This window comes from Phoenix dactylifera, unplaced genomic scaffold (genome assembly GCF_009389715.1).
Source record: "Phoenix dactylifera cultivar Barhee BC4 unplaced genomic scaffold, palm_55x_up_171113_PBpolish2nd_filt_p 000311F, whole genome shotgun sequence".
NCBI classification, from domain to species: domain Eukaryota; kingdom Viridiplantae; phylum Streptophyta; class Magnoliopsida; order Arecales; family Arecaceae; genus Phoenix; species Phoenix dactylifera.
Window position 1 is genome coordinate 283,009 of NW_024067782.1, and position 71,939 is coordinate 354,947.

The 71,939-nt window shown below is 42.6% G+C and overlaps 4 protein-coding genes and 1 pseudogene across 6 annotated transcripts; 3 read left to right on the plus strand and 2 right to left on the minus strand.

Annotated features, from left to right (window-relative positions):
- Positions 1-14,210: 14,210 nt before the first annotated feature.
- Positions 14,211-17,478, minus strand: LOC103719727 (annotated as a pseudogene).
- A 3,601-nt stretch (positions 17,479-21,079) lies between these two features.
- LOC103719714 (AP-1 complex subunit sigma-1-like) lies at positions 21,080-26,220 on the plus strand. Of its 3 annotated transcripts, XM_008809081.4 has the most exons (7): positions 21,088-21,382; positions 23,611-23,697; positions 24,530-24,621; positions 24,753-24,861; positions 24,951-24,986; positions 25,068-25,154; positions 25,953-26,220. In XM_008809081.4, the coding sequence occupies exons 1-7, from the start codon at positions 21,380-21,382 to the stop codon at positions 26,022-26,024; spliced, it is 486 nt and encodes a 161-aa protein (XP_008807303.2). In that variant the 5' UTR covers positions 21,088-21,379; the 3' UTR covers positions 26,025-26,220. The 3 variants fall into 3 exon arrangements, with proteins under 3 accessions (XP_038974072.1, XP_017701353.2, XP_008807303.2); XM_017845864.3 differs by lacking the exon at positions 24,951-24,986 and having other exon boundaries at positions 21,084-21,382; XM_039118144.1 differs by lacking the exons at positions 24,951-24,986; positions 25,953-26,220 and having other exon boundaries at positions 21,080-21,382; positions 25,068-25,365.
- Positions 26,221-27,304: 1,084 nt separating this feature from the next.
- LOC103719713 (exocyst complex component SEC15B-like) lies at positions 27,305-30,142 on the plus strand. Its single transcript, XM_008809080.4, has one exon. The coding sequence runs from the start codon at positions 27,393-27,395 to the stop codon at positions 29,832-29,834; it is 2,442 nt and encodes an 813-aa protein (XP_008807302.1). The 5' UTR covers positions 27,305-27,392; the 3' UTR covers positions 29,835-30,142.
- A 7,588-nt stretch (positions 30,143-37,730) lies between these two features.
- Positions 37,731-38,512, minus strand: LOC103719711 (late embryogenesis abundant protein Lea5-D-like). The gene is made up of 2 exons (XM_008809079.4): positions 38,234-38,512; positions 37,731-38,138 (listed from the first exon to the last, which is right to left on the minus strand). Exons 1-2 carry the CDS (start codon positions 38,305-38,307, stop codon positions 37,916-37,918), a joined length of 297 nt encoding a protein of 98 aa, XP_008807301.1. The 5' UTR covers positions 38,308-38,512; the 3' UTR covers positions 37,731-37,915.
- An 11,907-nt stretch (positions 38,513-50,419) lies between these two features.
- Positions 50,420-51,184, plus strand: LOC120105558. Its single transcript, XM_039118126.1, has one exon. It carries the CDS (start codon positions 50,420-50,422, stop codon positions 51,182-51,184), a length of 765 nt encoding a protein of 254 aa, XP_038974054.1.
- Positions 51,185-71,939: the final 20,755 nt, after the last annotated feature.

A 71,939-nucleotide genomic window follows, 5' to 3' on the forward strand; every position in this document is an offset into this window, starting at 1 on the left:
GCGCGCGTGCCGGTCACGTGGGGCATGGCGGCTTATTCCCCCGTAACAGTAGCCCCCCCACTTCCGAGACTGGAACCAGAAGGGGAACAGGTGAAGGGAGTGATGTTTCGGGATTGCCGCCGTTCCTCGGAGAGGCGCGCGCGCTTCGAGCTCCCCGCCTTTTAATGGCGTATGGCGGTTATTGCTGACCCTGGCAGTCTGAGGATTTCGGCCGGACACTCCTTCCTTAATGGTGTCGATTCGCCTTTGGGGCGCGAGCGACCCTTCGGCAGCCAGGCGTCCTCTAGCGTCATCGAGGCGTCCACTTGCCTTTCCGCCTATTTAATTCGCGGGGCCTTTCCCCGTCCGTCTCTTCTTTACAGATATTTTCCAAGTTTCCCCTTTGCCTGCTGTTGCTGCCTGTCGGACTGTTCACTTGTTTCTCCTTTGGCGCTCTCCGGAGCCGTTTTACCTCTTTTCCGGTGAGTTTTTCCCATTCTTCTACTTAGGGCTCTCCATAACTTTCTCCTCTTATACTAGTGTACTCCAGTCGCTCGCGGTCTTTCCCCTTCCTGTCCCGTCCTGACCGTAGGTTTATTGGCCATTAGGAATGGGCGAAGTGAGAGCAGACCAAATTAAGTCGGAGCTGGTCGCCACACGACTTAGACAGACTTGTGGCTCGGTACCACTTCCCGAGGCCTGCAACGCCACGCTCCCGGGGGCCTGAGGAGAGGATGTCCCATCCTCCTCCGGGGAAGATCGCCATCAATGAGGGCATTCTCCAGGCCGGGTTCCGCTTTCCCCATTCGAACTTGGTCATGCAGGTGCTACGGGGTTTTAAGAGTGGCCACGACGCAACTGGTGCCGAACTCGTGGCGGGCCCTGACGGTCTTCCAGGTTCTCTGCCGTATGCACGAGATTCCCCGCCACCCCTGAATGTTTTTTGGGAGTTCTACAGCCTGAGCGGCCCACCCCCAGGAACAAAGGGTGGTGGTGCTTCGCAGCCGCGGCGAGGATGCGGCCTTGTCAAGGAGGCTCCCTACCTCCATTCACAAATGGAAGGAGCGCTTCTTTTTTGTTGATGCAGATCCCTCTTGGGAAATCAGGGCGACCTGGGAGACCCGATGAAGTCTCCGATCGGCCTATCGAGACTGTCAAGGGAGGAGTCCGATGGCTTGGCCGCCTTGAAGGGGTTGGTTGCCGAGGGCCAGCTCCCCCGGTGGCCCGCTTAATTTCCGAGGATACTTTGGTGAATGTCGGTCTGAGCTCGGTCCCCACCGACCGTGAGTCCGCCACCGATTCTTTCTTGACTTTTTCCCTTCTTTCGTCCCGTTCTTTCCCTTTGGTTCTCTCGTCTCCCGACCTATCCCGTCCTTTTTGCAGAAGATCGACGACGTCATGGCGGTCGGCTGAAGACAAAGCTGTTGGTTAGGGCGTCCCTGCTGGAGCAGCCCCAGAGGAGGAACGAGCTCTTCCCGAGCGGGGCCCCACCCCGGCGAAGAAGTCGTAAGGAGGTGCCCTCGGACGCCGACCGACGAGTCCGGGCCCCACCGATCAGGGAGTCGTGGGCACGGACCGGCAGCTGACGCTGTATCAACCCTCCGGTGGTAGATTGCGCTACTTCCGGAGTATCATCCGAGCCTGCCCGAGACGGACGGGTCGGGCGTGATCGGTCCCCGACCCGGCCCTTCGACTCGGTCGGGCTCCTGATGACTCGAGGAGGGACGCGCCGAGGCCCCGACCGAGCGGGACCCTATCAATTCCTGGGGTGACCCCCGCCCCGAGCGCGATCGGCCGGACTCTTCCCCAGGCGATGGATAGGGGTAAGGCTGCAGAACACCCGTCCGGCTCTGGGGAGAAATCGGGGTCTGCCTTCACTACCGATGGCGCCCGATAATCTCATCGAAACAGTGCTGCTGGAGAAGGACCGTCGGCGGGTCCGAGAGTTGGAGGTCTCTGACGTTGGGGCTGCCAGCTGTGTCTGTCTCATGTCGGTGAGTGTTCTTCTGGCCGCTTTTCACCATTTATTGGCTCTGTTGTTCTCCGCCTGACTCCCTTATTTTTTCCTATTTCTTAGCTCGCCCAGTACATGATCGTCTGGAGGAGTGCTACAGGAACAGGCGGGGCTTTCTGGCGAAGGCCGAGGACCGGTGAAAGCAGTGGAAAAGGGAGGCCAGGCTGTGGCAGGCAGGACGACCGGGGACTTCGAGGCGAGGCTCCGGGAGGCCGAAGAGCGGGCACTCGGCTTTGCTGCCCTCGAGAAGCAACTGTTGGAGGCTCAGGAGCAGGCTCAAGGTTGCCTCGGGTCTCGAGGGCGAGGTCAAGAAGGCGGATGAGCGGGCCGAGAAGCAGTCCCGGAAGGCTGCCGACTACCGGGAGAGGTGGGAGAAGGCCCAGCGGTCAGCCGACAACGCCCGCAACCGAATCCGGTCTCTTGAAGCTAAGCTGGGCGAATTGGAGTCGGCCTTGGAGAAGTCCCGTGCGAGCGATCAGGAGCTTCATTCGCGCCTGACGGAGGCTGAGGCTGCTCGCATTGCTGCCGAAGCGAAGCACAAGGAGGCTCGGGCTGAGCTGCTGAGGGTCTCCACCGAGGCGGAAGGCCGGATTGTGGCGAAGGTCTTGGAGGCGAAAGCCCAGATTATGGAGCGGGCAGAGGCGGCGCTGGCCGAGAGGAGTGCGGAAATCGGGCGTCAGGCGGTAGAGGCTTATCGCCAGTCCGCCGAGTTCGCTCATGATATGTCGGAGGCAGTACAGACCTATCGTCAGTCCGACGAGTTTGTCCGTGACGCGTCGGACGCGGGGGCCGAAGCCTTTATCTTAGGCTTCGAGGAGGGCCTGGCAAGGGTGTCGGCTAAGTACCCCGAAGTTGACCTGAGCGAGATTTCCCTTCTCGACTCCTCTCCGGCGCCATTGCCTGCTGGTTCTCCTGCTGCTTCCCTACCTCCTGCGGACGAGCCCGACGTTCCCGACCCGGGAGTTCCTCCAAGCTGACCTCTTGTACCTTTCGTTGTCTTCTCTTTTTTTTTTGTATACCGGGGTTTTGCCAAATTGTATGGGCCTCGGCCCTGAAACAATGAAATTAATGCAAGTTGAATGTTTCTTCATCTCGCCTTCGTCCTTCTTTTTCTTTTAACTCTCGGTAGCGTCTTGCTGACTCCTGGCTCCCGAAATTCTTCCGGCGCTAGCCAGGCATCCGAGGTTAGGCTCAGAACTCTTCCGCTAAGCCAGGCATCCGAGGGTTAGGCCTCAGGAAATTCTTCCGGCGCTAAGCCAGGCATCCGAGGGTTAGGCCTCAGGAAATTCTTCCGGCGCTAAGCCAGGCATCCGAGGGTTAGGCCTCAGGAAACTCTTCCGGCGCTAAGCCAGGCATCCGAGGGTTAGGCCTCAGGAAACTCTTCCGGCGCTAAGCCAGGCATCCGAGGGTTAGGCCTCAGGAAACTCTTCCGGCGCTAAGCCAGGCATCCGAGGGTTAGGCCTCAGGAAATTCTTCCGGCGCTAAGCCAGGCATCCGAGGGTTAGGGCCTCCAGGAAATTCTTCCGGCGCTAAGCCAGGCATCCGAGGGTTAGGCCTCAGGAAATTCTTCCGGCCCGGCTCAAAGGCCAGGGCATCCGAGGGTTAGGCCTCAGGAAATTCCACTCGTTGGTCGACCAAGGCTGGCGCATGCCGAGGCAACTGGTCGGGGCTTCAGGCTAGTCTGCTCCCGGGATGGTCATCGGGTTAGCCTGGCATCCGAGGGCCGAGCCTCGGGACCTTCCACTCGTTGGTCGGCCAAGGCTGGCGCAAGCCGAGGCGACCGGTCGGGGCTTCCGGCTAGTCTGCTCCCGGGATGATCATCGGGCTAGCCAGGCATCCGAGGGCCGTCAAGCCTCAGGAAATTCCGCTCGTTGGTCGGCCAAGGCTGGCGCAAGCCGAGGCGACCGGTCGGGGCTTCAGGCTAGTCTGCTCCCGGGATGATCGTCGGGTTAGCCTGGCATCCGAGGGTTGTCAAGCCTCAGGAAATTCCGCTCGTTGGTCGGCCAAGGCTGGCGCAAGCCGAGGCGACCGGTCGGGGCTTCAGGCTAGTCTGCTCCCGGGATGATCGTCGGGTTAGCCTGGCATCCGAGGGTTGTCAAGCCTCAGGAAATTCCACTCGTTGGTCGGCCAAGGCTGGCGCAAGCCGAGGCGACCGGTCGGGGCTTCAGGCTAGTCTGCTCCCGGGATGATCGTCGGGTAGCCTGGCATCCGAGGGCCGAGCCTCGGACATTCCACTCGTTGGTCGGCCAAGGCTGGCGCAAGCCGAGGCGACCGGTCGGGGCTTCAGGCTAGTCTGCTCCCGGGATGATCGTCGGGTTAGCCTGGCATCCGAGGGCCGAGCCTCAGGACATTCCGCTCGTTGGTCGGCCAAGGCTGGCGCAAGCCGAGGCGACCGGTCGGGGCTTCAGGCTAGTCTGCTCCCGGGATGATCGTCGGGTTAGCCTGGCATCCGAGGGTTGTCAAGCCTCGGACATTCCGCTCGTTGGTCGGCCAAGGCTGGCGCAAGCCGAGGCGACCGGTCGGGGCTTCAGGCTAGTCTGCTCCCGGGATGATCATCGGGTTAGCCTGGCATCCGAGGGCCGAGCCTCGGGACATTCCGCTCGTTGGTCGGCCAAGGCTGGCGCAAGCCGAGGCGACCGGTCGGGGCTTCAGGCTAGTCTGCTCCCGGGATGATCATCGGGTTAGCCTGGCATCCGAGGGCCGAGCCTCGGGACATTCCGCTCGTTGGTCGGCCAAGGCTGGCGCAAGCCGAGGCGACCGGTCGGGGCTTCCGGCTAGTCTGCTCCCGGGATGATCATCGGGCTAGCCAGGCATCCGAGGGCCGAGCCTCGGGACATTCCACTCGTTGGTCGGCCAAGGCTGGCGCAAGCCGAGGCGACCGGTCGGGGCTTCAGGCTAGTCTGCTCCCGGGATGATCGTCGGGTTAGCCTGGCATCCGAGGGGTCAAGCCTCGGGACATTCCGCTCGTTGGTCGGCCAAGGCTGGCGCAAGCCGAGGCGACCGGTCGGGGCTTCAGGCTAGTCTGCTCCCGGGATGATCGTCGGGTTAGCCTGGCATCCGAGGGGCCGAGCCTCGGGACATTCCGCTCGTTGGTCGGCCAAGGCTGGCGCAAGCCGAGGCGACCGGTCGGGGCTTCCGGCTAGTCTGCTCCCGGGATGATCATCGGGCTAGCCAGGCATCCGAGGGCCGAGCCTCGGGACATTCCACTCGTTGGTCGGCCAAGGCTGGCGCAAGCCGAGGCGACCGGTCGGGGCTTCCGGCTAGTCTGCTCCCGGGATGATCATCGGGCTAGCCAGGCATCCGAGGGCCGAGCCTCGGACATTCACCGTTGTCGGCCAAGGCTGGCGCAAGCCGAGGGCGACCGGTCGGGGCTCCGGCTAGTCTGCTCCGGGAATGATCATCGGGCTAGCCAGGCATCCGAGGGGCGAGCCTCGGGGAAATTCGCTCGCTGGTCGTAGGCGCTTGTCGCTCGCTTGCCCGACGGGGGTTTCTCCGTGGCCAGCCGCGATCATGTTTCTCCTTTTCTCTAAGCGTTGCCTGGGGGAACACGAGAAGGGCATAAACGCTAATTAATGCGTTACCTGGGAATCGGATCGCCAGCTGCTGCTTGCGAGGAGTGTTGATTGAGCGGCCGCGATACGCGGGTTCTTCGAGAGGGATACGGCCTGGGCCGCGAGCGGAGATATGTGGACCTAGGGGTACATGACACCCGGATTGTCCTTGCGCAAAGAATGCGGTTTAAGGAGAATGACGCTTAGGAAAATCGCGGGGAGATACGCGTCGGGAGCCGGAACGGCTCCGGTTTCAATGCGCCTGCATTTATTGGAGCCACCCGCATCGGAACGACCAGGGGGCGCAGTTTGGCTATAAATACAGGTGCAGGTACGATGGAGTTTGCCAAGCCGGAGCTGTTCAGGTTGCCATGGATCGCGGACCTCCTCCTTGGGCAATAGACTGAGAGACTCCTGTTGAAGGAAAGGGGAGACGCTCCCCTTGCGACTTCAGCCAACTAGCCGTTTCATCTGGGATCAACAAGGGAGGGTCTTCCCGGCGGAACTCCGCTCTAGGCGTTTTCATCCGGGGATCACATCTCCCCTCCTTGAAGTTCAGCCTCCCGATCGAGCTCTGCACCAGACGGCTCAGTCCGGGACCAGCGCCTCCATATGCTCTTCCCCCTCGTAATTCCTTCTCTTTCCTACCACTGGGGAGGATGGGAATATCCTTTGAGCGGCGTTCCCCTGGGGGCAGCGGGAGCTTTCTTCTGCGCGGGCTCCTCGTCTTTTTGGTGAAGTGCTGGAATGGCGCCTCCGGTTTAGAAGCACCCACTTCCCGGTGGGATTGCAGCTGCTTTGGGTTGAGGGTTTGGGATCCTCGGTCCTCAGCTCCACGGATTCTCCACCTCTTCTTTGCTTTCTTTACTCCCTAATTCCCCTCTGGGAATTCCTTGTAATCACACACGAGCACGCCATTGTAACCAGAAATTATTGAAATGAAAAGTGTATGCACCTTTTTCAAATTGTCTTTCTGGCCTTGTTGTTCTACTGGTAATACATCCGCAGGTTAGCGGAATTCCAGCCCCTTGGAATTTCTCGGCCATCTAGGGCTTCCAACCTGGTAGGAGCCAGGTCGGTTTACCCAACGAACTTTATACGGGCGCTTCCCAATTCGGCGCTAGCTTCCCACCTCCGGTAGGTTGAGATCCTTAGCTCGCCTCTAGCACCAGATCTCCAATTCTGAAAAGCTTTCGGTCGGACTTTTGGAGTTTGTAATATCGGGCCACCCTCCGCTGATACATGGCCATCCGAACCTGCGCCATTTCCCTTGCTTCTTCCAAGAGATCCAGGTTCCCTCGGAGTTGCTCCGAGTTGGCCCTCGGGTCGGTGTGCGGCTACCCGAGGTGAGGAAGTCCGAGCTCTACGGGGACAACGGCTTCCGTGCCATAGGTTAGGCTGAAAGGCGTCTCCCGGTAGGAGTCCGATGCGTGGTCCGATACGCCCAAAGGCATTCTCGAGTTCCTCGACCCAAGCTTGCCCCGTCCGTCCCGATCCGCGCTTTGATACCCTTGAGAGGATTGTCCGATTTGTGACCTCGGCCTCGCCGTTGGTTTGGGGATGCGACACGGACGGTGAACCGATGTTCGATCCCGAACTCCTCGCAGAAGTTCGGAAATGCTTGTTATCAAACTGTCGACCGTTATCCGAGATGAGGACCCGAGGTACCCCAAATCGGACAATGATGTTCTTCTTTACGAACTTCCGGACTTGCGCCTCCGTGATGGTGGCCAGTGGCTCTGCCTCCACCCACTTGGTGAAGTAGTCGATGGCGACAATCAAAAATTTCCGCTGGGCCGAAGCGATGGGGAATGGTCCGAGGATATCCATTCCCCACTGTGCAAAGGGCCAGGGGCGGTGATTGGCGCCAAGGGAACAGAGGGGACTCTCTGGATGTTGGCGTGGCGCTGGCAGGCGTCGCATTTCCCGTACGTGATCCTTTGAGTCTTCCAATAAGGTCGGCCAATAGTAGCCTTGCCTCATGATCTTATGTGCCAGGGACCCTAGCCCCCAGGTGCGATCCGCAGATGCCTTCGTGGACTTCGCCGAGGGGGTAAGCCGCTTCCGAAGGGCGGAGGCACCTTAAGAGGGGGGCGGTGAACGAGGTCCGGTACAGCCTCCCTTCGTAGAGTACGTAGTGGGCGGACTTTCATAACAAGTTCGCCGAGCTTGATCTTCATCTTCGGGGAGGATCCCTTCGGCGAGGTAAGCTACAGCGGGTCCATCCAAGATGGTTCCGGATCAATTGGCCATTACCGCTTCAGCTTCGCCGATGCTCGGGGCATCTAGGGTCTCCAGGTATATCGCCCTTGACAAGTTGTGTGCCTCAGCGCCCACCAAGCGGGACAACCTGTCGGCCCTAGCATTTTCGCTCCTTGGGACCTTGCTGAATGTCAATACTGCCGAGGTCGGGAATGAGTGCTTGCACCTTCCCGGACGTAGCTCTGCATGGTCGGGGCTCCGTGCCTCGAACTCCCCTCGAACCTGCCCGACCACCAGCTGGGAGTCGGTGAAGACCTTCCAGACGCCGGATGCCGAGCTCCCTTTGGCGAGTTTGAGTCCCGTGACTAGGGCCTCGTACTCCGCCTCATTGTTGGTCACTGGAAATCCGAACCTCAAGGCATACTCGGCTATCACTCCATCGGGATTGGTAAGGACCAGCCCAGCCCCTCCACCTTCAGGGTTCGACGACCCGTCAATGTGGAGCGTCCAGATCGGGAGATCGAGGCTGGGTGTTTCCGGCGGCCTAGGTTCCGCCTCCTGCACAGTGCACTCAGCGAGAAAGTCCGCGAGCACCTGGGCCTTGATGGCGGGCCGGGGCTGGTAGCGGATGTCGAACTCACCAAGTTCTACTGCCCACTTCACCAGCCGTCCCGCATTCTCAGGATTGCTGAGGATCTGCCGCAGTGGTTGATCGGTCAAAAGGGTGACAGAATGAGCCTGGAAATAGGGGCGAAGCCTCCTGGTCGCAGTCAGCAGCGCGAAGGCGATCTTTTCAGCCTTCGTGTACCGCGTCTCGGCATCCCGGAGGACTCGGCTGGTGTAGTACACGGGCTTCTGAAGTTTGCCTCTTCCCGAACCAGTACTGCGCTGACTGCGGTTGGGGAGACCGCTAGGTAAAGGTAGAGCATCTCCCCCTCTTGCGGCTTGGACAGCAGGGGAGGAGACGCCATGTACTCCTTGAGCTGGTCGAACGCCACTTGACATTCAGCCGTCCAGAGGAAGTCTTTCGGGCGCTTCAACACCTTGAAGAACGGTTGGCAGCGTTCGGCCGATTTTGCCACAAATCGTCCGAGCGCGGCGACCCTCCCAGCGAGCTCCTGAACCTCCTTCACTTTGGTCGGAGGGACATATCTTGGATGGCCTTGATTTTGTCCGGGTTGGCCTCGATCCCCCGCTGGTTGACAATGAAGCCGAGGAACCTCCCGGCCGAAGCACCAAAGGCGCACTTCGCTGGGTTTAGCTTCATACGAAACTTCCACAAGGTGGCGAAGGTCTCCTCCAGATCCGCAATGTGCTGATCCGCATGGCGGCTCTTTACCAGCATATCGTCCACGTACACCTCCATGTTCCGGCCGATCTGCTCCTTGAAGATTTTATTGACGAGGCGCTGGTAAGTAGCGCCAGCGTTCTTCAGACCGAAGGGCATTACCTTGTAACAGTACAGCCCCCTGTCTGTTATGAAGGCCGTTTTCTCCTCGTCCTGTGGAGCCATCATTATTTGGTTGTAGCCGGAGAAGGCGTCCATGAAAGACAGCAGCTGATATCCGGAAGTCGCGTCGACCAGTTGGTCTATTCGCGGAAGCGGAAAGCTATCCTTGGGGCACGCCTTGTTCAGGTCGGTGTAGTCGACGCACATCCTCCACTTCCCGCTCGCCTTCCGGACAAGTACGACGTTTGCCAGGCCACTCGGGGTAGCTCACTTCCCTTATGAAACCTGCCTCCAAGAGTTTGTCTACCTCCTGGTCGACCACCGGATCCGATCCGGGGCACAGTGTCTCTTCTTTTGCTTTACTGGTCGGTGGGTCGGGTCGACGTTGAGGGCGTGAGAAATGACCTCCGGGTCGATCCCAGGTACATCGGCCGCCGACCAGGCAAACACATCAGCATTGGCTCGGAGGAATTCCACTAACCGGAGCCGAGCTTCCAAGTCGAGGTTGGCACCGACCCGGACCGTGCGGTCCGGGCGGCCTTCTTTGAGGGGAACTTCGATTACGCCCTCGGCAGGCTCCCCGTGCCGCAAGGCCACTTCGTCTCTGGCGTCAAGGGACTCGACGCTTAGGGCTTCCATGGGCTTCTTCCCTTTGAGAGTTGCTAGGAAACACTGCCGTGCGGTTGGTTGGTCACCTCGGACCTCTCCAATCCCGGCCGCCGTGGGGAACCGCATGAGCAAATGGTAGGTAGAAACCACCGCGCGAAGGGCGTTCAGTCCGGGTCGTCCGAGGATAGCGTTGTAGGCCGAGGGGACACGGACGACCAAGAACCCGAGTCGCACCGTGGCTTCTGCGGGTGCAACGCCCGCAGTCACAGGCAGCTCAATGACACCTTCGGCCGAGATAGCGTCTCCAGTGAATCCTATGAGGGGGGTGGATGTTTTGTGCAACAATTGTCGGGACAAGCTCATCTTTTGGAAGGCCTCGTAATACAAAATATCAGCTGAGCTTCCACTATCCACAAGAACACGCCTTACATCATAGTTCACCATAGTGAGAGAGATCACCATGGCGTCATCGTGGGGAGTCTGAACCCCCTTTACATCTTCATCACAAAAAGTGATTACATTTCCGACCCGCTGCCTCTTCGCGACGGCCACTCCTGATGCTTCCGCCGAGCCCCCTGCGTTCCTCACGGGCCGAGAGCAGCCCCCAGTGATGGTGTGGATCACTCCCGCAACGGGTCGATTCTGCTCCCGAGGCTCCTGAGGGGCCGGGTCGGCCGGACGCGGGTCTGCCGGGGGACGTCGGTCGTTTACATATCGACCGAGACGCCCTCGGCGAATGAGAGCCTCGATCTCGTCCCGAAGCTGGAAGCAGTCTTCGGTATCGTGGCCGTGGTCTCGGTGGTACTCACAGTACGCCCGAGAAGGCCTCCTCCCAGGGATCTTCTTCATCTGCCTCGGGACCGGGAGGTCCTCCCGCCCCTTGACCTCCATGAGGATCTGGGCCCGGGGGGCCAGGAGTGGGGTGTACCGGTTGAAGCGTCGGTGCGGAGAACGAGGGCGTGTGGCGCCGTGGTTCCTTGCTGGTGACGGGCTTCTGCGCCGGCGTTGAGGCGTCGGGCTCCTCCTTTGGGGTGCCTCTTTTCGCCTTTCTTCCCGGGCTTTAGAGGGGCCTCGGCGGCCTCCTTGTTCCGGTGGGAGGCTGCCTCCTCGGCGTCTGCATACTGGTTTGCCCGAGATAACAGCTCCGGGAAGCTCCGCGGCAGGCGTTTGTCCAGGGAGAAGGTGAGTCTGCCCTTCCAGAAGCCACGCTTCAGGGCTGAGAGAGCCACTTCCTGGCTCAGGTTCCGGACCTCCAGTGTAGCCTTGTTGAAGCGGGTGAGATAATCCCACAGGCTTTCTCCCTCGTTTTGCCGGACATCAAAGAGGGAGTCGGAGACCAGTCGCCGCCTGCTACTGACGGCGAAATGGCTGATGAAGAAGCGGGTGAACTGGTCGAAGGACTGGATGGAGTTAGCCTCCAGGCCGGCGAACCATGCCCTTGCCGGGCCACGGAGGGTCGCCGGGAAGGCCTTGCAGAGGAGCGGATCCGATGCTCCATGGAGGAGCATAAGAGTCCTGAAACTCTCCACGTGGTCCCGCGGGTCCGCCGCCCCGTCGTAGGGTTCGATCGCCGGCATTTTGAACCCCGGCGGGTTCGGGGTCCGCAGGATCCTCGAGGCAAGCGCCGGCTGGGAGGAGATCTCCAAGTCAGCGAAGGGATCTTTGGAGTGGCCCTTCAGGACCTGGAGTTGTCTGTGGAGATCGTCCACCCGCCGGTCCAGGGAGCGCGACCGGTGGGTGGGGGACAAGGAGCGGCGCGAGTGGGACCGACTGGAGTGCGGGCCCCTCGAGGACTGGGGTGTCTGAGAACGCGCCCGGGTCCGCCTCTCGTACCCCGCACAGCTCCGATGAGAAGGTCCTGGCAGAATGGACCGCACTCGAGAATCCTCCTCGCGCCGGCGCTCCTCTCCATGGGAGAGGAAGGAGCGCGGGTTGTGAGGAAGAGGCGAGTGCTCGGGGGGCAGCGGCTCCTGAGCTCGTTGCGGCACCCGAGAGATCACACCCTGCAGATTCTGCACTGCCTCCGCGAGGGTGCGAACCTGCTGGGCTAGCTGGTCGAACTGAGCAGCTTCGACCGTCTGAATGGGAGAAGGGGCGGTGGAGTGCTGCTGAGAGTGCGTTGGGGACGCAGCAGCCTCTCGGCCGGAGGCGCGAGAGGCTCCGCGACCGGAAGCATTGGAAGCTCCACGACCACCTCGCCGTGCCATTACGATCGTTCTAAGATTCGTTCCCTTCCTCTAGCGCCAACTGTTGCTGGTGGTCCAAACCGAGAACGATTGGCACTGCGGTGTGAACGGGGTTCCGTCTGAGTTGTCTTGGTTGGTGTTGGTTGCGCTCCACCTTCCGCCAAGAAACCTGCAAACAAGCCTTGCACCACCACCAGGGTGGTGATGGCCCTCCGACGGTCAAGTCAGAGGAGATTGGAGGAGGAGGAGAGGTGATAATCGCAAGTAAGAGAGTGCTCTGGGAGATATTGCTCACCTCCCCCCTTTCTCCCCCCAGCCGCATATATACCTGGCTGGGGGGTCTCTCAGGGGGGTTCGTTATCGTGGGGCACGATGGTGTGGCCACTGACATGGCCGTTACAGGGCGTCGTGGAGCAGCACCGGGTACGGCCACGTCAGGGCATAGTGGGGCTCCGCTTTGTACGGCTGATGCAGGAGATCGTGGAGCAGCATCGGATACAGCCGTTGCAGGGAGTAGTGGAGCAGGAGGCCGCGGCGTGCCTCTGGGGAATAGCCTGTCGTTATCAAGAGATCTCCGACTCGGGGTCGGAGCGCTGGATCAAAGGGCAGCCGACTCGGGGTCGGGCTGCGGAGCCGAGGATGTCCGACTCGGGGTCGGATTGCTGGATCAAAGGGCAGCCGACTCGGGGTCGGGCTGCGGAGCCGAGGATGTCCGACTCGGGGTCGGATTGATCCATCCGACTCGGGGTCGGATTGCTGGATCAAAGGGCAGCCGTAGTCTTCCTGGGCGCGCGTGCCGGTCACGTGGGGCATGGCGGCTTATTTCCCCCGTAACATATATATATATATATATATATATATATATATATATATATATATATATATATATATATATATATATATATATATATATATATATATATATCTGTCTCCTAGGGATTGTGTCTGAAAAGTTGTTTTAATGCACAAGTTAGGACTCCAAATGAAGTTTGATCTTTGCACATTTATACAATGAGGCCTCCTCTATCAAGATGACCAAAAATAATAAAAAGAAAAATAAGAAGAAAAAAAAGCTAGAGGACCTGCCTATTGTCAAGTATTTTCCTACATGGCACATGTGATGTCACTGGACCAATCCCATCAATTGCACTGCACCAATATCCATGTGCCACATGGCATGTTATGCTGCAGGGAAGACTTGTTGGAGAACTAGTGCTCCTCCAAATGGAAGAGGTTATTCTGGGTCTGAGACTGTGCAGTGTTTACCAAGTATACAAACGTGGTTAATTCCATCAAGCAGGTCTTCCTCCCTTTCACAGAAAAGAGCAGAAGAAACAAGGAAATGTAGTTGAGAGGAAGAAGGGAAAGAAGAAAAAGTTGTCCTCAACCTCTGTGACCTCATAATGCTTCAGGCCTTATGGCACTTTTCAGCCACACCTGAAGTCCCTTGTGACTTCATAATGCTTCAGGCCTTATGGCACTTTCTCTATCACCATCATAGGAATAAGTATCCACAATTAGCTTCCTCATGCCTCATAGCTGCATGAAAGGAGCTAAAATTAGCTTCTCAGTGCCCCCTCATTACTACACCATAGATTTCTTCAACTATGGTATGTTGTATCGGTCCAAACCAAACGGTACGCGGCGTACCATACCGGTTCGGTACTGGTATCCGGTATGGATGGAGTATCGATATTCAATACGCCAGAAAAAATTTCGTACCATATCAACCGACGTTGTGCTAGTGTGGCATTGGTACGGGATCCAGTACCGAGACGACGAATCTTGTCTTGAACCATTAGATGTCATGTGTTGATGATGGTAGAGATGTGTCTCCCCACTGCATCACACCCGGTGGCCGGTGGCCCTACACACCCACATACTGAATGAAAGCAGTTGAGAGAGGCTATGTTCTTTTGTACACGGCATTCAAAGGTTTTCATGCGACTTCTGCTAAGTTGGCCTTCGCCCTACCACTATAATTTAGGTGGAAGTGCAACACTCTTATGTTTTACCCTGCTTTCAACTTGCACTCGTCAGTTTCATCCAGCCTTTTGAACCTAACATCACAAAAGACCGAAATAACCCAATTCATTCAAATTTTTTAAAAATGAGGTTGCATTGCATTTCTTTCATTAGCAATCTTGTTTTCCTTTCTTTCATTAATAGTCTTGATGACGATAGGATGGCAGGTAACATGAGTTATAACCAGCTGCAACTATGGTGACCAGAGAGAGAGAGAGTTGACCACTTGTGCATCCACTGGAGAAACCAGAGTCTTGGGGTGTTTCTGCTCCTTGTCAAACTTAGCCTAGTGTATTACTTAAGTTTCAACTATATGTTAGTGCATCAATATCTCAAAGTGCTCATGTTATTGCCTCTTGTCTAATGGCAATCTTGAACAAGGGAAACCACCTTATACATTTGGACTGCTCAATCATCTCATTGAGTTGGTGATCATGACCATAGCCATTGCTATAGCTTGATCCATCCAAGGCTGCACCCCTCAGGGTCAGAACATCTTTATTGAGTAATATCTTCGGGGAAGCACCATATTTTCTACTAACCTGCCAAAAAGATTGATAGTCTTTTTAGAGAAAATTAAAATTATGACCTTAATTTATTCACAAATACGAAACATAATCATCTATTTATACATCTTGTTGATAGTAGACCAAACCAACCCATCTAACTTGTCCCATGAAACATACAATATGGTTTGGTATGAGTAGTTTTACTCATTTTTTGGAAAACTGTGACAAAGGAAGTTGTGTTGGTATATTTTTGTTGTTACCTCAGCGACAAGTGGTGCATTGGCCGCCGATTGATAAATCTTGGACCATTCATTTTGTCGTGACCAGCTCATTCGGTAACCTAATGGCTCCATTCCAGTCATGGACACCATTGATACGGTGCAACGAGGATTGCCCAAGTCCTTTGTAGCCTTAAATAGAGGCTTCTGTTGCCCAACCATACCTACAACATCCTTATCACCCTTGTAGACCTCCCAACTGTCCATTAGGTTTAAAATCTGTGAAAACATCAAGCTTCCCCGGAGTTAGTAAAACTTGTCCTCAATGACAAAGTTCTGCATGATTTCTTATGCTTCTATCCTGATTGGATGTGCGACACATTTACTCGAAGGTATTAATCAATCGCATGCAAAATAATAACATATATTCAATTGATGTAAGAGCAAAAAGTGTAAGTCAGGATGTCTCGTGCATCGGAATTGCCTCGAAACAGAAGTATCACAAACCCAACTTGTTATTAGTATTGATGTTGTTGTTAAGATCATACCTAACATGGTCCCTTCTTAAGATTATATATATATAAAAAAAAAATTAGGGAAAACAACCAGACAACCTCTCAATTTGCAGACAATTAGTAAATGAAGTAAGAGATACAAAAACAGACCTCAAGAAAAATCTGCAGAGATATAGCTAGCCTTTACAAATTGAAAGAGCAAATAGGGATCAGAGGCAGAAGTGGATGACTGCAGTCATTATTATGCTCTTCCAAGTTGCATAATGGAATAGATGATTGTGAAAGGGTTTTCCATTGCGTGCTTGGATTGGCCTCTTCTTGTGGACCAATTGACATGGACCAACTAATAGCTGTAGATCACTTAGCAAGTATGTTTCAAGATAAAATGTAGAACGATCTTCGACCGTAGAATTAGTATACATACAACCTTCTTTGAAATGATACATCACATGAGAGAAATCAAAAACCGCTTGTTAGACTCTAGAGTTTCCATCTACCAAAGAATTTGTCCCTTTTCTAACAGCAGTCAAGGAGAAAGGTGGTGGATGCGAATTGGAAGCCAACCTAAACAATGCTTGATGGAGAATGATGGTGGAAAAATTTGGTTGGTGCAGTGCATTTGCCACGGAGCCTGGCCTACTTGGTAGAGACACCCCCTTCAAGAAGTAGCAAATAGAAAGAGTCATATGACTTGAAAGTCCATCAAGCATTACTCACCTTAATTCTCCGAAATTTGGTTAGGTTTTATTGCTAACATCAATGGGTATATGCTGGACTTGTATTATGCACCTCACCATGCATAATAATTCATTTAGAATCTGAAAAATATTATTTCATGTGCCGGCTCTCGATTGGCAGGCCTAATGGAACAAATTTATATCCATGATAAACTGATCGATCGATCCATCGATCTCTTTATCTAGCATCCTATATATAATTCCCTAGAAATTTTATGAATTTTGCAAAACATCTTTTAAACAAATTCAAAGTGATGAGCTATTTTATTTCTTCTCCATATATGTAGCTTTAGTACTATAGACAAATATCGAGATATTACATTATATATGACTCATCATGCATGACATTAGTTAAATCAAATTGAAAATACCTTAGCGAAAGGGGAAAAAAATGGAACAAATTGACAATCTCAACATATGGATGCAGCACTTCTGTTATTTTCATTTTGATACTGGATTTTTTTCGCCTTATTTGTCTAGCTTGATTTTATATCCAAAAATTTTATAACTGGAAGAAAACCAGAACTTAGTTCAAATTTCTCGAGAATTTCTTTTGCTAATGAAAACCAGAACTTAGGTTTCAATCATCTAACTCATTCTACTTTCTACTTTGACACTAGGATTTAATTACAGAGAACATCCAAGGAACATGAAACATATGGAAAATTATAACGAATTTATGAGTAAGGAGTTTCCATAAGATGAAGATAATTTTTCTCTTCACCTTTCGACACCACCGGATGGTGAGGAGGACATTCCCAGCCTGGTCCATGAGCACCGTCTCCTGCCTCCAATTATGGGCATAGTTATCAACCCGGAAGACCATTCGACCATCGGAATCATCGAACACTGTGTAGCCATGGCCATTGAAGAGCAGTGACTTGCACCACACGGTCAGCCGGACTGGAGATGGAGAACACAGCTCAGGGAAGACTCCTCTTGGAGAGCCGGCTGGTTTTCCGGTGCCGTCGGTCCGATCCTCCATTGGAGTAGTCTCCTTGCCTTTGGGGATCTCCATGGCAGCAGGAGAGTTGGAAGCTTTGGAGAACTCTTTGCAAGCTGCCTAATGTTTTTAGAGTACAGGCTTTTGGAGTGTTACGTGGAAGATGCATGGACTTTTCCTATCTTATGGGTGACTAAGCAGCATGGCTAATTTGCAATAATGGTTTTCCTTGTTATCTCACACGTACGTACGTATAAATCCACTTATATGAACGGGCTTGGCAACTTTTATATGATACAAACGATGACTGGTTAATTATATATGGAGATTGATGAAGTCTTGAACAACATACCAACCTATGAAGGCTTCTGAAAGTAGCAAAGGTGAAGGTTGAGTGGTTGACCAGCCTCCATTGATGACTTCCTACAATCTTATATATCTAGTCTCATGCTGCTGCTGGACATTGATCGTACGGCTACAACGGTGTTGTAACGTGTACCAGACTACCACCCAACCATTTGATAAGAGTTCCAAATTCATGGTAAAGTGATCTTCTAGTCTTCTCCAATATTCCCTTCTCATTTTTAGCTCATTCAGTTTTTCTCATGCCACATTTTCCTGCCTAACAATATTGAATGGTGACAGTTTAGAAATGTTGACGAGTGTGGAATTTTTAGCACTATGAACAAATCAACAAATGGACTGGTTGATTGATTGCTTTATGATTGTGAGATATCATGATTGTAAGAAGAGTAAGGAAGCTGGCTTTCTTTTTTATTTTGGGGTAGCCACAAAAAGCTCCGGGAAAAGCACGCAAACCAGAGAAGTGGTAATCATGGTTCCAACTTCATCCATCACGTTATTTTGTCGTATCAAAAAAAATTCTTACTTAATTTATTACGAACTTTCTATCACTACAGAAAAAACTAGCATTGCCGACACGTTTTTAATGCATTTGCCGATGTGAACACGTGCTGTCTAACAGATCCTCGATGCTTTCTAAAGCATCACAGAAGCGTCGGCAGTACAACCATGAAAAAATATTTATACGACGCTCTCCTATTTTTCCTACAGTGTATGGATGGTTGCGTTATTTTTTTTAAAAAAAATCATGGATTATAGATGTCGTAATCAAGTGAATGAAGCCAAATATAATTAAATAAATATAAATATTGTTTCTGTTATAATAATCATCATTGGCCATCGCTGTTCATATAGCACTTTGAAACCATGACATAACACCTTGCTAACAACTGACAACATCTAATGAATGATAAATTACAAAGAAAGCATGCATATATATATATATATATATATATATAGAGAGAGAGAGAGAGAGAGAGAGAGAGAGAGAGAGAGAGAGAGAGAAGATAATATATAGAGACATCTCCATCTTACATTTTAGAGAATGAGACAAGTATAAAGTTTTTGGCAAAAATCTAGTCCAAGATAATGAGATAGCAACCATTCATGAAATATTCCTTTTGGAATCAAAGCTGTCATAGAATAGTACTCCTCATTAGACAATGGAATGAAAAATGCCTTTCATATGCTGTTTCTCTTAAATCAGCCAAATTTTATAGCATGTCTCCAGTATCAATATCTCCCTGATTTCCAACGAAATCATACTTGTCTGCAAATTAATCCCTCTTCTTGAAGAAATCATATGCATTATGCTGGTAATATACTAATATTCCCTTGGCTTTGAGAGAATGGAATTATTCTACCAATTGGCGCTTGTCGAACTAATATCTTGTATCACACATGCTAATTATATGGATAGGATTATTGTTGTCCATCCAACACTTGCTCCTCTTAAAACAAGCACACCGGCGATTATAATTTTCTATAACATCTCCAATATGTTTATAGCCGATTTTCTATAACCAATAGAGAAGGAGGCATGATGAAGAACACTACCCTAATCTTCCGATGATTAACTCCTAGTTCTATTATTGGTCGAAGAATTACATAATCGCAATTGATGGTAGATTTTGCCTGCAAATATGCAGCATTTTGGGCTCAACATGATTCTCAGGGTTTGTGTATTTGTAATATGATAGGTTTCACGAGTGTAAATTGCAAAAAAATCCTATTTGCTACCAAATGGTGGAATTATCATGGTTAATTGACAGGTTCCCAAGTTGACGGGGCAAATGTGGCATGGCGTATGGGCAAGAGAAGGGAAGGAGGTAAGCTCATGATGTTGCTTACCCAATTCACATCAACAGAGTTGCAACATTTGTTAGGCCCAATAAAACTAGTCCTGCTCAAGCCCGGCCTCACAGCTTCCATGACGATTTTCTTATAGAATATGCTAGTCCTTAAAAAACATATGTGCCGATTTGGATAACTTTTTGCTCTTTGATCTTTTTGAATATATTTGTACTAAAACTATATGAATGATCTACTGTACCATATATATATATATATATATATATATATATATATATATATATATATATATATATATATATATATATATGCACCAACTTTTTATGCAGCAACCTTGGCATTCCCAAAATACATCTCTCTCAAAATACCCCTATGACCATTTTCTTCCTAAAACACCTCTATAAAATTTGACACTTTTTTTTTTCCAAAATATGCTTATACTTCAAATATACCACATATATATTTCTAGCAAAAAAAAACACTCTTAAATCGCCTAATTTTTGTGGCTCAATCTCTTGAAAGTCCTACTTTTTGTTTCATTTAGAAAGCCATCAAAACAAGGATTATCAAGAAAAGGAAAGAAATAAAAGGAAACAAGTTTAAATAGTAGTCCTATTCCATGCTCGTGTTTAGTTTCCGACTTCTTTCTTGGTTGGAATCCCCTTTCCATCCCTAAAATAGACCACCTACCACCTATCAGATTTGATAGCAAAAAATAAAAATAAAAAATCTAGTGCACAAAACTATCATCAGAATTTAGGAAGGGTTAAATGTTCATAGTTTTATCCTGCGTAAGAAAAGGCAAATTATAATGGACAACCTTAGATTTGTGCCAGGCACGCCCTATAACTTATTTGATTAAAGATTCTCTAATTTCCTTCAATATATGCATTTATACTTAAAGTAATCGAAATAAGTAAATTCTTATCATACGCTTTTCTATAAGGAGCTAGATTCGGCTACATTTGGGTGGATTTTGGTACGAAAGCAATTAAGGAATAGTACGTCACATCCAATATCTTGGATCATCGATGTGTGAATTCTATTGTCTATTGTAGATTTGATTAGATTTAAGTGGAGTTCCACTTGAGGATGCATTTGGTTCTTGACTGAAGTCAGAATTAGAATCGAAATCGGAATGGATTAAAATAAGAATCGGAATAGCTATATCCTCCGACGTATTTGGTTTAGAACTAAAATCATAATCATAATGGAATTTGAATACTAGATAAAGCCGATCATGAGCCAGACCTCGGGTCAAAACTCTTTTCATTCTTAATCGGACTTCGGGTTGGGCCTATATAAACTTTGACATTTTCTATGCCCAACTTGGCCCATGATCAACTTTAATACTAGAAGAATGTAGGAATTGAATTTTAGGGGATTGGAGCATTCCTATTTCCCCTTGAATCAAATGGGAATTGGAATACCTATATCCTCCAACGTATTTGGTTTGTGACCGAAATCGAAATCGGAATGGTATTTAAATATTAGGTAGAGCTGATTATAAGCCCGGTCTCGAGCCTAAACTCTATTCAATTTTAATTGAGCTTCAGGCCGGGCGTATGTAAAATTTGATATTTTCTATGCTCAAGCCCAGCCCATAATCATATTAAATATTAGAAAAAAAAGTAAAGATTGTATTTTGGAGGACTGAGGCCTCTCGAATCAAAATGGGAATGAGACTTCCCCAACCAAGGTTTAGGTTGTATCTTTGGTGCAAAAGGATGAATAATCTTCTTTCACAATGTAGACTATTAGATCACACTCCGCACAAATCTCCAAGCCTATCAAACCCTTCATTCATTCATCTACATAGATCCCAAAGCGACTGTTACATGTTCTAAGGATGGATTTATATGAAGGAAGATAAATCCTTCTTTTGCATGACAGATACAGCTCCAGCCCTTCTAACTAAATAGCTTTCTTTCTATTTTCATTTCAGAACCCAACTCACTCTGCTCGAATATACCCTGGATGTAGCCAAGCAAGCCATATATATCCTGAATGTAGCCAAGCAAGCCATATTATAAAGAGTTACTTCAAGGAATCCGAAGATCTCTTTCGCGTGTTTCCCAAGGGAAAAAAGTTCCGGTCCGTCGGTAGATGGAAACATCAAGGCAAAATTATTTCGAAGCCCCAACCGGGACAGTTAATTATTTTCTAGATCCGCCATTTATTTACGTTGCGAACTTGAATCGAACGGTTGCGTCTTATCTCAGTCCACTCTCGTTCCACCGTTTACGAAGTTCCCTGCGTCGGGAAAATGGTAAGCTATAACCCCTTTTAGGATTCCCCAACAAAAAAACTCCTAATTTCTCATGATGACACCTGAATTCTTGCGATAATCTAGGTAGATCTATGCCCTTGTAATATCCAGAGACTCGGTTTCCCGTGTTTTGATCTCTAGATTATCTGATCTGAGAATTTATGTGCTTTTCTGCTGTAAATTTTCGATCGTTTCATGAATTCAGAAGAAACATCTCGGTCTCTGGAAATGTAGATGTATCTTTCTAAAGTTATTGTTCTAAATTTTGTATTGGATCAGCTCTTCCACAAGCGTGGATGGTTTTGCATCTATAATGCATCTAGTGATGTAGATGTTTAGATAAGTTGTTGTTATTATTATTATTATTATTATTCATTTTTGTATAGTTTTGTTTTCACTGGCTCATTGTTGAAGTAGCTAACATCTACTTAGGTATTATCATGGAAAGAAGAAAGCAATTCCATCATAGCAGTAGTCGTGAAAATTTGCTGTTGTAATACCTAACATCCCAAACTTAAGCTAGTTTTTTTGTTCAAATCCGACAAAAACCAGGCTCTTTGATCAAATCTTGCAAAAGGATCTTTAACTAGTGGGGCATATCTCTTACATATCAAGCATCGACTAACATTTCATATTGTGGAAAGTAGTTCCCTCATATTAATGCAGTCAGTGGCTGTCTAAAATGATAAGAAATAGTGAAAAAACACCAGTCTGGAACCAAAAGACACAAGAATATGATTGTAAAGATGAATCCATTTGATAACACAGAAACTGCATCATATCACATTAATGTTGGTTATATAGAAAAAGGAAAAAACAATTTACAGTTTAAGTGATAAAACAGAGACTCAGATCTTTGAAAGAACTTAATCTACCATGCATGAATCCCTTCTGTAGACTGATCAATCCATTGCCACCAAAGCAAGTCATCTGGATCTCAAAAACATCAGTACATGGACTGAAGAGCCCTAAGCCTGAATGAGGAACTAGAGAGTACTGAAGAATAGTGTGAAATAATTTGATATGGTGAAAACTCTTTGCTAATTATATAGAGAACAGGCCACCTTTCTGTTTCTTTGTGTTCTCTTTCACTTCCTTTGAGCTTTCTTCTTTTACAGAGACCGGTCCTCCTAGGAGGAAACAAGGAGAAGTAAACAATAAACTGGTGTCATGCCTAGTTCTCATGAATAAGAGTCCATTTGGAGAACTAAATACTTTACCACAAATTGGCGCCACAACAAGTAGTAAATAAAGCCTTTTGGTCTTTCTTCCATACAGACCAATATTAGGGTGAACCTAGTAAGATTGAACTGATTTTAACAAGTAAATGCTTGTTTGACTCCAAAACATTCTGCTCAATAGAACCATGTGATGCGGCTCTTTCCTGCAAGTTCCTGCCTATTAGTTCCTATTTACTTATCAGGCCTCAACTAATAAAAATGTGCTATTATTAACAGGGCCCCTTTGCATAGTCTTAACATGGAATGTAACCAGCAATACTCTGCTGAGTAATCTTATGACGATGTGAAAAATCGCATGATATAATCTTCATCACTGCCTAAATAAACCACATTTCAGATGAAGGCTCATATGACTTGTCATTTGTGAGGCATTCTAATTACATACTGATTTACTAAATATCAATTCTATTTCAATGTCACAAGGATCCAAGTCTCCTTTCCCTCCCAACTATGGTCAAAATTTGTCTTGCCATTGTGTTTGGCAAGTTTGCACGGGCGCAGAGTGGCTCTTTCTCTTTCAATGGCACCTCGACCCTTTGTGGCATCATTGTTCTAATTCACCATGTCAGACTCATGACAAAGCTTAATCTTGGATGGCCCTGCATTGAAAATCTCATGTGAATGCCCCATCATTGCCCCTACAGGCATCACTTGAGTGGCACAGAAGCTTCTTTGTTTTCACTTTATCTCCCTATTCGGGGTTTTTGGCAAGTAAGATATGAATATCCTCATCGCACTTACAGTAATGGATCATTGTGGGTTGTAGCTCACCACCCTTGACTTAAGCTGTGGGTAAATGTGGTTTGAAGGCTCAATCTTTACAGAAATTTTGGCTATTGGGTAGAGTTGAATATGTTGCATATTTCTTTTGCATATAACATATTCTGATGTGCCCTTTTCTCCTGATGATTTAATCTTTGTGCAGAAACAGGGATTTTCTTCGTTTTATTACTTGCTAATAGTTCCCTCTTCTTTTGCCTTTTCCAGATCCACTTCGTCCTTCTAATTAGCCGACAAGGAAAAGTGAGGCTGACAAAGTGGTATTCTCCATATTCACAGAAGGAAAGATCCAAGGTGCATAATTCTATGAAACACTAGTGATTTTGTTTTTCACATATTGGTCTATCCTTATTCTTGTGCTGTATATATCAACTTATCTTGTCTCTTGCTCTCTTGATATGGAAAGTCTGTTCACCTGTAAACCATACAGTGCTTATGGTCTCTTATGACTAGAAAGATATTGTTTCTCAGGGCTAACTGAATTTATTTGCTTAGGAAAATCTTAAGTGCTTTTCCTTGCCCAGGATGGATTTGGGGCAACTAGAAATCTTTCTTGATATAACATTTCTTACTACATTGCCTCAGCTTTTGTTTTATTTTATTTTGTGTTTAGTTGAATAAACATTTATCTTCTGCACCCTTTGGAATTTAAAAAAAAAATCCCAATGAGGAGTAACAAAATTATTTTGCACTACTATGAGATGCTTATGCCTGATGGATGCTTCTGGTATATATTTTGGAACCATTACTGAAACAGGATTGTTGTAGCGGACGTCGAACAGATGGGATAAGGCTTTTACATTTATGGTGACTGATGGGCGTCCTTGCCTCCCAATCGAAGATCTGTTCTAACCTTAATACACACACACACACACGCATGTATATATAGGTAGCTCTAAGTGTAGCTTTTCTGGTTGTTCCAATTGCCAAGGAGACACTTTCCATGTTGAGAAGAGTGTATATCAATTCTTGGTTCTTCTTCGATATTGTTGCAGAATATTTTCCTCATTTCCCAAAATAACTGATTTAAAAGAGGAAGAGAAATTTTAAGATTTTCTTATGACGGGTGATTGTTTAAAATTTTGTTTATAATGTACATCTTATATATATTCTTTATCTCGAAAAGGTCATCCGAGAGCTTGGCAGAATCATTCTCACAAGGGCACCAAAGCTCTGCAATTTTGTTGAATGGAGAGGGTACAAAGTTGTATACAGAAGGTAATATGGTGAGGTAGTAATTTCAGCGCACTGTTCTGACTGCTGGTGACATTTGTTCCATCTGTACAGAAGGCAGATTTATATTCCTTCCGAGCTGGCGATAATTTCTTTTATTGTACTATTACTTACAGATATGCCAGCCTTTACTTCTGTGCGTGCATTGATCCAGATGACAACGAACTGGAGATCCTCGAGATCATTCATCATTATGTTGAGATATTGGACCGTTATTTTGGCAGTGTGAGTAAAGGTTTCTAATCATACATTCATTGACTACTCGTGAATCATATTTAGGCTTATTCTTTCAATCTCTATTTCGAGATTTTCAGGTTTGTGAGCTGGATTTGATATTCAATTTCCACAAGGTACTTTTGTGTGTCTCATTGCAATGAGCATGTTACTCTTGTCTGATTTCGACATCTTTTTGTTGGCCGCAAAATTTACAGGCATATTATATACTGGATGAGATTCTGATTGCCGGTGAACTTCAAGAGTCAAGCAAGAAAAATGTTGCACGGCTTGTAGCTGCACAGGTAGTAAAACTTGGAGCTGTCTGCAGCTAATCTCCTGATGTCAATTATTGTTGCAACCTGTATATAGTGATAATCCCACCCATATTTTGTTTGACCTCTGAAAAGTGATGGAAAATTCTTCTCATAGTGGAAATTACAAAGAAACAAATGGGGTGGAGTATTAATTCTCTTGAATTTCTTTTGGGAAAAATAGTACTCTTCTCTTTATCAATCACTGAAGTATGTTATTCCTTGTCGTGCTGCCTTTTCTCGGTATCTCTGAAGAAGATGAATAAGAATACTACCAAGTTTTTCAAAAATCTTGATATACCAGTTTTCTTAGTGAGTGGCTGGGAATGAGATGAACCATGTTGGCTTATCTTGGACGATATTGAAAATCCCAGATTAAGAACTATATTTAAGCATTGATTTCAAGATTTATTAATTAAAATTTATTTAAGGAAGTAAAAAAGTAATTGAAAAGTATCGACCGGTATCTCGGAGTTTATCAGTTCTTATCAGCCGAAATACTTTACAATATCATATCGGGAGCTGCTCAATACTGATATAAACTGAGATCTCGGCCAAGATGAAAACCTTGAATACTACCTCTAAAATGTTTAATAGGTAATAAAAGAAAAATAATTGGACTGGAAACATGTGATTCCACAATCCACATGTAACTGCCAGTTATATGGAGCATTGATGTAAAGAAGCACCCAAAGGATGAAGTAGTTACATGTGGATGTTGTTTGGGAACCAATTGATATTACTCGCAGAGAAATAACTGTTCTTGAGCAATCTTATTTTGCCTTGCAGGATGCACTGGTGGAAACAGCAAAAGAACAGACTGGTTCGACAAGCAATATGATTGCACAGGCTACCAAGTAGACAATCTTATGGTTTTGTGATGTTCGAATTTTTGCACCCTTTCTCACCTCATTTAAATGGGACACATTTGTGTTGCCTCTATATTTCATGTTTTGTGCTATTTTTTTTATTTCTGTTCTTTTTTTTTTTTTTTGCCTGGCATGTTTGAAGTAACAATTATGTTATTTCATTAATTCTTCTTATCATTTATCTCGAATCTTCGTGCCAAGGCCTGCACTAATCTGGGGCTTCTGTTCTATGTGCAAAACCTGTTCAAGTCCGACATGAAAACCTTTTGCAGCATTCATTTCAGTAGCAAGAGGAAGAAAATAAAGAAAACAAATGGGACTTAACAGGGAAACTGAGGACTTGATGATGTCTTTCCATTGATTTAATTGAGCTAGGTTAGCACTACTTTGCACTAATTTTATTGGTAAACGACTGATAAAATCTTCAAAATGCTCATACTGATGTTTTCTGCACGACTCTTCCCTTTGGGGAATCTGAACTTACTCTTCTTAACTAAATGGGAAGTTTTAAAGTGGCCAGTGTCTTCTTCTAGTAACCAGGCTATAAACACAGGTGGTTTGTGCAGCACTTAGTTCAGCTGTGGCTGCTACCATGTCAATGCGGCATGTTTTGAGCTAATGCTTTAGATATTATCACAAGTTCTTACCATGAAATTGTTCCTACTACTGCAATAATTCAAGACTTCATCTTGTGCATTGAGGCCCAGTCATGTTTTGTTCACTCATATCTCTAACTATGATGTATTCTACAAAGTCACCTATTTTAACTAAAGCAATGGATAAAATTGAGAGTTCATAGTCATCATTGCATTAATCAAGTACATCACGCATGCTGCAATTGTATCTAATTACTTTAAGCAAAGTTACATCACATAGCTTCTTAAGTCTTTTTTGTAATTAGACTATAAGAGACATGGACAACTGCATCATGTACTGCAATTTAGAATGATTGATGTAACAAATTTGCAGGAAGAATGTGCCATACCTAACAAGTTACCTGAACAATAAAAAAAATTAATCAGACGCAAATCACAAGCGATCCTTGCTTCCACTCTGATATCCCTGCGGTCCCACCGGTTCAAATTAGGTTCGCCGCTCACCTACCTATCCACTCCGCTCCGGGGCCACCGGTCTGGGTTGGTTAGACCCACTCGCTCGGAGTCGGATCCGTCCGCCACGTGCGTGCCCACTGCCGAACTGGCGACAGCCGACCAGGGGCAATTTGGTCATATTCTTTCCAAAAGTCTCCGTATCTTCAAAGCAAGTTGCCTTTCTTCGACGAGAGCCTAATTAAGTCTCCTCCGTCGAAACCGCCGTTTTGTAGACGTCGGATTCCTCGGCGAGCAAGCGATCGAAAGAGATGCGGCGGAAGGTGGCCCCGGATTCCTCGGATGCCACCGGCGGCGAGGCGGGGCGGCAGGACCTCCTCCAGCTTTCCTCGGCGATCTGCAATGGCGAGGACCTGGGCCCCTTCGTCCGCAAGGCCTTCGCCTCCGGCCGCCCCGAATCCCTCCTCCACTCTCTCCGCCACTTCGCCCGCTCCAAAGAATCCGAGATCGAAGAAGTCTGCAAGGCCCACTACCAGGACTTCATCCGCGCCGTCGACGACCTCCGGTCCCTCCTGTCCGACGTCGATTCCCTCAAATCCGCCCTCTCCGACTCCAACGCCGCCCTCCAGTCGGCCGCCGGCCCCCTTCTTTCTTCCCTCGATGCCTACTTAGAAGACCGCGCCGTCGCCCGCAACCTCTCAGCCGCCCTTGCTGCCTCCCGCCTCTGCGCGCGCCTCCTCGACCTCCTCGCCCGCGCCAACGCCCACCTAGCCGCTGACGACCTCTACCTCTCCCTCCGCGCCATCGACGCCGTGGAGCGGGACTTCCTGGACGCCGCTCCCCACCCCACCATCCGCCGAATGCTCCTCCGCCTCATCCCCGCCGTCCGCTCCCACGCCGAGCGCAAGATCGCGAAGGAATTCTCTGACTGGATGGTCCAGATCCGCGTCGCCAGCCGCCACCTCGGCCAGATCGCCATCGGCCGCGCCTCCGCCGCCCGCCAGCGCGAAGAGGAGCTCCGCATCAAACAGCGCCAAGCCGAGGAGCAGTCCCGCCTCTCGCTCCGCGAAGCCAATTCCTCCTCCATCTACTCCCTCGAAGACGACGACGACGACGACGACGACGACCTCGCAGCCGCCCTTGCCGCTGCAGGCGGCGGAGGTAGCACCGGCTCCGCCGTCGACGGCATTCTTCGCTTCGACCTCACACCACTCTACCGCGCCTACCACATCCACCAGACCCTCGGCCTCCAGGATCGATTCAAGAAATACTATTTCGAGAACCGGAAGCTCCAGCTCACCTCCGACTTCCAGGTCTCCTCCATGACCCCATTTCTCGAGTCTCACCAGACCTTCTTCGCCCAGATCGCCGGATTCTTCATCGTCGAGGACCGGATCCTCCGCACCGGCGGCGGACTGATCTCCCGGTCCGACGTCGACGCGCTTTGGGAGACCGCCATTGCCAAGATGGTCTCCGTCCTCGAGGACCAGTTCTCTCGGATGCAGACCGCCAACCACTTGCTCTTGATCAAAGATTATGTGAGTCTTCTTGGTGTTACTCTCCAGCGATACGGCTACACCGTCGATCCGCTCCTCGATGTCCTGTCGAAGCACCGGGACAAGTACCATGACCTCCTGTTATCCGACTGCCGCCTCCAGGTGTCTGAGGCCCTTGCCGCCGACAAGTTCGAGCAAATGCTCATGAAGAAGGAGTATGAGTACTCGATGAATGTGCTGTCATTCCAGATCCAGACCTCCGACATCATCCCTGCATTCCCTTATGTCGCTCCGTTCTCCTCTACTGTCCCTGACCTATGTCGAATTGTCCGGTCGTTCATTGAGGACTCGGTCAGTTTCATGTCGCACGGCGGCCAGTTTGATTTCTACCCCATTGTCAAGAAGTATCTCGACCGCCTCCTTGGGGTGGTCCTCGATGGCGCCATCCTGCTCCTTGTTGAGTCTGGGGGCCTTGGCGTGTCCCAAGCCATGCAGGTAGCTGCCAACATGGTTGTGATGGAGCGGGCCTGTGACTTCTTCTTCCGCCATGCTGCACATCTCTCTGGCATCCCCTTTCGCATTGCTGAGAGGGGCAAGAGAGAATTCCCATTGAAAAAGTCCCGGGATGCAGCCGAGGAGCTTTTGCTGGGATTGCTTCAGGCCAAGATTGATGATTTTTTGATCTTGACCGACACTGTGAGCTGGATGGCCGATGACTCGCCTCCGAATGGGAATGAGTATGCAAATGAGGTAATCATATACCTTGAGACGCTGGTCTCCGCTGCACAGCAGATTCTGCCCATCCAAGTCCTTCGACGGGTGCTTCATGGAGTCCTCACCCATGTATCTGAAAAGATCGTGGGGCTTTTCCTTAGTGATTCGGTTAAGAGGTTTAATGCGAATGCTGTGACAGGAATAGATGCCGACTTGAGGCTGTTTGAATCATTTGCAGATAGCCAATCCCATTTGTTTGGTGATTCTGAGGAATCAGGTGTCAATGAACTGAAAATGGCTTTGTTGGAAGCAAGGCAATTGGTTAATTTGCTCATGAGCAACCACCCAGAGAATTTCCTGAACCCAGTGATCCGGGAAAAGAGTTACAATAAGCTGGATTACAAGAAGGTTGTCGCAATATCTGAGAAGTTCAGAGATTCGTCAGATCGGCTGTTCTCCACATTTGGTACAAGGGGTTTGAAACAGAACCCGAAGAAGAAATCAATTGATGCTCTGATAAAGAGGCTCAAGGATGTGAGCTGAAGCAGCTGCTTCAATATAGTAAGAGAGCATCTCTTTCCCTTTTTATGTTAAATGATGTGATTTGGAGTGTGTTTGCTGTCTATTTTTTGTCATTTATTAACTTCAATTATAATACCTTTCAAACTGCTGCCTTATAGTGCTAGTTTTGTTCATGCTAAATACCTGGTGTATGCACGGAAAAATATGTTAACCATTTTATTGTATTCATGGAAAACCACTCATTTGTTTTGTTCATATGGGGCTTGTAATAATCTAAAAAGGTTGTAGGATGAATAGCCATTCTTTTTATTCAATTTTTTCTTGGATCATCTTGTGCTCATGCTATTACACTTCTTATGTCAATGTCTTACAATGTGCTTTAGTGTCTTCTACATGTCATCTTTTCACATAGATAATTATAAAAAATCATGATTACTTTTTATTTTTGTTCTTGGGCCATATGCTTTGAAATGGCACATTCCTTCAATTGGTCTTAGTCTAAACTTGTAAATATTTTGTTTCTTCTTCTCAACTTGATTAACAATGTGAAGGATAATATATGATTAAGTTATATAAAATTAAATTATTATCAATTATCACATAGGTTCTTTGCAATATTTTTAAAACTGAGCCGTACAATGAATCGGCAAGTTGTCTGGTTCCTGGGTTGACCGGTCAAATCAGTCTGATTGGTCAGTCCGCCTTTCTTCCTCTTCTCCATTTTTTCGCTCGCTACTAATCTCGAAAGCAATCTAGAGGGTGAAAAAGTGATCCTACCTTTGCCATATTTGGCTGCTCTCCCAGCCCTCTCCGATCACCTCTCCCCCAACTCCTCCGCTCCCTGCTATCCTCTCCAATCCCCTTCGGCGTCATCAATCGGAATGAGGCCATCATGGAAATTCTCGGTCCAAATGAAGCAGATGGTGGTGTCGTGGAGGGTGATGACGATGTTGGGACGATCCATGCGGTGGATATTGCGATCATGGTCGCAGACAGTGGTGTAGCTAATCTAGTTAAAGCACTGGGTTATCCAAAGGGTGACGAGGCGGTCGACCTGAAGGGGGATCTTGATGGAGGTGGTGCCGAAGAGGGAACATGTGACGCGTTAGGAGTGGTCATAGAGGGCGATGGATAGAGCTGATCAAAACCCGAGCCGGGCTGAGCTCGGGCCGGGCTCTACAGCAGAAATTAGGCCTGATCTGATTCTAGGCCCGTCTAGCCCGGCCCGACCCGATAGGCCCGACCCGACAGGCCCGATTTTTTCTTTGTTTGGAATCTGAAAATGAGCCAGAATAGCCCGACCAGGCCCGGCCCGATTTTTTTGGTCGGGCCGTTTTTCTTGCCCAGGCCCGACCCATGGGCCTTTTTTTAATGCCCAAGCCCGAAAAATTTTGGGTCAGGCTGGGCGGGCCAGAAGGCCCGTGATCAGCTCTAGCGATGGAGCAAGACATGGCAGGGTGGAAATGGAAGGCATGGTAGGTAGCTTGGATAAGGTCTTGATAGCGGATGAGCTCACAGTGGAGTTTCTCATTGAAGGGGTCGAGGAGGCCAGCCCAATTAGCAGTGTCGAGGTTGTAGCACCATTAGACGGCGATTGGGCCTTGGGGAGAGTGGTGGGGGGAGTTGGAGAGAAGGCAGTGGAGGCAAGTGAGGGTTCGGGGGGACATGATCTCCTCCATCTACTTGCAAGAAGATGGGAAAAGGATGGTAAGTTGAGGGCGTGGAAGAGGTTGGTTTGACCAATTTCTTAAAGATTTTTTAGTTAAAAAAAGGTCAAACCGTACAGTAAAGGCAATCGGGTCCTAGTTCAATCGATCAAACGGGCCAGTCTGGTCCAGTTTTAAAACAATTGGTTATTTGATGCAATCTATAGTTAGAGAGATAAGGTTAGGTAGCTCTATTTTAGATCCTTCAGGCTATTTTGCTTTTCTTAGTCTTACAGAGGTCTATTATGAGTTTCCAATATGTTTTTGTACTAATTTCTATTTTTTGTAGGTCTACCAATTGATCCAAGTCAAGATCGGGGCAAGCACAACCTATACCTAACTTTTTTTTGGGTTATGATTTTAGACCTGGACCCAATCCATTGACCAGCCGGTTTGGATCAGATTTGGTCATCTTTCTGGCCTAAAGCTAAGCCACAGTTTAAAAAATAAGGCCAGCCTGGGTCTAAGAGGGTGGGACTAACGGGTTTTATTGGTTGACCTGGCCCATTTGCAAACCTTTTTTTGACGGGCTAGGGAGTAGATGAACGGACATTGTTAGTTTCAATTGTCTATCGGCTCAACAGTCAAGATTGTCTAAAGCAGATGTGCCATAGTAGATTTAGAAGATCAAAAGAGCCAAGGAAATCAACAATTTGAGCACTCTTCGGCTTTCAAGGAGTGTGGCGAGCGATATTTCAAGTATCAAGATTTTGGAGGTTGAGTAATGGCAATTAGAGAATATTACGTGACAGTTAGAACAACTTGTCACTCAAAGCAAAGCCTTTGAACTCGACTATTTGGAAGCATATTATTGGAAGGCATGCAGAGATGTCAGAATTTCCTTCTAGGTTGGGGCAGATACCCCACTTTGAAGTGCTTCTTGGCTAAGGTTGTGCCAATTATTCAAACTTTGGGATGCAATTCAATGGCTACTTGATGAAGAAGATGCTAAATTATACTAATTCTCAGGGTACAATAGAACTTGCCACCTCCCTCTGCTAGAGCAAAGGAGGAAATATGGGAACTAGTAAGTCACAAAGATCCCCTGGTTGGAGATGGCCGAACAAGACATATTGGATCCTTGATACTTCTTGGTGATACTCCTTTAAATCTTCTGGAACTTAATCGGATACAGGAGGGAGGATTGTCGCTGGAGTCACTTAATTTGTGCAAAATTGACTGTGCCTCAAAGCACTTCTCCTTCCTGAAGGAAGTGCATATGAGGTGGACAGCATGAGATTTAGTCAAATCTTGGGTTAAGCAGCTGGCTTCTATGTACGTTCTCTACTGAAATAAGCTGGAGTAAGCCAGTTTCTGTAGCTGTTGGATTCTAAATGTCTTCCTTTGTTATGAGAAGTCTTTGTACTAATAATTTGAGAGACAAGTTGATTGAAGGGATAGGATTATCTTTCGGGTTGCTATTTTTTTATTTGCCCACTAATTTGGCATATATGGAATGAAAGGAATAGTTGCATCGGGGGAGAGAATCAAAAATTTAGTCGCGAAATGGTCGCTGGGCTTTCCCCATCAAATTTTTTTTTAAAAAAAACTAGTCTGTGGTACGAAGACCCACTAATTTCGGTGCTCAATCATAGAATTATCTCGGAAGAGGCTTTCAAGGCTTGGTAAGCTGATGGTTGGTGAGTGAACAGGGACAAGGGGACAATGCCCTTGTTTGCGGGCTGACTTAGGGAGGAAGTTTAAGGGGTCAAGATGAACCTGCTACAAGTTCTATGTTAATCTTGGAGATTGTGTTTCATATTTCTTATAGTGATCCTTTGTACATATTGGGTCAGAAGTTTTATACAAATGAATGGTAATCCTTTTAAAATGTTGAAAAGAAAAGGTTCAATTTAGAACTGCATTATGGTGGGTAGTTGGTACAAGTGATGGTGTATTCTGTATTGTCTTTAATGGGTGCAATAAGGACTCCTATAGTCCTTGGGAAGGAGGGCCTTTTTTTCTTTCCCCTTTCCTTTTCTTTGAAGGGTCAGGGTTGGCCTAAGAAAGCCTTGATGAGAGTTTTGATCAAAGATAAACAAAAGCATCAATGGCAGAAGTTGTCTTCCTTTATAGGAAAAATGGTGATGATTATTGGTTATGGTGACTTACGGTAACTGGCATGACACATGGTAGTTATGATTATAGCAAAGCAGATTTGTAATAGGTGGACTTGGGATAAATTCTGCCTTGTTCTTATAAATTAAGCATCACGACTATGATAATAGGATTTGTGATATGTTTTTGTTCAGACCGCTACTCTGATACTTTCCTAATTTGTAACGGAAATATTATTATACAAATATATTAACTTGCTTCCTAAAAATTTATTGAAAAAACTTTTTTTTTTTCTTCAATATGCTTTTGTGATTAAGGATTATAGGGGGCAAGGAGGTAAGAAAGATGGTCATCATTGTGAGTTCTGGATGACTTTGTAATTAGAGGATATGGAATTGATATATTGATTGATTATCTAGACATATCCTAAATGCTTTAATTTTTTTTTGCATAAAATTATTGCACATCTGTAAATTACCATCCAAGATTTTTGAGGCTATCTCTGATGTAGATATATCAGTGCTTGTGATGATGGAATTATCTGAAGGTTGGGATATGGTCATAGGTTGTCAGGCTCACAGAAGCATTAGGAAGTGTTTTGTGTTTCAATATTGTTTATACTCAAATTTCATATATTATGCTGCACTGCTTCCTTTGTTTATGCTTCTGATATAAAGCTATCAGATTGCTGAAATTGGATTCTTCATCTTAGCTCCTCATCTTTAGACATGATGGCTGATGCTTAAGAAAAAAGATTTGGTGAAAAACGTATGCCTAATAACAGCGACCATGCATCAGAATTTTTTACCATTACGATATGACCTTTCTTGCTGATTTGTTTTGTCGTTGTAGTTCAGCCTTTCATTGAACCAAAAAGATCCCAAGCCCTTCTTTGAACGGCATGAGTTTGATTTGATGTTCCAATCCTTCACCCTTCTAAGGAGTTGGATCCGAAACAATCAAAGGTCCAAATTTTTTTCAGATCCTCAATATATATATATATATATATATATATATATATATATATATATATATATATATAAACCTGATGATAGGGGAGATTGGTTTCTGGGTGGAAGAAGAGGAGCTTGGTGATGTTGGAGGAAAACTGGGTTGAGAAGCAGTCTAGTGGGAAACTAGTAAACAGGCACGTTATGCATGTTGAGGAACAAAAAGTTTAAAAATTATAAATAATTTCAAGCAAGAAAGAGTTGTAAAGAATTATTTAAAGATAAGTATAGGTTGTTTTCAATTCGATGAAGTAACTTTAAAATTTGTGTGAAATTTTCTTTCTGAAAATGTTGATACTTGCAGTTGTTGTATTATAAATTTTTCTTGCAAATTCTATTGTTTTTCATGTTGAAACAAATTTGACAGACCCAAAGACCCCAACTCACTCCTTTTAATATATACGGCTAATTGATTTGCAAAAAACATTTTTGCAATATGAACAAATTTCACATGCCAGTTTTAGCTGTTATTACAGAATACAATGACCTATAGATGTGAGACCATGGCAGTTTAGATGTAAGATTATAGACAGACATATCATATTTTGCAACGGTGATTAGGTTAGTTAATGGTTGCGATGACTGTTTTATAATTCTGTTACAATGATCTTAATGCCCTAGTAATGTCTAGCCTGGCTTGTATTTTAGAGTTGGACTCAAGCTCAGCTTAATTTACTTTGATGCTGTTTAATGTTGGGCAACAGTCCTCTGGTCCCTTTGGCTTTCCCATGTACACCTTGAGTCGATTTCACTGTCTGGCGAGTTGCCCTTTTCCTCGCAGTAGATAAATAGGAAGGAGTCAATGGGAGTTTAGGAGTCACCGACGGAGTTCCTTCCCCCTAAAAAAGGACAAAGGAAATAAAAAAAGAAGTCAATACTTATACCCTCTTTTTTTTAATGTTTGCAAGTTGTTAAGTAGTTATTGTATTAGTTGCTTGGCTCGGAGGGACGAATCTCTCGGATTGTTCCAAGAAGAAGAACCAATATTAGCTAAAAGTGGCGTTTCGATGCTCTGAAAGATTGGATTGCGAAGGAGACAAACCCAAGCATCTCACCACATCATCCATCACCAACTTAGATAACGGGAGTATTGCTCTTAAGAATTATTCAGAGTTCAAAACTCTATATCTCATAGGGCTTGTTTGGTTCGCGGAAAGTGTTGGGAGAATGTAAATCACCCCAAAGCACGTGAGCACATCGCCGGCACGTGATCAGAAGCGCCCTACCTTGGACGCCTGACCAAGCGCTTGACCTCGGGCGCTCGACCTCAAAACGCCCGACCTGGCGCCCGACCAGACGCCCAACCTCGGAGCTCTCGACCTCGGAAACCCGACCTCACCATCCGCCCGCCGTGGTCACATCCTTCTGCAGCTCGACCAGAGATCATGCCCTGCCACCGCTGCTAACAATTAATGCGTATGGTCTCTGCAGACCTCCAGCTTATTCAACAATTAATGCGCATGGTCTCTACAGATTTCCGGCTTACTCAACAATTAATGCGTATGGTCTCTGCAGACCTCCGGTTTACTCAATAATTAATGCGCATGGCTCCTGCTATCTACGGATCTCAAGCCCTCCAGGGCAAATCTGCTCGGCTGCGTCTGATCAGCCATGACAATTCCTTGGCTCCGGCCTGATCTCCTACGGCAGGGCATTAATCCACACGATCGTGCATTAATTCATACGATATGCTCAATCATACTGTAACTTCACCCCGTCATATCACAGGTAATCCAGTACCCCTTTATAAAAGGGGAACCCTCCCATCTTTGAGGAGGCTGGACGCTGGAACTCTGGACATATATCTCCTCTTATACGTTTGCCCTCTCTGACTTAGGCATCGGAGGGTCGGCGCCGGAAACCCCGGCCACCGGCTTTTTTGCCAGGCTCCCTGAAGGACGCCGCTCGCCAACGGAACACCATCCGCTGACTCTCGTCGGAGCTCCACCTTCTCAGCCGACGGCCGCCCCTGGGTCCAATTTCCAGCAAAAGAAAACATTTTTCCTCCTAAGAATATAATTTCTAGAAAGTAGATTATTGGAAAGAGGATGCCTGGGAAAGTACTTTTGACATGTTTGATTGACAATGGAAAAATAACAGATTTACAGAGTGCTTATGTTTGGTTGATCATCCATTTTCCTAAAAAAAATTATGTGTAATTCCTATTATATCTTTAATAAAAATTAGGTCTTTAATTCATTTTTAATGATGAAGGATTTTTTTTGGAAAAAAATAAAAAATAGAGTGATTTTTGGCTCATGGAAAAATAACTTTTTCAATGTTTCTCATGGAAAAGACTTTTTCATGAGACATGGGAATCATATTCCCATGGGAATACAACTTTTCCGTCTCTCTCCTTTGAAAACTTCAACTAAATAAGAGGCATCTCATTACTTTTTCGTTGACCACACTTTTTTTTCCTTTTTTTTTTTACGAACCAAACGAGCCCATAAAGATTTATTGATTTAATTTTATTGTGAGATATTACTGTAGGGAAAAATTATCATCGTGCACATCAACCATTTAGCTGTTACTTTCCTATCCATGTTTCATTTTATCTTTTGAATAAAGTATAAAACCCTCCTATGAGATTATGAGTGAATCACACTTACATTCAATAGTTTGAAAAACCTACGTTTATCTTTATTTTTATTCAACATTTCAACTCATAATTTAACAAAATGTTAGTCAAACCATTAACTTTAAATAAGATCTAAATGCTGTATCAAAAAATTTAAAAAATAACCAAAATAATTTTAAGTTATATAACATCCGTCCAAGAATATATAAAAAAATGTGTGTATTCTTCTTTTTATTTAAGGATAATTTTGACTTTTTATATAAGTCAGATGATTTCACTAACGTTATTAATCCAATTGGGTGTAAGTATAAATTTTACAAATTATTAGGTGTAAATGTGATAGACAGCAATTTTACAAAAAAATTGTAATTTACTCTTATTTTTTTAATAAATCAGATAAATTAAACCAAATGAGAACACATATATTCTTGGGCATCAACAAACAAAATATCCAACATAATCAACTAGCTATTCTGTTTCCTCTCTTTTTTTTCTTCTGGATTCCTTAAGCTTAATCATGGCCCACTCAAATTAAGCATCACCAAATAAATAAAATTCCATCTGTTCTTATAACATATTAAAAATTATATAAATTCCACCTTTTATTGATGCTTATAAATATGGTGAGTCAATACAAAGTAGCTGTAAATGATGGGCTTTCCTTTCTTTCCTTTTTTTCTTTCTGCTTTCTAAATTATTGGAACCTTCGTGGAAGTAGCAAGCATCCATAAATTTTGCTGTTCCAATTTAGTGTCGAGATCTGTGGGAGAGGAACGTCTCTCTGAGCTCGGCGGCGTCCACCTCCGCCCGCCGGTTCCCTGGCCGGTAGTACCCCGTGACCGGATCCGGAACCCACGAATCCGAAGAGCTGGAAGACGAACTCGAACCGACCACAGTCCCCTTCTCCTCCGCCGACCTCCCTCTGTTGGCGGCCGTTCCCGTCACCGCCGCCGCTCCGGCGTAACCCCTCCTGTGAATCAAAACAGAGATCAATTACAACCGTCAGATCCACTGCAGGACCACAGATCCAACAATCCGCATCAGCTAATTAGATGCTCCTCTTACCTGCTGATCAAGACCGTGATCCCGTCGGAGAGAGTGGCGGCGAGAGCAGCAGTGCTGCAGAGAGCGCGAGCCATCTGATCTCGATTCGACGGTGTCGATGCCGCTAATATAGTAGAAGAAGGAAGGAAGGAACGAAGAAAGAGGGAGAGCAACCAGAAACGCTTCTCTTCTCCTCCTCCGCTCTCTTTGCGGCTCTCTCGTTTGAATTCAGAAGAAGAGAGAAGAGGAGAGTATTTATAGACGGGAGCGAGGGAGGGAGGAAACGGCGAAGAAATTGGGGGTGAGGCGTTGGTGCGGAGAGAGTTCGAGTCCATCGAGGTGGTGGGGGCCGCCGAGCGTGGGGAGTCTACGCGGCGCGCACCACGTGGAGTGAGGCGGCGGTGTTTCCCGGTATCTGGACTCCTCCAGAAGGTTGAGAAAACGAGTCTCCGAACCCGCATAGAAGTTTCGTATGCGGCGCATTCGCCCCTTTTAGGATCGACTAAACGTGCGCCATGGACGGAAACCATCTATAGATTTTTTTATGCGGTAAGTTCGCCACAAAGAGGCTCGTGGCCATCAAGTAGAGCATCATCAATTCGTCATATATTTGTCTCTCATCGCGCTCATCAGCAGGTCGATTGGTAGGAAAAACAATCATGGAAAAAAACACGTTTTTTGTGGTCGCTGTCGTGGAGGACCCGGTCGCGCGCGCCGACTTCCGTGAAGTTGGGTTCAGACGCATGTGTCTGCGCGGTGTTGCTTTCGATGTGCGACTTTGCTTGGAATCTTGGGCTCCGGGGACCGAGGTTGCTTCCGCTGCCGTTCACCTTCCGAGTTTGAGATTCGGAGCTATTCCAGAATCCTGGCTGTCCGTTCTATCGGACTGTGTTAGGTTCACGTGGGTCATTTAATGGGTCAAATAGGATTGCAAATAGATCGGATCAAATCAGATCATTTCTGACCCAACTTGATTTTTTTAATTTGGATTCGGATTTTTTGACCTAGATCCAATCCAATAGAAGATTGGATCGGGTCGGATCAAATCTACCGCTACAATTTTTGATTCAACGGGGTCATTTGGGTCGACTCGGATTCATGTATAATTCGGAACCAATCAAAAAAATTTTGGTCTGGTTCAGGTCTGATTTGGGTCATCCCATTCGTGGCTTCAAAACTTGTTTGGACCTCCGCAGGCTGCGGCCCGCGGGTCCAAATAATTTTACAGATTCAAATCGGGTTGGAGCAGGTCGTAAGATTGAAAACCCAAAATTAACCAAATTTTAAATAGGTCGGATCGGGTCAGGTCAGGCCGAGCCTGAATTCAGTAAATCTAAACCCAATCCAGAAAATGGAACGAGCCTAATTTTAGGACCTAACCTAGGCATACGAGTTCTCCAAAATAGGTTGGGTCGGGTTGAATTGGGTCACGGGTCAATCCGATCTATTTACAGCCTTAGGCTCAAGTCTCGTGATGTATAGAATATGAGAAATGCCAGCAAACAAAAGTATTTAGTAGCCGGGTTGAACCTTATAGCAATTTTCTTTTGATACAACTAAAAATCTTGCTCAAGAAAAGCCACCAATCAGATGTAGCTTCACCGGTGTACTGTTTGCTATAGTCACCTGTTAAGTCGTGTTACAAAGAATCCAGCACGGACTTTAATATATTGATTAGATTTAGATGTGCTGCGATAGGTAAGGAGAATAACTAAATTAAAAAAAAAAAAAACAAAAGCATATATGTTGTAAAATAAAAAGTAATTATGCTTTTCTTTCTCTTTTTAGTTGTGTAGATTTTATCCTTCTCAAAGTACCCTTTTATAGGCTTAGGGTCATAATGAAGAGATAGATAGTCATAATGACAAGACACGTACGCAAAGGACAAAAGATTGTGAAAAGGTGAAAGAATGTAAACATTCCCATGGGATAAGGGACACATTTAGGAGTTACAAAAGGTGAGAAACCCAAGAGGTGGGGAAATCCAAGAAGTGAAAAGCTAAGTGGTCATCCACCCAAATATGGTGGATTCATAACACTCTTCTTTGGATGACCACACACAAAAAACATGCCTCGTTAAAACCTTGCCAAGAAAAAATCAAGTGGGAAAAAAACAATGGCGAAGAAAAAAGAGTACATTATTTCTGTGTACCACCAAATGCTTTAGAATTGCTTCATTAAAACCTTGCAAAGGTAAACCCAATGGGACAAAATCTTAGCGAAAGAAAAAGAGTACAATCAGCACAAAACTTCAAGTCCTTAACTTCCTCTAAAAAGTGCATGATCAAAAGTTTTTAAGTTGTCACATTTCAATGTTATGCACAATTTTCTTAAATGTTGCAGTTGGCAATGCCTTGGTGAATAAATCTGTCAAATTTTCACTTGACTGTTTCTGTTTGACGTTAATATCACTTTTCTCCTTGAGTTGATGAGTATAAAAGAATTTAGGTGAAATATGCTTTGTTCTGTCACCTTTAATATTGCCTCATCTAATCTGGGTGATGCAAGCAGCATTATTTTCATACAAAACTGTTGGGCTATCATTGATTGTGGACAGACCATACTTTTTTCAAATATGTTGAATTACTGATCTCAGCCAAACACATTTCCGACTTGTCTCATGGATAACAATAATCTCCGAGTGACTTGAAGAAGTAGTGGATAATGTTTGCTTCACAAATTTTCATGATATAGCAGTTCCTCCATAAGTAAACAGATATCCTATTTGTGATTGACCCCTATGTAGATCAAATAGATAGCCAGCATATCCAATCAACTCTGAATTTGATCCGTTAGGATAAAACAATCCCATATCAATTGTTCTATGGAGGTAACGAAGTATATGATTGACCCCATTCCAATGTCTTTGGGTTGGAGTAAAATTGAATCTTGCCAATAAGTTAACTGCAAAGGCTATATCAGGTCGAGTGCAATTTGCAAGATAAATTAGTACACCAATAGCACTCAAATATAGTATTTTTGGATCAAGAATTTCTTCATCCTCTTTTGGAGGACGAAATGAGTCTTTCTTCACATCAAGTGATCGAACAACCATTGGGATACTCAAAGGATGAGCTTTATCCATATAAAAGTGCTTCAAGACTTTTTCTGTATATGTTGACTGATGAATAAAAATTATATTTAGAAAATGCTCGAGCTTCAAGCCGAAACAAAATTTTGTTTTCCCAATATCTTTTATTCAAACTCATTTTTCAAATAAGTAGTGGTTCTTGTGAGCTCTTCAGGAGTTCCAACAAGATTAAGATAATCAACATAAACTGCAACAATAACAAATCTAGATTCTAACTTCTTAATGAAAATATATAGGCATATAGGATTATTCTCAAATCCCTCTTTCAATAAAGTTTGCTGAGGTGATTATACCATATGCGTCCAGATTGCTTCAACCCATATAAAAATCTTTGAAACTTGATAGGGTACACGCTTCAGACATTTTATATCCTTTAGAAATTTTCATGTATATATCATGATCTAATGATCCATATAAATATGCAGTGACCATATCCATCAACCGCATATCTAATTTTTCTGTAACAACCAAGCTAATCAAGACTTTGAATGTAATTGCATTCATAATGAAGGAATAAGTTTCTTCATAATCAACCCTAGGTTTCTACAGAAAAAATTTCATTACCTTGTGCAACGAGCTATGCTTTATATCACACAATTTTATTATGTTTATTGCGCTTCCGCACAAACACCCACTTATATCCAATAGGAACCCTTAAGTGTTTGGACTACAGGTCCAAAAATTTTCCGTTTTGCTAATGAGCTTAATTTAGCTTCAATAGCTTCTTTTCATTTTGGCCAATCATCTCTATGTCGACATTCTTCGATAATCTTTGACTCACTTTCCACATTACTTTTGGTAATGCCAACATTACTTCTGGTAATGTCAAGAGCCACTTTAAATGAAAATACGTTGTCGACAACGATTTTATTTCTATCCCATATTTCTCTCGTACTTATATAATGTATTGAGATCTCATTATTTTCAGGTACTTGTTCCTCTTCAGGGAATAACTCTTCAGAAGATTTCTCTTCAGGAGGTTCCTCTTCAAGAGGTTGCTTTTCAAGAGTTTGTAGGAGATTTTAGAATGGAAGTTATAGTCTCTTTAGGAGCACCAAATTTTATGGCTTGCTTTGTGGGTATGGCCTCTTCAGGAGCACCAATTTCTTTTTTTTTGTACTTTTCTCTTTTAGATATTTTTATCTTTCGATCCAATTAAGTCTTCCACGCTTTAGGCGTGCCTTAGACTCATTCGCTGCTTAAAATAACAACCTCAAAATGTGGCTTAAACAAATTCCCTGTAAGAGGCTCAAGGTGTCTAATAATAGATGGAAAATCAAAACCAACATATATACCGAGTCTACATTGAGGACCCATCTTAGTGCATTATGGGGGTGTAATTGGAACATATATAGCACAACCAAAAGTGCGAAGATGAACAATATTTGGTGGTTGATCAAATGCAAATTGTGAGAAAGAATATTTATGATAAGCATATGGTCTAACTCGAACTAATGATGTTGCATGTAATATAGCATGTCCCCAAGTAGAAACAAGTAATTTTGATTTCATAAGCAAAGGTCTAGCAATCAACTTAAGTCTTTTGATAAATGATTCAGCTAAACCATTTTGAGTATGTGTATGAGAAACATGATGTTCAATATTAATTCCAATTGACATGCAATAGCTATCAAAAGCTTGAGATGTAAATTTACCCGCATTATCCAACCGGATTGTCTTAATTGGATAATCAGAGAATTGTGCTCTCAATCTGATTATTTGGGCAAGAAGTCTAGCAAATGCAACATTTTTAGTAGAAAGAAGACAAACATGTGACCATGATGCATCAATTAAAACTATGAAATATCTAAATGGTCCACATGATGGACGTATAGGCCCACAAATATCTCCATGAATTCTTTATAAAAATGAATGAGATTTAACAACAACTTTTGAGGGGGACGGCTTAACAATCAGTTTACTTTCAGAACGGGCAGAGCATGAATAATCACTTGGTAAAAGAATCTTCTGGTTCTTTAATAGATGCCCAAATGAATTCTGAATAATTCTCCTCATCATTATAGAACTCGGATGTCCAAGGTGATCATGCCAAATCATAAAGACCTTTGGATCAGTGCACTTCTGGTGCATCACAATATTTGATTCAATCATTCTTATTGGTGTATATTACAGCTTAGATGAGAAAGCAGACAACTTTTCTAAAACGAACTTCTGTCCCGAATTCATTTGTGTAATAATAAGATGCTCTTTGTTGCCTTCATCGGTGGTTTCAATATGATAACTATTACAATGTATATATTTAAAACTCAATAAATTTATTCTAGACTTTGAAGAAAATAAAACATCATCAATATAAAATATTGTGCCCTTTGGCAACATGATATATGTTCTTCCAGAGCCTTCAATTAAATTCGATGGGCTCGATATAGTATTGACATTAGCATTATTTAATTTCAAACATCGAAAATATTTCTTATTTTTAAGAATTCTATGGGTTGTAGTACTGTCTACCAAATAAACATCATCATCATTCGATTCATCAGTAAGATCCATGCCTCTACAAACATGCAAAATATATGTAAAACTTCATTACTTCTTACAAAAAAAAATGCACTAATTAAAATGAATACTTCCATCACTAATCAAATGATCAATTCTACCACTATGATCCTTAAAGAAATCAGAAACATCAAGATGAGTAATATCAAGCCCATCAAATTTTTCGAAATGAGTTAATGGTTCAGCAAAATTTGTTTCAATTCCTTTTTCTTTTTCTTTCAAAGAGGCTTGGTAGAGGTCTGCCAAATGTTTAGTCATACGATAGATATGCAACCAATGTCCATTCATACCACATCTATGAAATGCATCTTCAGTTTTTTTTTTATTTATTCTAAGAGCCTTTGTTCTTATCTGAGTTATTCCACTTCTTGTGGTACGGTGCATCCCACTTATTATTTTTCCTTTTGGTGGTTTTACTTCTGGTGCCACCATGATAATTCTTTCTACTATGTCCTCTCCCACGTCCACGATTCTTATGAAATGATGTATCATTCGTTTTAGGGAATGATATGCCATTTGCTTCAGAAAATGGTGTGGAACTTGTGGGGTGAGACTAATGATTTTTCAATAAAAGCTCATCATTTTGCTCAACCACTAGAAGACCAGATATAAGTTCAGGATACTTCCGCTCTCAATATTGTTGCTGCAGGAGCACATTCAAGGCATAAAAAGTAGTAAATGTCTTCTCTTACATATCCTCATCCGTGACTTTCAAATGTGAGCTGATTTTAAAAAGTGCAGAATTGTATTCACTAACACTCTTGAAATCTTGCAACCTTAAGTTCATCCAAACATAGCGAGCTTTTGGGAGGATTACGCACTTTTGATGCTCAAATATCTCCTTTAAACTATTCCACAAAATGAGGGGATCTTTTACTGTTACATACTTAGTTTTCAATTTCTTATGAAGATGGTGCCGAAGGAAAATCATTGCTTTAGCACAGTTCTGTAGGAACGCTTGATTTCCTTCCTTTATAGTATTTTCAAGGTTCATTGCATCAAGATGGATCTCGACATCAAGGATCCAAGATAAATAATTCTTGTCAGAAATATCAAGAGCAACAAATTCAAATTTGATAAGATTTAACATTCTCTACAAATAAGAATCACAAGAATAAGAATTTGTATCATGTAATATTCATATAAACAATAATATTGTTTTAAACTTTTGCCAAGAATAAAAGCATGATACAAATTGCAAGTGAACAATATAACCATGCTATGTCAATCATGAAAAACATAAATTAGATATTGAGAATACTAATTTGAGAAAGAAGCTTACAAAGATTGGAGAATGACACAAATATATTTCTCTTGTTAAAAAATACCACGTACTTCCACAATTGGTAGAGCTTTCGTGCTGATAATGTGTTGTAAAATAAAAGGTAATTATGTTTTTCTTTCTCTTTTCACTTGTGTATATTTCATTTTCCTCAAGGTACTCTTTTATAGGCCTAGGGTCATAATGAGGAGATAGATAGTCATAATAACAAGACACCCAATGGACAAGAGAAGATAAAAAAGTGAATGAATGTAGACATCCCCAAGGGATAAGAGGTAGAAAAGGCCTAGGAGTTAAAAAGGCGGAAAACCAAGAAGTGGGGAAACCCAAGAGGTAGAAAGCTAAGTAATCATCCACCTAAATAAAGTGGATTCATAACAATATAATATCTACATGGTGCGATCTATCGAGTTACGTCCATGGATAGAGACAATACAAATATTTCATTACAAAAACTGAAAATTAGAGAGTATAAAATTTCGTCACAAACCCTAACCCCCAAATACATGATGCAGTTATCTTCCCATTCAAAACCAACCTCCAATGATTGCATGAGCACCATATTAGAACAGTCATTGTAGACTTTCTTTCTGTTATTTAAACACTGACTTCTGGAGATCTCATGGATTTGGACTTCTCCCAACATTACCAATACGAGCCAAACTTGGGCCAACCTTTTGTGAGCCTGACAAGTAACGGCCCAAAGCAAAACTTGAATCCAAGTAATCTAACTCCAGTGTAACCCGCCAATCCCAGACTGCCACACAGCACAAGTGATAACCAAAATGTTCATCTATAATGAACTGGGGCTTGTGCCATGGTCACACCTCTTTGCTTGGCAAACAAATGTTCTGCCTTCGAGTTTTTGATGGTGCATCTTCAACACTTCTGGACCTAGAGAATTATTGTGCTATTGGGTTTCCCTACCTTTCTATTTTTTTTTTTTTTTTAAAAAAAACAGAGAGAGAGAGAGAGAGGGATTGATCGTAGAAGTACATCTCTCATAAAATTTAATTAGTGGTGGAAGCTTGGATTGGACTTTGAGTTGAATTAAACACGGTCTTGTATAGGAGGCCTGACCACCTAATATGAAGCCAAGGATTTTCTGTGGCTGTTATTTTTCAAACCGCTGTAATTATGCTGAAGTTGGTGATAAAACTTTTGAAGTTAGGGCCTCACGGATACAATTTATTGTTGCTCCTCAAATTTCCTTGGCATTAGGCATTTCTTGTCATCAATTCCTTTAGGGCTATAATGTTTTAAACTCCGAGAAGAGAAACTTACAAAAGCTGTTATATAATAGGAATCTCTTCATTGATTATGCAAAGCATTGTTTTTGAATTACCATTCTATGTGAACATACAGAGCTATTTACCCAAGCAAATGTTCCAATAAGGTTGTTATTTAATAACTGTTGCCCATTATTTCTTGTTATCATCTCTAGTTCCAACTATTAGGCTCGGATAGATAAATAATCAACTAACGACCATTATTTATGTGCTCGCGAACGGTAACAATAATCTTATAAGACTGTAAAATGAGAGAATAATGTTATTGATATGTTAATCAGTCTGGACCAAGCCAAGATAGCTTGAGATATTGTGCTCTAGGAAGCTAAGTTAGGCTGCCAAAACCAACATTTGCCATCTCAAGCTTAAATGCATGTGGTATGAGATGAACATTTGTTTTTTACTTGTTTTTATGAGGCTAAGGTAGACATCAAGCTAACATTCTCCCACCAAACTATGACTATTTGCCTAGTGATTTTATGAACTTGAACTTGGAACAAGACTGCAAGCCTCCAAAAAAAAGGTTGGCTAAGTACTTTTTACAAGAAGTGGCTATGTTTTTAATATTTTTCATGATCATGATGCTGATGCAGATTAGAAGCCCTACAAATTTTCTTATCCCATACAAGATCAAAGTAACGAAGTAAAACTCTTTGGCATAGGAGCCTTCCTAAATTTTGAATTTGAATGATAAATAAGCTTATAAGCATATCATCTCTAGGAGCCTCTATAAATAATCCCTCTCTCCTACCTTCTAGAACGCAATACATAAAAGGTAGTGTGATCAGTCACTCTTCAATTCCTCCATTCCTATGCTTCTAGAGTGACAAGAGGCTCTAAGAGGGTTATGCTATAACGCTAAGAAGGCGGAGTTATGGAGAGGACTATATATATATAGAGAGAGAGAGAGAGCATTTCTTGCTTCTTGTCTTTCCAAAGATTGCTGGTGATAGGTCCAACTTGATCATGATGGGTAATAGATCCATTCTAATTCCACCTCAGCTTGTTTAAGCCCTAAAACCCGTCAAGTAAGTTCAAGGTAGCAGATTTGGAGCACAATTTGGTTGTCGTCCATAGGAGGAAAGCAACGGTAGTCGGACTCGTAGATATGTGACCTTGCATGTAGCTATCCAAAAATGATGCTTGAATGAAAGAAAAAAATAATAATCAAAGAGAATATATGGCTGTTTGATGTTGAATTCATTTACATCTCTTTATTGATTAAACCAACTGAAAAGAGAAAGCGAATGTTATTAGTTCTTCATGTCTTCAATGGTATCTTAATGGAGAAATCATGCTCTCTCTTGGATATGAATTGCTATTGTAAGAACTGGCTGCCTATTTTGGACTAAAGTTGGCAGGCCCAACCAGCTTCTGCCTAAAATTCAAAAAAAAAAAAAAGAAAAGATGGGGGCGTAGCATTGGAATAGAGGATGTGATCGTGATCCTCTATCTTGCGCCTCTGCCGATTGGATAAGGCCATGATAACCATGTGTGAGATATGGGGCTGAAGTCGGCAGCCCCAGCTGACTTCAACCCCATTCCTATTTTGGGAGGAATCGAAACAGAGAATTGTGATTGCGATCCTCTCCGGCTCCTCTGGGGGGGCAATCGGGGCAAAGGTGCCGCAACCCCGCGGCACCCCCCTCCAGCCAATCTGCGGCCGCGGATTTCGCTCGACCACCGCGATTCCTGCGGCGGAGAGCTGTTACGTTGGGGCGATAAAAACCCCCATTTCTTCCTTCTTAGATCACCTCCGAGCTCTCTTCCTCTCCTCCCCTCCTCCCTCTTCTCCCTCTCCTTCCTCTGCTCTTGCCTCCCGAGTGGTCGGCGTGCCGCCCGATCAACCGCCATCACCCCTGCGCCTTCCCTTGTTTTGCAGATTCACTTTCCCTCGGTTCCGAGTGCCGCCGCTGCCGCCGCTTGACTGCCGGATCGAGCAACCAGCTGAGATCTCCCTCCCGCCACCTCCGTCGACCGCTGGTAAGCTCTCTTTTGCCCTTTATTCTATGCCAAATAGCATGCTTTCCTCCCTTTGTTTTGGCCCCAAACCGAGATCACTCGGTTTCCCTTCGACCGAACGACGGCCTTCGCCACCAGGCCGCCCCCTCCCTCTTCCGCTCTAATCTCCCCTGTCCATGGGGAGTTCGGTGAGGAAGAAGGCCCATGTGGGCCGAACTCAACTTGGGCCCGGTTCACTGTGGCCCAACTTGGGCCCAGTTGAAACCCGAACCCAAAATCTGAAATCCGAACCCGAAATCTGAACCCGAAACTCGAACCCGAAATCGGAAATCCGGAATCCGGAACCGAAAACCTGAAACCCGAACCCATTTGGCCAATAAATGAAATTTTGCAGTTATGCCCTTGACAGTATATTATTTCACAAAAGAGGCTTCTGTAATTTATATTTGATCCCTATAAGAAAGATTTATTACATAAAGGTTTTTAAATATATTTGTTTAGTCCCTTTACTCAAGTTTTATTATGGAACAGTACTCTGTAATTAGATATTGGTCCCTGCAATAAATTTTTATTGCATAAATGAACCAATTAGAGGCCAACCTTGGAGGCCCTATTGGGCTGGGTCTATGCGGGCCCATTGGGTCGTGTCAGATGTGGGCCTTACTGGGCCGTGCCTTTATGGGCCAACTGTGGGCCCTGTTGGGCCATGTCCAATAGTATTATTTTTTAGTTTTTGCTTAGCTCTGAAATTAATAAAGAAATTAATTAAATTTAAACAGGTGAACCTGATCTGCCTACCTGAAGTAGGAGTTAAGCAAGAAGAGGTAAGTAACTTAATACTTCAAAGTGTATTTTCTAAAGTGTTTTGCAAAATAATTATTAGTGGACTAAATTTTGAAATATATTTTGTATTTAGTAAAATGGTCAGGCATGTTAAATTTTATTTGAAAATTATGTTATATGTTCTGAAATCCGTAAACTATGACAGGGCAATTTATGAAATCTGTTTTTATATATATGCATTCTTAGCATGGCTATGATTTGTTCTGTTCTGTTCTGGCCTCGCCAATGGGGATTACACGTTGGACCTGTTGACTTGTAATCTATGAGACACTGGTTTCGATATCGCGCCACCGGTGATTAGAATAGTAGATTTGGACATCGGCTACCATCGGTGGGTAAATATAGTGGATTTGGCACTTTGTGCAACACCGGCTACCATCGGTCGATAAAAATAGTGGATTTGGCACTTTGTGCAATCCATACCACTGAATTACGTGGCCGTAGCCTATTATGTTGAGATTATGGTATCATAGTTTTTGTAAAAACGATAATAAGTTTTGAAAAAAGAAAAACATTATTATTTGTGATTTATTTCTAGTCATTATTTTGTATTTTGATATGATATGTTTTGACCCCCACTCTAGGGTATTTATTGCTTACTGGGCTAGTGTAGCTCATTATCCTGTTTTCTCTATTTTTGTAGATCCAGAGGCTTGATCGTACGGAATTGGGGAGTGCGTTAGATTTTTCGATGATTTCTTTAGTTATTGGCATTTTAGTTAGATTACCTTAGACATTTGAATTATGTTGGCATATGCTATTTTGAAATTTTGTAAGATTGCTTCTGAATAATTTAAATATTTATGTCAATTTTAAGTATTTGTATTCGCTTCGATATGATCAGCTGCCTTGCACGCCTGTAGGCAGCGTCTGCCGCGCTCCGGGCTCGGGGCATGACATATTTGGTGATATCAGAGCTCAGGTTGAAGATCACCAGGAACCATAAGTGAAACATAAGTTTTAGGATTCTTAGGATTCGTCCGAACAGTTGAGAGATGGGTAGAAACTAGATAAGGGGATAATATTCATTTGTTTTTGTTAACTATCTCGTATTATTCTGTTTGGATGATTTTATGACATTTATATATTTTCACTGAATCAGAATGCTGCCTCGCCGTGTCCGTAGCCTGAATCAGATGGTTGGGGGCTCTCGAGGAAGAGTCCCTACTAACCAAGCAGGCAAGGCATCGCAAAGCTCAGGGCCCCAGGGTCAATCAACAATGACTCCGGAAACTGTTGCCGGAAATCAAACCCGGATGCTCGAACTGATTGAGGAGGTCGTTGGGTTAGTACGCCAACAGTGGCAACAACCTCAACAACCAGTCCAGCAGGATGTTAGTCCTCCTGAGCAAAGAAGGAGTATAGCAGAATTCAAGAAAATGGCTCCTTCGGCTTTTAAAGGCACCACCAGTCCTCAAGAGGCCGAAGCTTGGATAGACGAAATGGAGAAAGCCTTCAGAGCAATCGAGTGCACTGATGAAGAGAAAGTTAGGTTTGCTGTCTATATACTTTTGGACCGAGCTCATCATTGGTGGAAGTCAGTGGAGCGCACATTAGCACACGAGTATGAGGTAGTTACCGGGCAGAGATTTCATACAGTCTTCTACTCCAAGTATTTCCCCTCTAGTCGCCTGAGGGAGCTAGAGAGGAAATTTTTCAATCTGAATCAAGAAGCTATAACTGTGGATGAGTATGAGGCAGAATTTGACAGGCTATCTCGGTTTGCTCCCACCTTCGTCATGGATGCAGAGTCCCAGATGAGGAGATTTGAAGAAGGATTGAAGCCTCACTTACATCGGGGTTTGGCCGCAGTGCACTCAACAAATTATGATGACCTGGTAGATAGGGCCAAGAATATGGAAATTGTCAGGAAGGAAACACAAGATACAAAAGATAGAATACAAAAGAGGAGGAGCAGAGATGATGATACTCATAGTGGACAGAATTCTAGCAGGATAGTGAAATCTCGTAATAAATCTTGGTAATCAGAAAAGCAGGGATCTTATGGAGAGACTATTCAACCAGACCAATCTAAATGTGAAGCATGTGGAGGTGCCCATAAGACAGAACTCTGTAAACGATTATCTGGCGAATGTTTCAGATGTGGCCAACAGGGTCATAAGATAGCAGAATGCCCTCGCAATCAGCAAATATCACAATCAGTTCAGAGGCCCCAAGCTACAGGGACCCAACAAGTACAAGCTTCTTCTGCCCAGTTCAGTCGGCTCAGCCTTCTTCTCCTAAGCAGCAGACATGGGGGAGACCGCGCAAACAGGGTTGTATTTATGTACTGACTCAGCAGGATGCTCAGGCATCCAACATTGTGGTATCAGGTACACTACCGGTTGCTTCTGTTTATGCTCATATATTGTTTGATTCTGGTGCTACACAGTCCTTTGTGTCATCTACATTTGTGCAAAAATATGACCTACCTTATGTGCCGTTAGAGTATAATTTGCATATTAGCACCCCTACTAGGAATGGGATGATTGGTAATTAGGTCTGCAAGACTTGTCCAGCTCAGATGGTAGGTAGAAACTTGCCTGCTGATTTGATAGTTATAGATATGCATGGCTTTGACATAATTCTCGGTACGATCTGGTTAGTGTCATACTTTGCTACCATTAACTACCATAAAAAGTGGGTAAAATTTCAGATTCCTAGAGACACTGAATTTAGCTTTGTAGGTAGTGGTGCTTATACTTTCCCTCGGGTTGTCTCTGCTATGTAAATTAAACGGCTACTCAGGAAAAAGAGTATAGCATATATTGCCACAGTAGTTGACACCAGACAATCAGATCAAAGATTGGAAGATATCCGAGTAGTGAATGAATCTCTGATGTCTTTCCGGAAGACCTCCCTGCCTTGCCACTAGATAGAGAAATTGAATTTGCAATTGATTTGATTCCAGGCACCACACCAATCTCCAAAACCCTCTATAGAATGGCTCCAGTAGAAATGAAAGAACTAAAGGAGCAGTTGCAAGATCTCCTTGATAAGGGTTTCATCAGACCCAGTGTGTCACCTTGGGGAGCGCCAGTACTGTTTGAAAAGAAGAAGAAAAAAAATCCAGACCTTTTTGCAAGCTAAGGTATGTTAAATTTCGAGGACGAAATTTTTCTAAGGGGGAGAGATGTGAGATATAGGGTTGAAGTTGGCAGCCCCAGCCGACTTCAGCCTCATTCCTATTTTAGGAGGAACTGGAATAGAGGATCGCGATTGCGATCCTCTCCGGCTCCTCCGGGGGGCAATCGGGGCGAAGGTGTTGCGAGCATCCTGCGGCACCCCCCTCCAGCCAATCCACGGTCAATCCGCGGCCGCTGATTTCGCTCGACCGCCGCGATACCCGCGGTGAAGAACCGTTACGTTGGGGTGATAAAAACCCCCATTTCTTCCTCCTTAGATCACCTCTGAGCTCTCACCACAAAAGAAAGGATATCTTCCGGCGCTTCGTTTGGTCTTTACCGATGCTTTTAAGCGTCGGCAGATTTCCTACCCACGCCCCCCAAAGCATGGGTAAGTCGTCGGGCAGGTGGGCGTGGGCTCGGTTTAGGCCGACGCGTCAAAAAAGCGTCGTCGATCTATGCCGACGCTTATAAGCGTCGTTCATCATCGACGTAACCAACGCTTAAAAGCGTCGGCTAACTTGGACCGATGTTGGTTACTGTCGATCTATGCCGATGCTTTTAAGCGTCATTCATCATCGACGTAACCGACGCTTAAAAACGTCGGCGAACTTGGACCGACGTTGGTTACTGTTGGACTAGGCCGATGCTATAAAGCGTCGTTAAAGGCGTGCCAGTTTTCATGCCACTTGCTTTTTCCGATGCTTAAAAGCGTCGGCAATAACATTTTTTTTATTTTTTTTTTCCATAACAGTAATTTTTAATACTCTGTATACATTAAATTCTAACAAAATAAATACACTAAATCACATATATAACAAAATACACGTCACAAATAAGAACTTTGATTACATTCATATTATCATATTTGATTACATTGTACTTCAAAAATATTCTAAAAACATACATCTCAAATTCCTAAGTACACAATCTATGATATGTATCAAGGGTCGACGGCATCATCATCTCTACGAGTAGATGAAGTATCATCAACCTACAAGAAAAAAAAATATTTTAGAAACTAAAAATACGAAAGTTATCACGCTCATACAAGAATACATTATAATTACATAAAATATTCAAATAGATTTAGTTATGTACCGGAGGAGCAAATCTCTGCAAAAAGGATGAAATATGGTCAAGCTGATCGTGCAAAGATTGTATCTTCAACTCTTGGCTTTGCTTCAACTCCGCCATATCAGTCATATGACTCTGCCTCATCTCCTGTATCCTTGTCTCATATGACTGCTTTATCTGTGCCATCTCTGTCTTCAAACTACAAACCTCTACAGTGCTAGTACCTTGTCTGGCATCTTGGGTATATCGGCTCACTGCAGATAGCTGAGTGGGGGTAACTCCGACACCATAACCCCTCACGCGACCATAACATTTTGGGCCCATCAATTCGGCATAGACCTAAGCCTCGACGCGACTGGCCATGTAGGATGATGATGACTCCCCGACACGCTCTAAAATAAGATTTGTAGCTCTTTCCTATATCTCTCTCTCAAAAAAAACAGCCACATTAATATTTTAAAAGAATTAAAATTAATAAAAAATTATGATCAAATAAAAAATGAATACATACGACTATATCTCTCGACTCGTTCCGGACAAAGCTGCCATCTCGGTGAATGTGGGTCATCTTATAAAACTCTACCTCACCAGGCTCCCTTCCATGCTCTACTATCTACACATACAGAAAGTATATTGGCAAACTATATATCATGATACGTGCTATATGTTAGTACAGTTTCAAATAGTTTCAAAAGAACTTACGAATTCATTTCTACGTCTCGCATAACTCTTTGAGCCTGAAGTATGAGGAACTGCTTGAGATGCTCGTGCAGCTCTACCAATATTAGAATATGTCTGCCAAAATAGAAACACATAGTATAATATGATTCAATGTATATATTTGCAATCTATATTAATAATAAAAATAATATAAGATATTGAAACAATATACGTGACCTGTTCTTTTTCAGAAAACCAGTAGTGAACAAGCTCCCTCCACTGCTGAGGGTATACATCAGGAGGAGTCACACGAGCAACCTCCTCCTCTGTCATACCCTCGCGCTTGAAGTCCGTCTTCAATTTTGCTTTATATTCTTTCCATTTGCGGTTGAGGAACTTTAGCACCCAATCATGGCTCTCTGGAGGGAGTACAAACTTACCCTACAACAAGATACAGAATGTTATAATAATATTAAACCTCAAAAGTAAAATTAAAAAGAACAAATTCAATTCATTACCTGTATGAATCTAAGAAGCTCAACCTTATACGAAGGAAGCATGTCATTCCACTTCGTATAGTTGAGCAGACACAGCTGACCCTTGCGTGCAACCGATCCTAAAAAGCTTGATAGAAGACTTCCAGCTCTATTGATGGGTTGCCCCAATTCGTTGCATCCCGGAGGAAGCTTCCACACATCCTTTGCTTGAGTGGGTCCCCGTCTCGTCCTCACTGTCCCTTGTCCATCTATTCAAATTAAATAAAATGTCTTAAAAAGTTGAAGATAAATATGAACATAAAATATGAACTTTAAATCGAATTATCCTGGATCCGGAGCTCATCCTCCGGACAATCTGCAGGAGGCTCGCGCTGAGATCCTGAATCGTGCTGCTGGTGCTCACATGGCTGCTGGGACTGCAGGGACTGCTCAGAAGTAGATCCCACCTGAGAATGCTGGAACTCCACATCTTTAAATCGTCTCCCTCGGGGCATATTGTTACCTGATATGCACAAAAAAGAATCAATATTTGGTTAAATGATAAATTTATACTAAATAAAGGGCTAATAAAAGAGAATATAATAACTTATTCAACGTATGCTTCATAAATTTTACTTACCATTATGAAACTACATTCTCATTCAACATCCATCCTGTTGCCCAGTAGATACAAGCCAAGAGGGGGGGTGAATTGGGTCTTTCAAAACTTTTATGCTACTTCTAAAACTTTTTGATTAACTATGCTAAGTTGTATAGATGCACAGTGAAAGTTAAACTTAGCAAGGGTTTGATGTATAGACTTCGACTTGATTAAATATGCTTGCAACTAAAGGATGTGCGGATAAGAATTAAGCAAGCAATTTATCTAAGTAAGTAAGTGTGTTAGTTAAACAATAACTAGAGGCATTACAAACACACAGGACATATAGTGGTTCGGTGCACCCCAGCACCTACATCCACTTCCCAAGACCTCTTGGGAATTTCACTATAATCCTACCGATTACAGCCGGTTGTTTTACAAGCTCACAACCCAACTTGTTGTTTTTACGAGCGCACAACGAACTCGGTCGGTTTTTCCAGGCTCACCGACTAGAACCAACCCCGATTGTTTTCCCGGGCTCACAATCAAACCCTTACATGTTGGTTTTACCCTCGGCTCACCAACAAACCTAAACCCCGTTGGTTTTTTCTTTGGCTCACCAACAAACCTTAATCCCGTTGGTTTTCCCTTTGGCTCACCAACAAACCTTACACCGTTGGTTTTCCCTTTGGCTCACCAACAAACCTTTAACCCCTTGATTCAATCCCTTGATTGAATCAAGTTACAAGATATTAAAACAAAGAATAAAAACAAATCAATGCTTCTTAAACAAGCAGATATGACAATATAAACAAATAGAGTAAAGAGAAGCCCTCAAACGAGTTTTGAAGATGGAGGAGCTCGGCTTCTTCTTTACTTGACCCTCTTCTGATTTGGCACGAGGTAGAGGATCACTGAGGCAGCACACGGATGGAGAGGAAGCTTTGGGATTCTCTTGGATGCTCTTCTTCTCTCTATTTCACTTTGAATGGCCCTTTTGTGCTTATGGGAGATTTCCCTTGTAATCTCTTTGGAATCTCTTTCCTAAATGATCTCTCCCACTTCCATGCCTTCTCCCCTAGCTCTCCTCTTGTTTTTATAGCTTTAGATGGCGTGGAAACAAGAATCTAGCCGTTAGAGACAAAAATAGAGCCGTTGGACACAGTCTGCACTTCCTGACAATATTACCGTTGGGATCGGAGTCGACTCGCGCGATCAGGAGTCGACTCGCCTGTTGCAGGAGTCGACTCGTGCTTTACTGGAGACGACTCGGCCACTGTTCCAAATTTGAATTATGGTGCATCCTCGACTGGGAGTCGACTCGTCTTAACCCGGAGTCGACTCGCCAACTTCTGGAGCTGACTTGGCAATTTCGGAGTCGGCTCATCCACTGAAGTCCGTGGATCCAATTTTGAATTTTGTCCTCTCGAGTCGACTCGACTGTCCTGGGAGTCGACTCGAATCTCAGAGCCCGAACTCCCGATCCTCTGTCTTTTGGCTCGTCCAGTCTTGGAGTCGACTCGAACTTCCTTGGAGTCGACTCGGCTCTCAGTTTGCGAAACTTGGTCTTCTGCCTTTTTGATGTGAAGCTGTCTTGGAGTCGACTCGAGCTGTCTGGGAGTCGACTCGAATCTCAGAGGCAGTAACTTGGTTTTCTGTCTGTTGATGGTCGCGGAGTCTCGGAGTCGACTCGTGCAATGCGGGAGTCGACTCGAATCTCAGAGTCCCAAAAATGCTCTCTGACTTTTTTCTTGTGTTCCGCTGAGAGTCGACTCTTGCTTTCTTTGGAGTCGACCTACCAACCATCGGAGTCGACTCGCGTTCCACTGGAGTCGACTCGAATCTCAGATCCGAAAACTGCTCTCTGACTTTTCTGCCTGTGACTCCTAGGAGTCGACTCATACTTCTCCGGAGTCGACTCATACTTCTCCGGAGTCGACTCGAATTCCACTGGAGTCGACTCGAAGACTGTTCTTTTGAATTTTTCTTTTGATTTTACTCCTCCAATTTGAATCCTTTGAACTTTAAGCTTGGGCCAATAAATTGTAGCTTTCTTCCAACTTGAGAGCTTTGGAGGCCTTCTTGTGTTCTCCCAACTTGCTATGTTCCTTGCAAAATAAATATCTTTCTCCTTGCAACATAAACATTAGTATCTATACTTCAAGGTTTTGTGATCATCAAAATCAATCTATGAATCAATCTTTGGGTCATCAATCTCCCCCTTTTTGATGATGACAAAACTTGGAGTATATGCAATATAAAAGATATTGTTTTCTAGAAGTAATACATAGCTAAGTTGCATGAAGTAGAAAACATATATATTTAAAAAAAACATACTTCATGATAATGCTTTAGATTTAATCAGCTTAACACAATCAACATATTTAAATTTTAAGCTGATTTATATTCACTTCAAAGTAATAAAGCATTCTGAGTATATAGCATATACTTAGATATTTCTCCCCCTTTTTGACAACATCAAAAAGATAGTGAAACATTAAGTACAAAGATCAGAGCAGAACACATCGAGTGTGAATTCAAGAGGTTTTTTAATTTGATACCACAGATAGTTTTCTAATCAAGTGTAGGTGGAATCTTCCTTAGGTTAATTCAAGAAGTACCACAAATGATATTCAAGAAAAAATATGAGTGGAAATCTAACCTCTCTTCACTAAGTATGAAAGCTTATTCATTTAAGACCTTTTGCCCAATCTATTAAGTATTTTATCAACATGAGAGCAATTTAATTAATTTTCAGAGTAAAAGATCAAAACTTATATATTTGGAAAAATATATCATCATGTTGGATCATTAATTCTTAATGACTTCAAAGTTCTTATATGATAATAAGAGCATTGGGGCACAAATACCAAAATATGAGTTTATGCAATTTTTGATACATCTTTGAGCTCTTTTAAAGACTTTCTTTTATTCCTTTAGAAAATAAGCATAATTTGATACATAAAATAATGAATTGGCACAAAATAGAAGTTCTAAAGAGTAAGCCAATTAAAACTCATTAGTGAGGTTCAAAATAGATTTTCTAAGAGATACTCAAGAAAATTTAATACATTGTTCTCCCCCTGTTTTATTAAATTAGAGGCTCTTAAGATTTGTAATTTGGTTCATGAGTGATGCATAAGATATACTAACCAAATAACACGCCTCAAGGTGTATCATAAAGATTTTCAGATTTAAATTTCAGATGATACATATTGGAGAGTATTAGGATCACTTTTCATTTAGTATTCTTTCCCTCTCCTATAGATTTATGTAATTAAGTTCCATAAGACCTCTCCTTCTGAAATTTTCTTTCTCCCCCTCAATTGATCATTCCATTTAAGAGTTTAGAATCCTAAGATAATGTTCAATAAGATTGTCAATCTCAAAAATATATTTCAGCTTATCTTCATGAGACTCAAGGTTTGAGACAAGAACCTTTATAGAACTCATCTCAAGGTATAAACTTATAATTAAAGCAAGTATTGTAATATAAGGAGGTTCATCAAAATCAATCCATAAAAATCAAGGTATGCATCAAAATAAAGTGTCTTTGGGATAGGATACTGAATATCTAAAGCTCCCCCTCAAAAGATGCATTCTTCTTTAATCATTTTAAATTGTTGAATTTCAGATTTTAGTGATAAACGTGAATAACACTGAAATTCTGTAATATCAAGAATGTAGAGTGATCTAGAATTATTCAGAATTTATAGTAATCACTCTTTCTAATCCTTTAAGAACAAGTTATGCTTTCTCCTAATCTTAGAGAAAATGTATAAAAGTATTAATCAGAAAATGATTCAATTGAAGCTCAATTTCTTTCAAAAGCATTTACATTTTCTTTCTTTTAGAGTCATTTGAGTGAACTGAAATATTTCTAGTTTTAAGATCATTCACTCTATTGATATTCTGATGGAAATCTTTAAGAATGTAGGAGAGAAAAACATATAGATGATCATTGAGGTATATATATTTATAGAACTCAATTTCTTAATCATAGTTTTTCACCAATGTATTCATGAAACACAATAAATCTTTTTAATATCAAAATAAGATCATATATTTAGAAATTTTTGTTTGCAATCAAGATCATCGAAAGACACATCATTTGGACCAATATTAGTACATTTTAACGATAAGAAAAGATATGTTTCGGATGCGTATCGGAGCAATCAACCAAGGCATCAAAATTAATTCTGTTTTTCTTAAATTAAGATTTTATTTAGAAATCATATTGAGTTTAAGCTTTTATACGAAATCAGATTCTGAATTTCATAAAGATTTTCAAAAGAGGCTTTCAAAGTCATAATTTGAGATATGGATCTTCCACATTGTAGCTTATCTTAAATCATTACGATTGAAAACACATATTTCAAGCATATTCAGAATATTTGTATTTATGTTGAATTTTGGTATGAGTTAGCACATTATATACCAAAGTTAAGCAAGTTGATGGATAAGACAAACTCAATTCATTGTGCCTAAATAGAGATATCCTTCTCTTCTCCTTTTTTTTTACAAATTTATTTAACTTTCAGATTTTAACGATGATTGTGAATAACAAATCTGAATTTTCTTTTCAATAAAACCAAACAAAAGATGTTATGTAGCATTTCAAACATTCAATCAAATTGTCCAAGTATGGGGTACTACAAAAGATATTGAGAACCCATAATTTAAAATATCATGCCACATGCAAAATATAGTGTGTGTTAAGTCATACATTAAAATATTAAGAACAAGCATGTCAAGTATCAAAATCAATTCTTTTCAAATAAACTCCCCCTATTTAAATATAATTTTGCACTGATTTCATCCTTAAAGTGTGTTTCCATGTGACTAAAAATTTGAATTGATTCTTTCTTGTATACTTTCATTTACTTTGTCTTTCTTTTAACTTTCTTAAGCTCTATACTCTATTTGCTCCCTATCCGGTGGAGTTGGGAAGGGGCACGAGGTACTACCACTAGCCTCCCTCTTGTGCCGTCCCTAATATGCCCTACACCGAATAGTTGGGTCAAATAGTGCCGGGTACTACCACTAGCCTCCCCATTGGCACCATCCCTATGATGAGCAATATAGAAAGGTTAAAATGTTTACTTCAAACTCTCCCTGTTTGAGTGTAATTAATTATAGATTTTATCCCTTCCAAATGTGCCGAATATATTATGCTTGTTTTGCTTTTCCTTAAGATTGAAGTACTTGCCTTTGCTCAGATTTTTCATCTCTTGAACAATGTCCATTTTCTTTTCTTTATCTCTCTCTCTTTTTGTTATTCTCAAGTAATCTTCTTCACGCCAATCTTCTATAAGAGTTTTCTTGTGGACTAACGTTGGTCAATGAAGATCCCCTTTCCTGTTTGTCTTAATTTGGAGTTTGAGAGAAGATATTAATTCATTCATCATATTTCAAACTCACCTTGCAATATAACTATTCATATAAATTTTCATTGGTAGAACAAAAATGATGCCATCAATGTGTGCTATGAGCAAGCAAGATATCATAGATTCTTCTTTTTGATGCATAGATTTATCACTATTACTTTCTATCAACAAGGTTACCTAAGCTTTTATATATCAAGCTTTTGATGCTTGTTTTAAATCACATATTGCTTTATCATATATGTAATGTGTAATTTTTAAATATGGTGGTTATTTAACATAGATCTACTTTTTAATGAAATAACCACATAGGAGTGAATTCTACACATTCATTTGACAGAATATAAAGCTCATGAGTCAAGCAAATGATAGTGGTGATCTTTACTTTTAATCATGAAAGAATCAAGATCTATTTCATCTTTTCTTGATTCAGTTTTTTAGTAGTTATCAATTTTTCTTCATTAAGTGCATTTCTGAAAAACTCAATTTTGTAATAATTATTAACAAGTTTTCAGATTGTTATATGTAAAAGATTAACCATATATAATTTGATCTTAGTATCTTGACAATAAATCATTAGTCTCATAGAGAATAAGACGACTTGATATTTTTGCAACTAAAATCTTTTCATTGAATATTCTATATGCATTGCTTGATGAATGATATCCAAGGATAGACATATCTCTATCAGATTTGGCATTATTTTTCATAAGAACATATCAAGCATAACATGTACGACTGAAAAATATGAAAGATATGCAATGGTTCATTTTCCATTTTTCAGAAGATCAAAGGGAGTTTTCATCAAAAATAGATCTAATAGAAATCATATGTATGACAAGCAGTGATGATAGTTTTTTTTTAAAAAATCATTTAAGTAGATGACTATCATACACAATTGTCTTTTTCATTTCTTCAAGAATTCTATTAATCCTATTTTACTTAAGGTGTCCTTGGTGCTGAAAATATTATTTTTCTGTGCACAACTTAACACAAAATTGGTTTTCAATCACTATGCCATGATTTCATAGTTTGCAAACCTTTATCATTTGATCGCTTCTTGTGAGTTTGTGCCAATGCAGAAAATATTTTAATTTGAGTGCCAAGAACAAGGCTAATGTAAGCTTTTGAAAAAATTAGTGTTGGAAACAACATCTCTAGATTTAGAAATTATTTTTGTTTGTTTCCTTAGTTAGCATGCATAGTAAAACTTTGACCTTTAAGAGGATAATCTAAGTAAGCCTATGGCAAGGTCTTTTGAGATTAAGTACATACTAGCATGAGCTGATTTCATATGCCAAATATGGTTTCTTTAATCTTGGTATTCATAGTGCATATATTCAAAAGCATACCAAGTACACATTATCATATCTATGATCAATAAACAATAATGCCATAGATAAAAATTCTCAATCAAGCATATAGAGAATTCATAGAGTTATTCTTAATAAGTTGATTAATCATTTAGCACCTTATCCACTAGTGAGTAAAATGAAATGATTTGATTATATTTCCAAAAGTATTTTCTATATCACAAAATTGATCACTACTAGCAAATCATATCAAATACTAAAGCACAAATAATGATGAGATGCAAGAATTACTGATTTCATTATTATTTTTTTTGTTAATAACTTTTTAAGTTTCTTTATGTTCCATGGGTACCTTGGTACACCTATGTGTACATCCTCATTTTCTCATTTTGGGTACCCAAGCTTGCTTGAGTCCTTGAGAGTTAGGACATATGGTTCCTTTTGGAACCCATATCTGTTTAATAGTAATAACTTTACCATTTGATTTAATTATACTAGAACGATAGGTAAAGTTGTTATTCCCATCCTTTTCATTTTTGAAATAAGTTATCTTATTTAATGGTTTGCTTGGTAAATTGATAACCTTTTTCTCTAGAGATTTATGGCTAAGTGAAGGAGTCAAGCTAAATTTTGATTTATCAAAATCAGCATGTTGGCTTTCAAACATCATTTTTAATCTTTCTGAGCTTACGGTGAATTTGTTAATGCAAGATTTTAATTGATTAATTTCTTCGCTTAAGTTTTGATTTTCTTTAATTAAGCTATGATTTTTCTGAATCAATTCTTCTGAAAATGACCTTAAGCATTCATTTTCAGAATTTAGTTTCTCTTGTATTTCATCATTAGAATTTCTTTCTTTTGAAATTTTCAGATTTAGTTTCTTAAGATTTTTATTCTTTACAGCTAATTTTCTACATTCACCATACAAATCATGAAAAGCATTTAATAATTCATCATAAGAAAATTCTTCTTGAAAATTATTTGATGTAAGAGTAGATTCAGTTTTTACCTTGTCTTCTTGTGCCATAAAGCACAAGTCAGTTACCTCTTGTAGTTTCTTGGAGCTAATATCATCATTGTCGCTCCTAACTTTTATTTTCTGGCTTGACTCTTTCTTGGTCAAGGCTTTCTTCCTTTTTATCTCTTTCTTCCTTTCTTCTTGCTTCCTTTTCTTCTTTGTCTTTAGGAAGCTGATTTGCCTCGGAGTCGACTCGGACCTTATTGGAGTCGACTTGGTGAACTTGAGAGTCGACTCTGAGATACTTGGAGTCGACTCGACTGAGGGAGATTCAACACCCTTTTCTGCAGTCTCATTGTTAGTATATATTTGAAGCACATGTGAGCTAGTCTGAGATTTATTATAAATATTTTCTAAAGTATCCCAGATCTCCTTAGCAGATAAGCATGCAGAAATTTCATTAAACTTCGTTTCTTGAATAGCACAATATAACATGTTCATAGCATTAGCGTTCAATTGTGCTAAGTCCTTTTCATTAATAGTTTGTGAGAGTGTGTGAAGGTCATTTGTTATGATTTTCCATAAATAATAGTTTTGTGATTGAATAAAAATGCGCATGCGTATTTTCCAATGTGTATAGTTTATGCCATTAAATAGTGGAGGTGTATCAATTGATTGTCCTTCTCCTAGAAAACTATCTATTTGACTTGTCATGATCTTTGGCTTTTGATCGTGAGATCAATAATTAAACTTAGAGCACCTGCTCTGATACCACTTGTTGCCCAGTAGATACAAGCCAAGAGGGGGGGTGAATTGGGTCTTTCAAAACTTTTATGCTACTTCTAAAACTTTTTGATTAACTATGCTAAGTTGTATAGATGCACAGTGAAAGTTAAACTTAGCAAGGGTTTGATGTATAGACTTCGACTTGATTAAATATGCTTGCAACTAAAGGATGTGCGGATAAGAATTAAGCAAGCAATTTATCTAAGTAAGTAAGTGTGTTAGTTAAACAATAACTAGAGGCATTACAAACACACAGGACATATAGTGGTTCGGTGCACCCCAGCACCTACATCCACTCCCCAAGACCTCTTGGGAATTTCACTATAATCCTACCGATTACAGCCGGTTGTTTTACAAGCTCACAACCCAACTTGTTGTTTTTACGAGCGCACAACGAACTCGGTCGGTTTTTCCAGGCTCACCGACTAGAACCAACCCCGATTGTTTTTCCAGGCTCACAATCAAACCCTTACACGTTGGTTTTACCCTCGGCTCACCAACAAACCTAAACCCCGTTGGTTTTCCCTTTGGCTCACCAACAAACCTTAATCCCGTTGGTTTTCCCTTTGGCTCACCAACAAACCTTACACCGTTGGTTTTCCCTTTGGCTCACCAACAAACCTTTAACCCCTTGATTCAATCCCTTGATTGAATCAAGTTACAAGATATTAAAACAAAGAATAAAAACAAATCAAAGCTTCTTAAACAAGCAGATATGACAATATAAACAAATAGAGTAAAGAGAAGCCCTCAAACGAGTTTTGAAGATGGAGGAGCTCGGCTTCTTCTTTACTTGACCCTCTTCTGATTTGGCACGAGGTAGAGGATCACTGAGGCAGCACACGGATGGAGAGGAAGCTTTGGGATTCTCTTGGATGCTCTTCTTCTCTCTATTTCACTTTGAATGGCCCTTTTGTGCTTATGGGAGATTTCCCTTGTAATCTCTTTGGAATCTCTTTCCTAAATGATCTCTCCCACTTCCATGCCTTCTCCCCTAGCTCTCCTCTTGTTTTTATAGCTTTAGATGGCGTGGAAACAAGAATCTAGCCGTTAGAGACAAAAATAGAGCCGTTGGACACAGTCTGCACTTCCTGACAATATTACCGTTGGGATCGGAGTCGACTCGCGCGATCAGGAGTCGACTCGCCTGTTGCAGGAGTCGACTCGTGCTTTACTGGAGACGACTCGGCCACTGTTCCAAATTTGAATTATGGTGCATCCTCGACTGGGAGTCGACTCGTCTTAACCTGGAGTCGACTCGCCAACTTCTGGAGCTGACTTGGCAATTTCGGAGTCGGCTCATCCACTGAAGTCCGTGGATCCAATTTTGAATTTTGTCCTCTCGAGTCGACTCGACTGTCCTGGGAGTCGACTCGAATCTCAGAGCCCGAACTCCCGATCCTCTGTCTTTTGGCTCGTCCAGTCTTGGAGTCGACTCGAACTTCCTTGGAGTCGACTCGGCTCTCAGTTTGCGAAACTTGGTCTTCTGCCTTTTTGATGTGAAGCTGTCTTAGAGTCGACTCGAGCTGTCTGGGAGTCGACTCGAATCTCAGAGGCAGTAACTTGGTTTTCTGTCTGTTGATGGTCGCGGAGTCTCGGAGTCGACTCGTGCAATGCGGGAGTCGACTCGAATCTCAGAGTCCCAAAAATGCTCTCTGACTTTTTCCTTGTGTTCCGCTGAGAGTCGACTCTTGCTTTCTTTGGAGTCGACCTACCAACCATCGGAGTCGACTCGCGTTCCACTGGAGTCGACTCGAATCTCAGACCCGAAAACTGCTCTCTGACTTTTCTGCCTGTGACTCCTAGGAGTCGACTCATACTTCTCCGGAGTCGACTCATACTTCTCCGGAGTCGACTCGAATTCCACTGGAGTCGACTCGAAGACTGTTCTTTTGAATTTTTCTTTTGATTTTACTCCTCCAATTTGAATCCTTTGAACTTTAAGCTTGGGCCAATAAATTGTAGCTTTCTTCCAACTTGAGAGCTTTGGAGGCCTTCTTGTGTTCTCCCAACTTGCTATGTTCCTTGCAAAATAAATATCTTTCTCCTTGCAACATAAACATTAGTATCTATACTTCAAGGTTTTGTGATCATCAAAATCAATCTATGAATCAATCTTTGGGTCATCACATCCTAATCAAACTCGTTGGCGCATTTACTTCATCAGTTGGCACAACATTATAAGGCATACACTGAGTATAAGTATCATCGTCCTCCTCTTCCAACCTTTTTTCCATATCATACAAGTCTTTAGGTTTCGTCTTAATAACAAGAGACCAATTTTTATCTTTTGAGTCTTGCACAAAAAATACTTGTCGAGCTTGAGATGAAAAAACAAATGGATCATCTTTCAATAACACACCAGTATGTATCAACCTTGAAAAATTTACAAGTGTGAATCCATTTATGTCTTGCCTCAAATCTCTAGGTGAGTTTATATCCACCCAATCACATTGAAATAATACTACCTTAAACTTTCCATAATAATCCAGCTCATAAATATCTGTTAGAGCACCGTAATAATTTTTTCCATCCGCCTTAACCATAATCTCACTATTTTGGATTTTTTTAAATTTCTTACACTCTTTAGTATGAAATTTAAAACCATTTATAATGAACCCACCATATCTGTTGACAATATTATTCGAACCTCGAGCAATGACTATAAACTCCTCGGAACAATTCCTCTCCATCATCATTGGTACATAAAAAGAATTATAGAAGTAATGATTAATTTCTCTCTATAAAAATTAAAAAAAACTTAATATATTAGACATCTAACCTGTTTGAAAAGCCATATTGGAAATAACTCAACCAATCATCATTGCTCAATCCTTAGTGTAGGACGAATGTTATGGTTGAGACTTCGCTGAGCTATTAAAAATTCTCTGCACGATCAGAAAATTTTTAATTAAGTACCAATATTACATTTTTCTGACATGACAGTAAATTTAGATTTTCATTAACCGTACTAACCTTCGAAACTCGAATATTATATCACTATAAAGTAAGACATAGCGATGTGCCTGTGCCAACGATTTCTGGTCAAGAACAATACTTTCAACTTTCCAAAACTCTTCCACCAAATGAGAACTTGTAAACATCTGCATTCTCTATGAAATCACAATTCCTTTGAGGTCGATTGAAAACCGTTTCAACACCTTCAAGATATCTCGAACAAAATATCAAATACTCCTCAGCAATATATCCTTCAGCAATCGATCCCTCGGGATAGGCTCGATTGCGTACATAATCTTTTAAGCGCACAAGAGACCTGCAACAATAAATTTTTAAAATAAATATCAAAATCAAACTGATTATTAAATATGGCCATTAGAGTTTATTAAAATCACCTCTCAATAGAATACATCCATCGGTAGTGAACCGGTCCACCAAGTTTAGCTTCCGCCGCTAAGTGAATGAGTAGATGAACCATAATAGTAAAAAACCCAGAAGGAAAGATCTTTTCCATATGGCATAGTGTAAGTGTAACATTAGACTCCAATTGATCAAGTTCCTTAGGATCAAGAACTTTGGAACATAATGCTTTAAAGAATGATGACAATTGAGAAACAATTGTGAAAACTTGTTTCGGTGTTGACGATCTTAAAGCCAATGGAAAGATATCTTGCATTAAAATGTGACAATCGTGACTTTTAAGATTTGAAAGTTTATGTTCTTTGAGATTTACGCATCGTGAAATATTCGATGAGTACCCATCAGGAACCTTCATATTTTTCAGAATTGTTAGAAAAAGATCTTTCTCTTGAGTAGACATTGTAAAACATGCAGGAGGTGTATAAAATTTATCATTAGCAAGCTCTGTCGGATGAAGCTCTTATCTTATGCCCATATTTTTCAAATCAAGACGTGCTCTCAAGTTATCTTTGGTCTTTCCATTAAGATTTAACAATGTTCCAATCAGGTTATCACAAATGTTCTTCTCTATATGCATCACATCAAGGTTATATCGAAGAAGATTATACTCCCAATAAGGTAAATCAAAGAAAATGCTCTTTTGTTTCCATAGTTGTTTCTGTGTAGATGCTTCCATTGAGAGATCATCATTTTTCTGACCATATACATTGTTTTTATTCTCAAAAAAGTTGTCAGCATCCTCATCAACATCTGCTATTAATCCTTCATTCATTGTGCTGCCAACATGCTCCCTTCCCTTCTTCTTTGAACATTTGGAGACCTTACCCGGTATATAATTGGTGCCATGCATTTGTCTAAAGACTTCAGTTCTAGTTGGTGGAATAGGGGTAGATCGCAACTCTATGGTACCATCAAATAAGTCTTTTTGAAATCGAAATGGATGGTTTGCTTCTAACCACCGACGATGGCCCATATAACAGAACTTTCCTCTATGTTTTAACCAATACGAATGGGTTGAATCTCCACAAGAAGGACATGCAATACGCCCCTTAGTGCTCCAACCAGATAAATTAGCATATGCAGGAAAATCATTGATAGTCCACATAAGAGCTGCACGCAATTTGAAATTTTGGCCAGCGAAAGCATCAAATGCATCAATACCCTCCCATATTTGTTTCAATTCCTCTATTAGAGGCTGTAGAAAAACATCAATATCATTACATGGGCCCTTGTCACCTGGAATAACCATTGACATAATTACTGAAGACTATTTCATACACATCCATTATGGCAAATTATATGGAATTAAAACAACCGGCCAAGTGCTGTATGTTGAGTTCATCGTTCGGAATGGATTAAATCCATCAATAGCTAAACCTAGCCTTACACTGCGAATATCAGAAGCAAATTCGGGATGCCTATCATCAAATGCTTTCCATGCAAGACTATCCGCTGGGTGTCGTAACATTCCATCCTTTGTACGGCCTTAGTCATGCCATCTCATCGAGGAAGCCGTCCTCGATGATGCAAACATCCTTTTTAATCTTGGTATAAGAGGAAAATACCTCAAAATTTTAGCCAGTTTTTTCTTAGTCGGTGCAGCATCCATTTCAGTCAACGAATCATTCTCATCTTCTTTAGGTTTTACCCCATCGTGAATTTCTACATATTTGGCATGACTCTTGGTTGTTATTTTCACCACGATATAAAATGCAGTCATTCGGACAACTATGTAACTTCTCGTATCCAAGGTCCAACTCTTTTATTAGTTTTTTGGCTTCATATGAAGATGATGGCAAAGTAATACCTTCCGGAAATGCATCCTTTAATAATTGAAGAAGCATAGTAAAAGACTTGCTGGACCACCCATTCAAATATTTCAAATATAATAAATGCAGAAGAAAAGAAATCTTCGTAAAATTCTTATAACTTGGATACAGTTCTTGATCACAATCTTTCACTAAGTTATCATAATGAGTTGTGTCATCAGAATGTATAGATTTCTCAACATGCATGGACTGATCAATAACTGTACGCTCATCTTCTCCTACAGTTCTAATACTATGTTCAAGAGCATCTCTAAGTAAGCCCCTTATATCATCTTCTTCTACAGAATTTTGTTCTGTGTCACTGGTTCCAAAATTGAAAGTGTCTTTTAGATAGGAGGGTTGGTTACATAAAGGTGTGAACTCTCCATGAAGAACCCATTCAGTATAACCCTTTAGAAAACCATTCCACACCAAATGTTCTTCAACAATTTTTGGATAAAGAGCAGAACCGTTTACACATTTTTGACATGGACAATAAATCTTCTCGTTCATATTAGATTTCTCAAAAGCAAACTTAATGAAATTCTGAACTTCATCCAAATATTTGGCACTGGATCTCAACTTATTTATCCAACTTTTGTCCATTCTATTAAAATACCGATTGAACTCCAGTTCATATAAAAAAGATAAACAAAATTAGGCGGTTCATATTGGAATTTGGTTTACATGAAGGGAATGGAAAAAAAATATACTTAACAAACTCATCAGTCCCCCATCCTAGTACAACAAATTAAAACTCCTTTCATTGGGATTTAAGCATATGATAATTTTTCTTTTAAAAAAAAATTATAGATGATAAGAAAGAGCTCTATTAATTTGCTTCCAGTTGATCATATATTCAATTTATGTCTCATGACTCATAAGTTATAGTGACCAAAACAGATGTACCTAATTTGATTGTAATGAAAAGAAAAAATAACCTTTAGTACCTCATTCTCTGATATTTCTCTCTTGTACCTCGAGTGTACACCTGCTTTATCTCTGAATGGCTGAAAAATAAGTTGAATAATTGACGGCATTCTAGGTTACTTGCAATTATTAGTCCTACAAACTTTAGCTTTAGGTCCCAATGGAGTACTACCATTAATAATTAATAAAGGGTTTAAATGACCCGTATTCTTGTGAATTAAAATATTTGTTATCCCACTTGTGCAGTTCACAGCATCCTTGATGATGCCACTAGAGATCATTGTAAGTTACCTACTCTGCATTGCTACTGATCGAGCATTTAAACGTCAAGGCTGATTGGTATTGCATTCTCATTCACTGATAATTGTGGGTTCCAATTAAGTTCTAGTGGTGAAGAGTACATTGCATGGTCTATCAGAATAGTTGAAGTATCTGCTATCTACTTTGGCAGTGGACCAGTTTCATGGCCTTTCAAATGAAGTCTCCTTAACATTGTGTATGGAGGGGCACGGTTCTCATGTTAATAGTAATAGGTCAAACTAACTACAATATCATAACCATGCATATATGCTTGTAGTGACCAACAGAAACACCCATGGAAGCAGGCTGGGTCCAACTCTTGTTGGAAGATCTAAACATCTAATGCAAGACATGATGCACAGCATGCCATGAACACATCATATAATTTCTTTTGTGCAATATGTGGCCCAAACGAACGGTCCAGACTACTCTGTGAGCAGAACAAGGATCTGCCTCAAGAAAAACTAGGCTATCCCTGAACCAAACTGGACCCAAAACATGTAAGCTTGAATTATTTTAAGCCAACCATGAATTTGTCATAAAAAAGAATCTTGGCCTAAAGGTCATATTAGTGAGGTTACTGATGAGTGGCGACTGATCAGTATACCTGAAGGTATGCACAGAGATTTTTATGTAGGTGTCCACAACTATAGTTGTTATAGGTTCAAGGAAAGAGAGGTAGCACAAGTGAGCTAGTGAAAACTGTATTGGAGAAAGAATAATATTGTGCTCTCATCCAACCTAAGAACTTCCCTTCTTTTCGAAAAGAAACACAGAAACTGTGTCAGGCTATTGCAATTAGCCTCTCTTCAAATAGTCTAAAAAACAGTATAGCATTGAATGAGTCTTCAAATAGTCTTGGATAACCACTCAAACTTCTATAAATAATAATAAGCCACTAAAACAAGCAATAGGATCCAGTAACTAAAATGTGGGCAGTGGTCACAAACCATTACAAAAATCATCATCAGCAGCACCACCATCATCATCAAAGCCTTACATATCAAATATGAGATTTACCATAGAGCATAAGTCTAAAGTTTAAGAATAATAGAATATCATGAATTCACTAACAATAATGCATCAAGTTCGTCATTGTTAAAATGAGCTGTATTAAAATATGCCCTTTCCCACTTATCACACACAAAAAAAGAGCAAAGAACCTCCAGTTAGTCCACTTCAAGCAGGAACCAGCCTCCATTGTCAATGGGAACCAACCTCCAATTGGCCCATTTCAGGGGGGGAAATCAGACTCCTTTATATCTTCTAGAAGAAGAAGAAGAAGAAGACAGTTTTTCAAGCTCTAAGCTTCTTCATAGCCAACAACATCGACAAAGAACTCTAAATGGGAGGCTGGTTTCCTCTCTAAGTGGACCAATTGAAGGTTGATTCTCATTACAAAGAACCAGATTTCCTCTTTTTCAGACTCCAAGGAAAAAGGCACACAACTTACATAGATAACCCTTGCAACTAAGCATTTCCATCACCTAATATTATGTATGATTGAACAACTACTACATGCCACCATCAAGTCACATGCATAGGAAGAACATCATGTCCTTCAACATTGCAAGTCCAGCTGAATGGATATCTAGAACACCAATTTGTAAATATTCATGAACACAGACTACTACTTGAAGCTACATATGCTGGAAACAATCATATGCAATATAAACCACAACTTTATCAGGGCATAATCTGCTATTTATGCCAAAGTATGAATAATGAACAGAACATCAATAGCAATGAAACAAGATGAATATCCACAGAAATTTGCACATGTTCAAACTTGCACTCGTTTTCATAACTTTTGTCCTGTGCAATAAGCCACTTTCCTTCCAAAGAGCACAAACAATATATAATCAATAATAAATCAATAATAGAAGCTGGAAGCTAAAATCAGAGGCATCTAAAGTAAAATTAGAAATATCTATAAACCTGGAA

Bases quoted from the DNA above. Each gene is read 5' to 3' on its own strand.
- LOC103719714 (XM_008809081.4), top strand. The intron at 24,622-24,752 runs GTAATATGGTGA...TATTACTTACAG, and splicing joins TACAAAGTTGTATACAGAAG to ATATGCCAGCCTTTACTTCT. The intron at 24,862-24,950 runs GTGAGTAAAGGT...CGAGATTTTCAG, and splicing joins TGGACCGTTATTTTGGCAGT to GTTTGTGAGCTGGATTTGAT.
- LOC103719713 (XM_008809080.4), top strand. From the start codon at position 27,393: ATGCGGCGGAAGGTGGCCCCGGATTCCTCGGATGCCACCGGCGGCGAG.
- LOC103719711 (XM_008809079.4), bottom strand. From the start codon at position 38,307: ATGGCTCGCGCTCTCTGCAGCACTGCTGCTCTCGCCGCCACTCTCTCC. The intron at 38,139-38,233 runs GTAAGAGGAGCA...TTTGATTCACAG, and splicing joins ATCACGGTCTTGATCAGCAG to GAGGGGTTACGCCGGAGCGG.
- LOC120105558 (XM_039118126.1), top strand. From the start codon at position 50,420: ATGACTCCGGAAACTGTTGCCGGAAATCAAACCCGGATGCTCGAACTG.